Raw genomic sequence first — 72,089 nt, forward strand, 5'->3', positions numbered from 1 at the left:
CCCATCTTTCCTTCCCAACTCCTGACCCCGAAGACCTATGTACCGGGCATGGAGACTACCACAGTATGGAGACTGGTTAAGACACTCTCACAACGGTGTGAGTCTGAATCACTCATAGGAGTTCCTTTCTTTCTGATCAAAGTGAGGGTCCAGTGACAGCGGGCGAGAAGAGATAGGTTTTCATTCCAAGATACTCTACAAAGCCCAGCTGTCTTCCATGACAGCACCCCAAAGCCCCACCCTTTCAGTCTTGGACATTCCAAGTCACCTGTTCTTCTGTAGGATAACTGTCCCAGTTCCTTTCAGATAAAGATAGAGGGAAAAAAAGAAAGGATGTATCTTGCTACATTATAAACAGAACAATGGAATACAGTGTTTGGACCCTGTTAGACCCTGATTTGAATAAACATCTCTCAAGAGCTAGTGTGAGACAATTCAGAGGTAAATGGCACAGTGACTGAGAATGAGTCGTCCGAGTCTCTTTGGCTGCTATCATGAAGTTCCAGTCTGAGTGACCAATGAATAACAGACAAATCCTTCTTACACTTCTGGAGGCCAGGCCGGGAAGTCCACGGTCAAGTCGCCAGCAAAGTCACCGCCTAGTAAGGGCCCGCCCACTTCGTGGTTCATGATGGCGCCTTCCGGCTTTATCTCCCCACGTCTTTGGAATCTCTTTAATCAGGATACTGATGCCCCCTCACGACAGCAGAGAGCTAACCACCTTCTCCAAAGCTCCACTTCCTGACCCTATCACACCAGTGATTAAGGTTTAACACATGAGAGCTCTGAGGAACACAAACCTCTAGGCCATAGCTTGGAACAAAGGGGACTTTTCCTTAGTAATGGATGGTGAGAGTTCCCTTAGGGCTTGATCTATTTCTTCATATATGTGAACTGGCCATTCTCATGGCACTGTCTCTGATATGTGGTAGGGCTTTGGCATATACCTTTAAGCATTTCCAGCTGACTCTCTGCCTGAGCACACAGTAAAAAAGAAAAAACGCTAAACCCTGATGCTCAGGGTAGCTCCTCCTCAGCACGCATTGCTTTGTGTGGACTCACACCCAGTGTCTACACCTGGTGTTTATACCTGATGTTTATACCCAGTGTCTATACCTAGTGTCTACACCTGGTGCCTTGGTTGTTTTCCTGTTGCTGTTATAAAAATACTTCAACGATTTAAGGGGAGAAAGCGATTAAGGGAGAAAGGTTTATTTGGGCTCACTGTTCTAGGGGTTCATTCCATCAAGGTGGGGACCACAACAGCAGCAGCTGGGGGTGTGGGGTGTGCATGGTGCGAAAGCAGGAAGGTGTCTGGCCATTGTTGCATCTGCAGTCAGAAAGCAGAGCAGGATGAAAGCTGGTGCTCAGCTGGCTTCCTTCTTTATGTGTAGACCAGGAACCATGCCTAGGGAATGGTGTTGCCACTTTTAGGGTGAACCGTCCCGTTTCAATTCGCCTAATCAAGAGAGTCCCTCACAGGCCAAACCAGAGGCTCATCTCCTAGGGGCTTCCAGACCCTTTCGAGTTGACACCTGGGGAGACAGGCCCAGAAGGAAACACTCTACAATCCAGCCAGACCTTTCCCTCTCCCGTTTGGAGATGGCATAATTAAAGCCTAATGAGGTGAAGAACACAGGATGAAGAGCCAGAATTGGTGACATGGACTACACCGGGTGTCACAGGCAACGATAGGAAGAGATTCTGATGAGGACCAGTGGAAGAGGGTATGGGACAAAGGCGGGGTCTGTGGTGGGCTCCGAAGATAACTAGGAGGAGGAAGAGAGGGTGGGGTACCATCATGGCGGTACAACAAGAATGAAACAAAAGTAGGGACCTTGATGTCCCCGAAAGAGATGAAGAGAACCCATGGGGGACGACTTGTCATTCAGTTTGGGAGACTCAGGTAAAGTATAAACACAAAGGCCCCTGTGCTCCCCCCCCCAAAAAAAAAAGCAAAACCAATAACAAGGCAAGCGTTTTACTGACTGAACTATCTCTGCCCCTGCCTCTTTAAACTCTGTTTTGACTTTCTGTGCCTACAGACCATCCTTTGACCTTCAGAATGACACCAGCACCATAAAAAAAAATGAATATGTGGCTGCCTGGAAATAAATATTTTTGAGGGCTGCAAAAATATTTTTGTTTGGTGAACTTTCTCGTATTCCTAGTCTAAATAAGAATATTCACTCAAATATAAATTCGTGATGCTGTCTTGCTTTTAAATGTCAACTTAAAAAATAGAGGCACTAAAAAAAAAAAGAAAGAAAAGAAAAAACACTGCCTGTATTTATAAGGTACCATTTCTATGTTACTGTTTACAAATGCCCTGTCATTCATCAAATAATGACATGTGTCTGCCATTCCAGTATCAAACAGAATAGCTCCATGTTTGCCTCAGTGCCACAAGACAAAACAGAGCAATTTTATAGTCTGAAATTCCTCTGTGCTCCACGGTTTGATCTTTTCCTAGATGTCCACCTTCAGGATCTTACAGTACGTAGCCCTTGCAAGGGTTTCTTTCCCTTTCTATACAGGTTCAATATTCCCGTATCTTTTCAGGCATTAGTAGTTTGTATCTTTGGTGCTGAATAATATCCCAGTGTGTGCCTGAACCGGAGTTTATCCATGTACCTACTTAAATGACTTGGTTGCTTCCAGGCTTTGACAATTACCAATAACATTGTCATAAATACCTGCGTGCAAATTGGCACATGCTCATGCACGTTCAAAGCACATCGTGTTTAAGAAGATAAAAGGCAATGGGGTGGATGCAGCGCTGTCGTGCTGTGTGAAATGAATGAGAGATGTTCTCATGGCGTGTGTGTGTGTGTGTGTGTGTGTGTGTGTGTGTGTGTGTGTGTGTGTGTGTTGTCTTCTTGTGTACTTGCTCACATGGGCACATGTGAAGGTTAGGATGTTTTCCCCAATCATTTCCCCATCTTGGTTTCCTTCAGACAGAATTTCTCACTGAATGTGGCTCATGAGTATTATTCATCTGGGTTGACCAGCAAGCTGGAGCTCCAGGGATCTGCCTGTCTCTGCTCATCCCGGGGGTAGGGTTACAGGTGCACACCCCCACGCCCAACTTTTTAAGTGGATGTTGGGGATCTGAACTCAGGGCCTCATGCTTACACAGCAAACGATTTGTCCAGTGAACCCATCCCCCCTGCCTGCCTTGTGGTGCATTTTCTTGAACTCTGGAGCTCACACATCTTGCCGCTACTGATGGGAAGACAGCCCAGGGCTCTTTTCCCTGAAGGAAGGGATTCCAGTCCCTTTCCTTTCCTGCCATCTCCAGCTCGGGGACCTTCCAAATCATCCCAGGACCACACTCCACTGCTCTCCTGGTGTTCTTTGTTCTTGTTGCAAGCACAAGACTGGGGATCCAGATCCAACTCACCTTGTGTCCTCAGATCCTCACAAAACATCGCACCTGTTCAAAAAGGAGTTTGTCAGACATGTGCAGGGATGGGGGGCCTTGGCTTTGCCATGGCAGACACTAAAACCGACTTCCTATCTCTGTCTCAGCTAAGTCACTTGGCCCTTTGGCGACTGCTCCTTTCTAGACTCAGAGTCTGCTGGCAAGGGCTACAGAGAATATAGTAGCAGAATCTCCGATTGTTTCTCTTTCTGTCCAAGCTTTGGTTTATTTAATCTCGTCTGTTAACTATTTACTTACATTTCTGTGTGTTCGTCTCCAATGGTATCGCTTCCTCCACTCTGAGATAGACCCCTCAACAGTAGTGACTATGCCTGGTGCTAGTGTGGGCTGAGGAAATGCTCTCAACAAACAGCAGGACAGAGTAGAGTGGTAGCGATTCAGGAGGCAGGGAAGTAGAATGTTGAGTCTGTTGATTCACTCTCCGAGCCCTGCAGGGGATTGCCTTGTTTCCCAAAGGAAGTGCGAGCTCCAGTAAACAGAGCCTTTTTTTTTTTTCTGTCCTGTCCCATATTTGTGACAGGGCTAGAGATGAGAGACACAGTGACTTGCTTTAATCCCTACACCCTGTCTGTCTTCACACAAGCACACGAATGCACTCATATCAATCTGGCGGGCTCTGCTTTTGCTGTTGACTTTTTAAAAAATTGGTTCCACTTCTCTTCATCATCCCCCATCTCAATCTCGAGTCCCACTGAATAACAGGCATTAACAACCTCGTATGTTTCTGTGTTTCTCTCTTGTTGATATAGACGCTCATACAAAGGCATGTGAATGCACCTATGGGCTGTCATACTCAGCAATGGGAGTGTTATTGCTTTAGGTAAGAGGATCATTTTATACACACACACACACACACACACACACACACACACACACACACACACACACATATATATATAGGTCCTTTAAAAGCATAAGCTTTTTCCAATCAATACCTGATGGAAATCCATCCAAGTCCATGGATGTAGCTCTAATTTAGACATTTTAATGGTTACATGATATTTCATAGAGCCACTGCTCTGTAATTTATCCAGTCATTCCCTGGCAGAGGGACATCACTTGATTTATTGGTCACTTGTTCTTGAGAAAGAGAGCTGCTGAGAATGCTCTGATCTCCCTGCCAAAGTACACTGTCCCCATTTTACCACTGTCCCCTCCCCTCCCGCCATCCAGGTGCTCACCAGAGCCTCCTGGTACTCAGAGTTCTGAGTTCTCCCATTGAGTCTAAATCCACATGGCTTTCAATATTTCATCTTAATGGGATCTAAGGCTTTTGAAAATAGAATCTAGGCTTTCTGGTCTGTTTCCCGAGGAGATGACTTTTTAACTTAATGGCATCAACCCCACTAATCCTGTCTGAAATCTAATCAACACATCAGACAAGGGGAGAGAGTTCTGTTTTAAGTAAAACGACAGAGCTTTTTTACAAGATGTACCTCCTTTTGATCACAAGCTCAGAATTGAACCCTGATTTTCTGCAAGGAACACTTTCCCAGGGTCTCCTTTTTTGAGGGGGGGAGGGCAGCAGAGTCAATGGCCCGGTGGGGGCAGGTGTACCCCTCCCAACAGAAACCGCTTTGCCTGGGCTCCTTCCCAGCCTCAGCTCCTCAGCAGCACCAACACAACAAACAACCTCCAAGTTTCTTATTATTCAAAGTTGATTTTTTGTTTGTTTAATGTAAAGCGAAGCAAAACACAGAGGCTGGAGGGATGGCTCAGTGAGTAAACGGTGTTGGCTGCTCAAGCATGAGAATCTGAGTTCGGATCCCCGGGACCCACGTAAGACGCCAGGTGTGGTGCTATGTTCTTGTAATGCCAGTGCTGGAGGGTAGAGACTAAGGATCCCCTGGGGCTCATCAGCCAGCAAACCTTGCCGAAATCAGTAAGCTTCAGATTCGGTGAGAGACCCTGCCTCAAAACAACAGCAGCAACAACCACAAAACAAACCAACCAACCAACGAAAACAAGGCGGAGTGCCATTGAGGAAGAACTATGATAGAATCTCTGGCTGAGCAAGCCACGAGCAGCGAGCAGCACTCCTCCATGGCCTCTGCATCAGCTCCTGCCTCCAGGTTGCTATCTGTTTGAGTTCCTGCCGTGGCTTCCCTCAGAGGATTCAGGATATGTATGCCAAGTTGTTGTTGGTCTTTGGTTGTGGTGTTTCATCACAGCAATAGTAACCAAAATGAAAACACTGAGGCTGCATAGTGACCCCCTGTATCAAAAATCAAGAAGAAGAAAAAAGATAGCATCTTTTGGCTTTTTCTTGAGTTATGTGTACAGTAAAATGCACAAATCTCCACTCGCTACTCAAAAGAGACGAGTTTCATTATGCTGTATATAGCACGTTAGTTCTTTTTTATTGTGGTGTAATATTTCATTGAATTAAAGTGCCCTTGCCAGTAGATCCAGTCTACTGATGAACACTGGGCTGTTGCCAGCTCTCAGGTATGAGCAAGCCTAAGTTAAGTAACTCTGAACATTCCTTTGTGAACTATTACACTTCTTTCTCTTGAGTTTGTTATTCCCAGAGGCTGTATTGGTGGGTGATACAGGAGGTATTTTGCTCTAATGGTCCTTCCTGGTGCATATCCAAGTAGTTGTACCAACAGACACTTCCACTGCCAATTTCTGAGACTTCCAGTTTTTCCACAGCCTTGCCAACACTTGGTATTTTTAGTCTTTTTATGTTTAGACATTTTGGTGGGTAGTGTTCTATATCATTATGATATTAATTTGTATTTCCTCTTGGCGTCTTTGAACCATACTACCCATGGTGCCTGCACCTCTCTCTCTTTCTTTCTCTTTCTCTCCCTCTCTCCCTCTATCCTTGGGGCTTAAAGGCAATTAGTGGGCATCAGAGCAGGGACACTCCGAAGAGCTGCCAGCTGATGATCGACCATCTCTGGGCAGTGCTGTTCCGCCCTCTCTATTTTTTATTTTATTTTATTTTTGTTCTTTGTTTTTTTTTGAGACAGGGTTTCTCCCTGTAGTTTTGGTGCCTGTCCTGGATTTCACTCTGTAGACCAGGCTGGCCTTGAACTCACAGAGACCCACCTGCCTCTGCCTCCTGAGTGCTGGGATTAAAGGCATGCGCCACCACCGCCCGGCTCACCCTCTCTATCAAAAGTCTCAGAGGCAACTACTGGGGACTCCCCTGGACTGCAGCTTGCTCACTATGTCTGGCTTTCGGTTCCAGGGAAATGTGGGTTCCTGTCTTGGCTTACCATTTATTAGCTGTGAAATTTTGGCCTGTTCACTTATGGCCATTAATTCTGTATCAAATGACCTGGGCTGTGGTGCCGGGTGTTTGGCTGGCAGCCCAAATGTTCCTGTGCAGGTATAGTTTAGATGTGGTCACCATTCACAATTGGTAGACTCGGGAAATTACTCTAGGGCTTCAGCCAACCATTTGAAGGTCTTTAAGATGAGCAAAAACAGAGGTTCCTGGAGGAGGGATTCTCTTCAAGACTGTAACAGAATGAATGGGCAGGCGAGATGGCTCAGTGGGTTAAGGCGCTTGTCACAGAACCCGATGACCTGAGTCCAGTCCCCAGAACTTGCATAAGAGAGCCCATTCCGAGAGCTGCCCTCTGACCTTAGCACATACACCCCATATACATATAAACATAACAAAGTATTTTTAAGCCAGGCAATGGTGGCTCACGCCTTTAACTCCAGCACTCTGGAGGCAGAGCCAGGCAGATCTCTGTGAGTTCGAGGCCAGCCTGGTCTACAGAGCAAGATCCAGGACAGGCACCAAAACCACACAGAGAAACCCTGTCTGGAATATATATATATATATATATATATATATATATATATATATATATATATATATATATATAAAAGAATGCAACATAAAAGCTCAGCTTTAGTCCCCAGCCTCTGTCCATTGCATCAGAATGAAGATTGCAACATTAACTCTCACCCAAATGTCCGGCCTCCTGGCCTGACCTGGGGGTTCTGGGCCTCCCAGCTCCCACCACCTTAAGAGCAGATTTGCTGGACTGTGTCCTTCTCCTGCTGGTTCTGTCTTTCTGGAGACCCTGACCAACACACCGCTTCACCGTTCCAGCCTTATCTTGCTCCACTGTACAGTAGGAGGCAACTAAAGCAACATGGCCAAGCTGCGGTGAGGCTCAGAAACAGTGCTTGAAAACCTCTCCCTTACCACACATCCTGGCTCTTCTTTCCCTTCTCTCGTTCTCTCCTCCCATGTCAAATAAGTTCTAGAAGTTTCCCTGGAAAGGTCAGAGTCTTCGTAGCTTCAGAAAGAGAAGGGAAGAACATGAAAAAGAACAAACTGAGCAGGCAAATGCTGAGCTTCATGGGGATAAGCTGGTGTCTCCAGACTAAGAGACAAGGTGAAGATGTTCCATGGACCAGCACTGAACACTGCATGGCACACTCTGCACAGCACACACTGCACAGTACACACTGTACACCACACACTGCAACCTCACACTGCATACCACACTGTGCACACTGCCCAGCACACACTGCAACCTCACACTGCATACCACACTGTGCACACTGCCCAGCACACACTGCAACCTCACACTGTACGCATACTGCACAGCATATACTGCACAGCACACTGCATATCACGCTGCACGCATATAATGCACAGTATACACTGCACACCACACTGCACAGTACATTGCACACACTACAACCTCACACTGCACACCACACTGCACAGTACACTGCACACACTGCAACCTCACACTGCACACCACACTGCACACATATTGCACAGCATACACTGCACACCACACTGCATGGCAAACACTGCACACCACACTGCACAGTACACGGCACAGCACACATTGCACACCACACACTGCAACCTCACATTGCATACCACACTGCACACCTCACTGCACACTGCACACTGCATACCTCACACTGAACATCCACACCACACTGAACACCTTACACTGCACAGCACACATTGAACACCTCACACTGTACTCTGAAAACTACACACTGAACACCTCATAGTGCACACTGCATACTGAACACCACACACTGAACACTGCATACTACACACCACACACTGCACACTGAACACCTCACAGTGCACAGTGAACACCAGACACTGAACACTGCACACTGTACACCACACACACACCAAACACACCACAAACAAAAAAGAAAAAGAAAAACGGCTCTCACTCCAGAGCCCAGAGTCAAACACCTGACATCAGAGGGATTCTGTGCATGTGGTAATCATTTTGCCCAGTTCTGTGGTTTTCCACTTTGATATCCAGTGGACTTTTCCAAAGGAATGTTTAATATCTAGTGTGCTGGTTTGGATAGGGCTTGTTTACCCCTTGCCTCCAGAGATTCATGTGTTAAAGGCTCAATGTCTGGGCAATTTTGAGAGATGTTTGAACCTTTAATGGGTAAGTGGTCCTTAGCTCACGGGGGTAGGGGGGTGGGGGGGACAGAATCACCATTGTAAGGGATTGTGAAACTGGTTGTTTCCTCTCACTTCCTGTTTAGTGATATAAGCTTTTATAGAGTCAAATCTTTACCTTGATATCATGCAGCAGAGATAGAGAAAGAGAGTCCTCATTAAAGGGAGCCAATACAGACCTCTCAAATATGAGCTGAATAAAGCTATTTTCTTTATAAGTAGCCTGTGTCAGGTCTAACTCATTTAACATTTATTATAATATAATAACTTACATTAACATTTGACTGGTGGAATGCTAACAACTATACCTAATAATGTCCATTGCTCCTCCTTATTTATAGGGTGAGATCCTCCTCCCCCATTTTGGTTTTTTTTTTTTTTTTTTTTGGAAGAGGGTGGCGAGGACAGAGCCTCTCTACATAGCCTTGGCTCTCCTGGAACTCACTCTGTAGACCAGGCTGGCCTTGAACTCACAGAGATCAGCCTGCTTTTACCTCCATAGTGCGGGGATCACAGGTGCATGCCACCACACTCAGCTAAGGACCCCCCATTCCCACCCCCACCTCCAGACTGCACTCAATTCTTCTCTGAGTACTGTTGGCTGAAGCTCGAATGAACGCAACTTCTTCCTTCTCATATACTCCGGCTGGGAACAGAATAACATTGCGAGAGCAAAAGGCTACTGTGGTATTTCAGCGTCCACACTCGCCCCAAGCTTCAACATCTTGATTTTGGTGAGGAAAGGAAGTATGGGGTGCAAACAAACTTAAATGCCCCATTTGTTAAAATCTACATAGTTCTTACCTATGGCAGTTTGTTCACTTATTTACTTAGAAGAGTTAGGGATCAAACCTATGTCTTTGCACACACTAGGCAAGCATTCTTCCCTGGCTACATCCCAAGGCCTGTTTCACTTCTGACTTGGACATAGGGTCTCGCTCACTAAATTGTCAAGGCTGGTCTTGATCTTACTCTGTTGCCCGGGCAAGCTTTGAGTTCATTCCCCTGCCTCTGCTTCCCTAGATGCAACCAGCTGATCATTTCAAAATAGGTCTCAAAATGTTTTGACTCCCCTTTGCCAAAGATGGACTGTGTCTCTCTCCTTAAGTGTGACTCACAAACAGGAAAAAGGTGATCCGATGTGACTTCCACATTAAGTCATGGAGAGGATACAGTGTCTGCCTGGGTTTCTTTCCTGAGACCCTTGACCTTAGAATCCAGCCACACAGTAGGCTGTTTCTTGGAGTTCTGTCCCTTCAGCCCATGGCTGGCATCCTTATAGATTTAAGAGTGGATGAGCTTGTAGATCAGCTGGTTCTTAACCTGTGGGTCTTGACCCCTTTCACAGGGGTCCCCTAAGACCATCAGAAAATACAGGTATTTACATTACAATTCACAATAGTAGCAAAATTCCAGTTATGAAGTAGCAACAAAAATAATTTTATGGTGGGGGGGTGGTGTCAGCACAGCATGAGGAACTGTATTAAAGGGTCACAGTGTTAGGAAGGTTGAGGACCGCTGCTGTCGATCATTCCAGCTGCCAGCCTTTGCCTCTCCACTCTAAGACCTAGACCTAGGGGAGTGGGGACAAGCCTTCTGCCTGCTCTGTGCTCTGAATTCCTGAGCCATGGAAATCACAAACCACTGTTGCTCTGCGCTGGTAGGAATGCTGTTGTGCGGTGTTGGTGAGCCCCTTCCATTTTAGGGTCGTCTCTCACACAGAGGCTCGCGTGCCAGAAGATGAATGGCTATATTATAGTTCTCATTCTTGGATACTCTGCTAGAGAGAAAGCACACTGAGACTCCTAACCCAGGAACCTGAGCCCGCTTGTCTATACCCATCAAGGTCTTGAATGTTGGGAGTCTGTCGCTAACTGGGCGGCCTTGTTTGCCTCGGCTCCCACTGAGGCCCGTCTGAACACCTCAGATCAGAGCTTCATTTGTTAGTCCTGTTTACTGCTAGCCAAAATTGATTCGTCCTCAGCCCACTGGCACTCCCAGGAGGCTGTAGCTCAGAGCAACAGTGAGAGTCGAAACCCTGGCAGCATACTACCTGCTATAGTCTGGGTATCTGTGCCTTCCCTGTTCACGTGCTGAAATCCCAACACTTGAGGTGATAGCTGTCTGGAGGTGACTAGCTCCCCGTGCATCGGACAGATGGAGGACCAAGGGAACTCTTTTACCTCTTCTACCATATGTGGATGCAGAAAGAAGGCTGCCATCTTCAAGCCAGGGGAAAACCCTCACCAGAACCTGGGCATGGGCCTGCCTCAATCTTAGACATCCTGGTCTCCAGAATGGTGACAAATAATTCATGTTGTTTATAAGCTATAATTCATGTTGTTTTGTGAGGGCAACAGAAAGAAACCAAGATGTCCTTGCCGCATGAGCTTGGTGAGGACAGGCAGAGCCACACCAGCCCTGTGAGTTGCAGGCAGAAAGCCAGAAGCCAGAAAATGTTCCCTAGGTCCCTTGTCATGAGGTTATAAATTCACTACACCAGTCTCCATGCTATCTACTTCCTCTGCCATACACTTGGATCAATAATAAGGGTCACCCACTCCAGAGTGATTTCTCTCTCCCTCAGTCCAGAGACTGCCAACTCTCTTTTGGGTGGGGCCTTGAAAATGTTCCCTCAGATGATGTCATGTCTCTTCTGGTACTGGTTAAGCCTTGTGCCACTTGTGAGGCACAGCACATGACCTTGCACTCCCCGGGCTTTGTCTGCTCCCCAGCTCCAGGATCCCTGTTAACCTCCAGTCTATTCTTGGGCTTCCCAGATGTTCAGTACCACAATGACAGCTAAGTCCACCAGCTGGCAGCTGGCAATGGCCTTGAACCATACTGACCAGCTGACATGGAGTTCAGAAGGAATCTTCGACACTTCCTCAGTCTAGTGACTCACACTTGCTGTCCACTCGGAACATCCAGTTCTTAACTACACCGTCCCCCAGAATTATCTCTGCAGTGTCTGCTCGGCTTTCCAGTGGTGTTCCAGGAAGCTGGTGTATGCTGGGTCATCTCTCCCCTTTCAAGCCAGGATGAAAATGCAACATAGGCTCACATCCAGGTGTACGACTTTAGCTCAAGAGGTATTGGGCACTGACTTGAGCTCCCAAATCCTTGACAGTAGTCACCCTTATTGTAACACTGTAACAAAACATTGTAACATTGTAACGAAACCTCCAGCATGACAGAGATTTTGAGTGGTGTAAGGATTAATGAAATACAATATTGTTCTACCTCGTTTAATTTAATGGCTGCATCACGTACTATGGATGTTCCCTAATTTGTTTAACTAATCCCCGATTGAAGAACATTAAGGTAATTATTATTGTTATTAGATGAGGAGCTGAACCTTGGAAGCACACTCTTAAATGTTTTCCCTCTGCTGGGCGGTGGTGGCACACGCCTTTAATCCCAGCACTCGGAAGGCAGAGGCAGGCGGATCTCTGTGAGTTTGAGGCCAGCCTGGGCTACCAAGTGAGTTCCAGGAAAGGCACAAAGCTACACAGAGAAACCCTGTCTCGAAAAACCAAAAAATAAAATAAAATAAAATAAAAAAATAAAACAATTTTTCCCCCCAAGAAACATGAAGAAGCTGTTTCTTATCAAGCTAACCACACCCCCTTGGAGGTTATTGCACCCCAGCCTGAGACTCAGAGGCCTCTTCCTGAGTCGTCAGTAGCAGGAGTGGGCCCATGGGAACACAGTTGACAGCAAAGTGGAGGGCAAATGTCTAAAATGCCCACCTGTGACCAAGTAGTGAAACTTTTGTGTTTTCCTGTTACACTCAGCCATGGACTTGTGCCTTCCCGGACACACCTGTGGTCCTCTGTTACACACAGCCATGGACTTGTGCCTTCCCGGACACACCTGTGGTCCTCTGTTACACACAGCCATGGACTTGTGCCTTCCCGGACACACCTGTGGTCCTCTGTTACACACAGCCATGGACTTGTGTCTTCCCGGACACACCTGTGGTCCTCTGTTATACACAGCCATGGACTTGTGCCTTCCCGGACACACCTGTGGTCCTCTGTTACACTCAGCCATGGACTTGTGTCTTCCCGGACACACCTGTGGTCCTCTGTTACACACAGCCATGGACTTGTGTCTTCCCGGACACACCTGTGGTCCTCTGTTATACACAGCCATGGACTTGTGCCTTCCCGGACACACCTGTGGTCCTCTGTTACACACAGCCATGGACTTGTGTCTTCCCGGACACACCTGTGGTCTTCTGTTATACACAACCATGGACTTGTGCCTTCCTGGACACACCTGTTGTCCTCTGTTACACACAGCCATGGACTTGTGTCTTCCCGGACACACCTGTGGTCCTCTGTTATACACAGCCATGGACTTGTGCCTTCCTGGACACACCTGTGGTCCTCTGTTATACACAGCCATGGACTTGTGTCTTCCCGACACACCTGTGTCCTCTGTTATACACAGCCATGGACTTGTGTCTTCCCCGACACACCTGTGGTCCTCTGTTATACACAGCCATGGACTTGTGTCTTCCCGGACACACCTGTGGTCCTCTGTTATACACAGCCATGGACTTGTGCCTTCCCGGACACACCTGTGGTCTCTGTTATACACAGCCATGGACTTGTGTCTTCCCGGACACACCTGTGGTCTTCTGTTATACACAGCCATGGACTTGTGCCTTCCTGGACACACCTGTGGTCCTATTTAGTGCTCAGAAGGTCAACTTGTGAGAGAAGAAAACCAGGAGGCTGGTGTCAACCTGCAAGACCACAGTGCTCCTCAGATGAAGGCCCACCCCTGGGGGCTCCTCACACATTAACCGCCCCTCTTTATAGCTGTGACAATGCTACATAGCTTAAGGTGGTCACTTCTCTGCAAACAGAACAAGAAAAACTGGCTTGAATATGTCAGTCTTAAGGACAGTCCAGACTCGATGGGAGATAGCGGAAAGACACTCATGGAAGCAGAAGACAGCTCTTAACAATAAGTGTCTGCTGTGTGTGTCTGTGGCTCTCCTAACATTAAAGGAGGTTCCAGCTCTTTTAATTGCACAACAAGCTGAGGAGGTCGGTCCTATCAGCTCCATTTTACAGATGGAGAGCCTAAGGCACAGCAGGATTATGTAGCCAGATCAAAGAAAGGACAGGATGACCAGGAATCTGGATCCAGGTCATGTGAAAAATGGATTTTCTGCCAGTCCTCTGTCTCCAAGGCAACTGCAGCCGAAGTGGCCATGGCCAAGAGGACTCAAGTAAGAGAGAAAGGAAAAGAAGGCCGAGTCTTGTGACTGGCACAGGGACTAATCACTTCCACTTCGGAGAGGAAGACAATGTGAACGGGTTCCCAGGCCATTGTTTCCTATGCTCAGGGTGTGGTGGACCAGTTGAAGGCTTCGGAAAACTCTGGTGCCCTGAAGCAAGTCAAGCAATAGGAGCTGGCCTTGCTTTGCTGTAAGCTGAAAAGGCTTCACAGTTAACTGTTCAGGTGACCACTGTAAGCTGAACAGTCACAGGGAAGGAGAAAGAGATCAGGTGAGTGAACCAGGAGCTCCAGGGCCTGGCTGTCTAGTAGATTAAAAGGTAAAGAACGGGGGTTTGACGAAATCACCTACAGTTAGTCATTTATGCATGGACGACACGACCCGTTACCCTCGCTTCCACTGGACTGCAGGGCGTCAAAGGTTTTTCCATATTCGTTTCATTGTCGCATCCGTGTTAGGAGCCACGCCAGGCAGGTGCTGCTATCTCCATCAGATAAAGAAGCTGAGACTCAGGGAAACTTGAATTACCCAGGGTCATGCAAGGGAGGGGGGTTGGCTGGGTTGGGCTGGGCTGGGCAGCCGAGCCAGAAATAGAAGCCATCGTTCCACTCCTGATTTGAAAGTAGGATACGGGGCTGGAGAGGTGGCTCAGAGGTTAAGAGCACTGCTTGCTCTTCCAAAGGTCAAAGGTCCTGAGTTCAATTCCCAGCAACCACATGGTGGCTCACAACCATCTGTAATGAGATCTGGTACCCTCTTCTGCAGGTAGAACACTGTATAAATAAATAAATAAATAAATAAATAAATAAATAAATAAATCTTTAAAAAAAAAAGTAGGATACAAGGGCACTGGGTCCTTTCACGTTGTGAGAAGCGCGTATATACATCTCATCCCAACTCCATGGTCACCATGGTCAGTGAAGTCCCTCGGGTAGGTTGTCATTGTATTAACACCATGGAAAGTGGCAACTACTAAAAACCTGGTGTCCCCGGCTCCTTTGCCACCTAGACAGGGCTGGGCGTTCAGCAAGTGCCCGCACGTCACTGACACTGTACCAGTGACTTTTCAAGTGGATGCTACAGAAAACATTGCAGCCTAAGGAGGGTTGAGAAGTGGGAAGTCATGGAGGGAGGTGGCGTCTCCCCAAGCCTTCCATCTCCCTTCAGTGGCAGCAGAAATCATCAGAACACTGACTTTGCTTGCCAAGTACCAGTCACGGTGTTAACCTGCTCCAAGAACTGTCTCATCAGAACCCTACATCGCTGAAGGCCGCCAAGTTAGGAAGTGTGGAGATGGGGTCCAAATCTAGATTTGTAGAACGTTCTTATTCACAGTGCCACTCTCTTAGTTATTACTTCATAAGCAGAACACATTTTTCCTTTCAATTCCCTGGCACCCTGCCTTCTCTTGTCTTGTAAACATATAATGGAATTATAACTAAAATCAGTCAAGACAACTAATTTCTAATACACGATGAATATTTTAAGGGGACCTCAAATCTCATAAGATTCTATAATCTATTAGACCACTCTAGCAATTTATAATCATGGCCTACAGAGAATGTCAAGAGTAATAATTTGGCCTCATTATTTCAACCATTGGAGATCTCTTGTATGATAATTGGCTCCTAACATCCACAATATAATTTAATTTATTGATGAATACTTAGTATTTATATTTCATGGATATTCTTTTAATTATTAAATCACTACATCTTGGGAAGAAATATAATTTTGTTACAGGACAAATGTTCTCCGTGTCGACATCTCTAATGACATTTTAAAAGTGTATGAGGATATAAGATTATCTAGGCTTCAGAGATAAAATGTGTTACATTTTGCTAAAGAAAGTTTACTTCAGAAAATCAATGCTTTACATGCAAAACGACTTAGAGAGCTAAAGTAATGATCTCGGCGGTTAGGAGTAGAAATAGAGCACCTGTGTGCTTTAACTTAGAACGGCTAGAATTACTAACCTCACTCAGAGACAGGGCTGGCTGTAGCTAGACAGGTAAGGAGAAAGGGAATTACCACTTAGTCCTGATGAGCACAGGGCCCAGGAGCCTGCTTCCAATCCCAGACCTGCCCTTCTGTTTGTGTGGCCTTCCCGGAGCAGCCGGACCCACCCTGCTCACCTGTTTCTAGTGTTTACAGGCAGTGTCTCAGATGTAATGAAGCAGTGCTAGAACTTGCTGTGTAGTCTCGGCTGGCCTCAAGCCTGCCATCCTCCTGCCTCAGCCACCCCCCTCCCCGAGTGTTGGAATTACAGACATGTGCCACCAAGCCTGGCTCTGTTTCCCATTTTAAAAGTGAGGTTGGGAGTCCAGAAAGATGGCGCAGCAGTGAAGAGAATGCACTGCTCTATCAGAGGACTGGGCAACTCACCCCTTCTGGCCTCTAGGGGCACCTACACTCTTGTGCATATACCAGACACAGACCCCCTCGCAATATAATTAAAAACGAGAATTTTCTTAAAAGGTGAGAGTAATAAGACCTCCTAAATAAGAGTCACGGTGAAGCTAGGACGAGTCATACAATTTTGGGGGTGCTGAACAAAATTAAAATGGGGGGTCCCTTGCTCAAGATAATTAGAGGCTGGCATGGTGGCACACATCTGTAATCTCAGCACTTAGAGGACCACTATGACAACCAGGGCTGTGTAAAAAGGTCTTGTGTCAAACAACAGCTATATAACAATTTATATGACTATAAAACAAATGGGTGAAAGGAGAATCCTGAGACTACAATGTCAGGAGAGCAGGGCCTTTCTGAGCATGGTCGCTGATCATCCACAAGGTCAGGAGAACACAGCCTTTCTGAGCATGGTCGCTGAACATCCACAAGTCTGCGGAGGCATCAGAGACAGCACAGCTAATAGATGACATGAAATGCCACGTGGAAACTCTAGCCCACATGCAGAGGTTACTGAAGAATGCAGTCCTTTGTGCTGGGGCTCAGTTTGTCACCTTATTTTACACCGCATGGAAAAGGAATCTAAGCGTAACTTCATCTTGTAAAGAGATATGCAGGTCAAGCTTCAGGAAATGGGATTTTAGATTCCCAGGACTGAGCACACATGCTGAGCGGAGGAGGGCAGAGGACCAAGGCTAATGCGCCCACACTGTCCCTTCTCCTCGGTTATGTCAATTTTAGGAAGAAGAATAGAGGACAGAAGGATGTTGTTTCCTAGCCCAGGTCTGAAACCATCGAGCTAATCTCATTGGGCTTTGCACTACATTGAATTAAACTCTTAATTCTAATTTCACCAAATAGGGTTACCGAGGGAACAGGAAGCGGAGCTGGGTAACTGAGTTCTGCTGCCAATGGAAGGTGAGAGAAGGCAGAAAATTGATTTTGTGCCTGCTGAGCAGCAGGTGAGGCTATTCTGATCTGTTGTGGGGCAAGTTTGTTTCTTTGTAAGGAGGAAAAGGCATTTCTGGTAGAGACTTTGCCTCAAGGGGTAGGCTGTGTGTTTCCTCGGGCATCCTTCTCATGATAGACTGATGGAGTCTCTGTCGATGTCTGAGGTCTTTACATACTCCAGGTAGGAACATCCTGACCAGAACAGGATCTGGAAAGGAAAGTGTGCTCTCTCTACAGCCAGCCATGTGACCTTCTTTAGGCTGGATGACTGTTTTTTTAGGTGTGGCTACACGGTACTTTTTTTAAGGTTAGGGACCACCATGCCGGGCAGTGGTGGTGCACACCTTTAATCCCAGCACTCAGGAGGCAGAGCCAGGCGTATCTCTGTGAGTTCGAGGCCAGCCTGGTCTATAGAGTGGGTTCCAGGAAAGGCACCAAAACTACACGAAGAAACTCTGTCTCAAAAAAACAAAACAAAACAAACAAACAAACAAACAAAAAAGGTTAGGGACCACCCAATTGGCAGGCCTTTGTTCTTCGAGGTTGGGCCTAGATCTGTAAACTGGGAGAGGCAGTGATGTCCAAGGCTGATGAGGGACCCCCAAAGCCTCAGTCATGAGATGCTGGAGGTGGTCCACTGCCCATGCTTAGTAATATGTAGCTATCTGCTGCCCAGGAGGCAGCCAAGGGGGCGTTTCTGAGTGGAAGGGCACAGAAGACAGCAGAGAGGAAAGACCTGTCACTAAGGCACTCGGCCCCTGTATTCTCCAGACCAAATGTATCACTGTATCACTAAAAACAGTCACCGAGAGCCATGTGGTGGTGGCAAACTTTGATCCCAGCACTTCGAAGGCAGAGGCAGGTGGATCTCTGTGAGTTCAAGGCCAGCCTGGTCTATAGAGTGAGATCCAGGACAGGCACCAAAACTACACAGAGAAACCCTATCTTGAAACCACCAAATCCAAAACCAAAAAATCCTATAAACAAACAAAAACAAAACAAAAAACCCAAAAACTGCAGGGCAGGAGTGGCCCACACCTTTAGTCCCAGCTCTTCGAAGGCAGGTGCAGGTGGATCTCTGTGAGTTCCAGGCCAGCCTGGCCGACAGAGGAGTTCCAGGACAGCCAAGGATACAGAGAAACTTTGTCTCAAAATAAACAAACAAATAAACAAATAAAACAAAACAAGCCAGTTACTGAAGTTCCTCCTCCAATTGTGCCTTAGCATTTCGTGGGGATTTTACACAAATATCTCTAGCCAGTGATGACTTGTACTCAAGCCCACCCAGAAACTTCACAACCTACCAAGCAGGGCTCCCCCACCTGGGCTCCCTGGTGACAGGGGTGAGGATCCTAGTTTGAACTGGTCTCTAGAGCAGACTAGCCCCCAGGGCACCATTAGCTTACCCACAAGGATCAGTGACCTGCTTCCTGACTGGTCTGGCATTTCCTCTCACATCACTGGGACAATCCTCAGCATCAGTGATGACTATTAGTGGGATAGCCAGACCAGAAAATGTTCCAATGGCTCCCCCTGCTGTCCACATGTCATACTGCATGCAGTTCAAAAGGAAATATTCCCAACTGAAAGGGAATATTCCCTTCAAAAATGGCCTCTAACAATCTTAAGTAACAAATGGTAGTTTTAAGAAAATGCTATCATTCACAGTGTCTACTGGTCAGGACTTTGGTTTGAGGACAGAGGCCTTTGAGAAGTGATTAGGTTACAACGGCAGAGCCTCATGAATGGAATTAGTGCTCTTAGAAGGGGCTGAAGGGGCCTGGAGAGATGGCTCAGGGGTTAAGAGTACTGGCTGTTCTTCCAGAGGTCCTGAGTTCAATTCCCAGCACCCACATGGTGGCTCCCAACCATCTTTAATGAGAACTGGTGCCCTCTTCTGGCATGCAGGCAGAACACTATACACAAAATTAAATCTAAAGAAAAGGGGGGGAGGGGGCTGAAGAGGGCTGAGCACAGCTGGGAAGCTTTTGCTCTGCCAGCATAAAGACTGAACTTCCTGGCACCCACGTAAATACCATGCAGGTATGTCAGCTAGCCTGGAATCCCTGGAGCAAGACAGGGAATCCCCAAAGCAAGCTAGCTAGCTAGACTGGACAAACTGCTGAGCTCTGGGTTCAAGTGAGAGATGATGCCCTAATACATAAGGTCGAGAGCTACTGAGGAAGACACTCAACATCAACCTCTGGCCTCCACATGGACACACACACACACACACACACACACACACACACACACACACACAGTGTCAGTTACCAAAGAGGTCAAAGTTCTTCCCTCCCACCATGAAGGGACACTGAAAGGCACTATCCATGAGGATGCACACTACACCTAAAGGTGCTGTGACCTTGGACTTCTCAGCCTTCAGAACCATGAGAAATCCCTTTATTCACAATCCACCCATTCTATGGTATATGTTGAGTATGTATTTAATAGAAGTGGTTCAGTTAAAGATATTTTGGAATATTTATTACACAGATTCAACCTGTGAGCCATCCCTAATCCAAAAGTTTGAAATGCTCTGAAACTCAGAACTGTTTGGTCTGGAGTGAACTGATTTTGGATGTTTTAGACACTCACCAAATGCTTCTGCTTTACAGACAAGATTTGGAACCACTACCTCTGGTCCTACTTGGCACCAGATGCTGTAACTGCTTCTGAGGGCTGAGATAAGTTAGTCAGTCCTAGACAAGCAGGTGAAACATTAAGTCTACAGTGCATGTAAGTGGCATGAAAGAGGTGCAAAGGATAAGGGTGAGGGGTGAGTGGCCACAAGACCTGGGGCTGCACAGACAAGTAGGAGTGTTCCAGGGATGGAAGGGTGTGGGCAACCTAGACAGAGAAGAACACGCTGTGGTAGGGGACAGCATGGCCCTTTCTGGGACAGGCAAGCACAGTGAGGTTGACACTGTGGAGGAATGAACTCAGGGGCAGACCAGAGTGTGGGAAGGCAGGGGAAGCTAGTGTCAGGACACACCTAGCAGACGTCTGTGCAGAGTAGGTAGGAAGCATCTGGGGAGGTGGGTAGAGCTGTAGAAAGATCTTCCATTCTCCAGGGAACTCCCCTCTCATCCTTTCCACCCGTTGATGGCTGTCCAAGACAAGGGATCCTGCTATGGTTGGGATCTTAAAGTCCCTGAGCAGCCAGGTGTTGAAGATTTCATTGCCAGCCTGTTGTCCTTCTAAACAGTGGGACCTTGTAGAAGTTAGGTCATTAGGTCCTTAAGCATGTACCCTTAAAGGGGATACTAGTACCCCAAAGTCCCCTTTCTTTGCTTCTTGGCCATCATGAAGTGAGTATTCTCCTCAGCCACACACAGCCTATTGATGTTCTGCTTAACCACACTCAAAGTGATGGGGCCAAAGGATGATGAACTGACTCTTCAAAGTGGAAGCCAAAATCTTTCTCAAGCTTTGTGCTTTATTGTATTGTCATAGTGACAGAAAGTTAACACACTGACCATCTTTGCACCTCTTCTTGTGGGGTGTTGTAGACTATTATTTTAAGGTGTGTTACTTTTGTTATGTTGCATTTGTTTTAACTCTGTCAAGCTGTGCTACTGTGCCTGTCTAAAACACCTGACAGTCGAATAAAGAGCTGAATGGTCAATGGCAAGGCAGGAGAAGGATAGGCAGGGCTGGCAGGCAGGCAGAAAGTATATATAGAAGAAGAAATGTGGGAGGTGAGATCTAGGAGCCAGAGAAGGAGGAGGACTCCAGGGGCCAGCCACCCAGCTACACAGCAAGCCATGGAGTACTAGTAAGATTTACAGAAGTAAGACAACAGGAAAAGCCCAGAGGTAAAAGGTAGACAGGGTAAGTTAAGGAAAGCTGGAGAAACAAGCCAAGCTAAGGCTGGCATTTATAAGTAAGAATAAGCTTCCATATGATTTATTTAGGAGCTGGGTGGCGAGCTCCTCAAAAGAGTAAAGAAAACAACTGTGGGGAGTAAATGTTGATACTCACTCCAAATGGTGAGGTAGGAAAACCATATATATATTCCCAACCATCAACTCATTCCACCCTCGGGGCTACCTTACACAGCAAGTACTGTTAGTACAAAAATGAAGGTGCTGCAGTCAGGAGCGGCCCAAGGGCATGGTCGCCAAGACTCGGGGCCGGGGTTCCGGCACGAGGGCACTGGTGGCAGGGCCTGCAAGTTCACCAAGTACTCCTTGCAAGCAGTTCTGGAAGTTAGACTTACTGAGCACACCGAGCCTCAGCTCCTTGCCGTTCACTGTCAAGAGTCCTCCACTTTGGGCTGGCTGTCAGATATTAGTGTTTCTGCCATGTGACCTGAGAATGGTGATTTAGATCATCTTGTGGGAGGCAGACAGATGAAACTTGTTTTAGAATGTGTGATTAATCTAATTTCAGAATCTGCTGCATATGGAACGATTTATTTTCACTGAATTCGGGAAGTTCTTTCCTAACTCCAAAATCGCTGGAAGAATCAACTGCTGGAAGAGTGAGGATCTTTCATTCTGCACCATGAACTCATGCACCCGTCCCAGAACGACTTTCATTTCCTGCAGCTGATAGAGCATTTACTGAGCTTTGTAAATACCCTTCATAGCTGCTGGAAAGTAGGTGCCAGGTGCAACAGATATCAAATATTGCTACATGGATAAGGGGATATTCAAACACACAACTAAGAGTTTAAGCAGTTAAATACCTCACTGGACTTCCTTTGTTATAGGAATGCACTTTAAATCTTCACTTGGGTTTTCAGAATTACTTTTTTTTTTTCTGTTTTAAAACTGAGAAAATGGGGTTGAGGATTTAGCTCAGTGGTAGAGCGCTTGCCTAGCAAACGCAAGGCCCTGGGTTCGATCCTCAGCTCAAAACAAACAAACAAACAAAAAAACAAACACACACACACACACACACACACACACACACACAAAACACAAGAAAATGAAGTTTCAAGAGGCTGACTTCAGGGGCTGGAGAGATGGTTCAGTAGTTAAAAGCTGGTCTTCCAGGGGATCTGGGTTGGATTCCCAGCACCCACATAACAGCTCACCAATGCCTGTGACTCTAGTTCCAGAGAATCTGATGCCTTCTACTGACCTCTATGGGTATTAGGCATGCAAGTGGGACACAGACCTAGATGCAAGCAAAACATCTGTACACATAAAATTAAGAATTAAAAAAATTCACTTACTTCCTGTGACTTTGGATTGCCATTATCAAAATGAAAGTCAATGTTAAAAAGTTTGACAATAGGTCTTTCTGTTGTTAAAGGCCTGTGAGGCGTAAACACTGAGGCAAAGATGGCAGTGATGGGAGGGAGGTGTATCACAGATGGTGGAAACAGCAATTTGTATACTTGATATTCAGCGAAATCTATCTTCCACATTTAACTCTGACTGCTAACCCCTGAGTAAAACAATCCTTCACAGTAGCACCTGGCGAGTGGGCTAGTTTTGGCTGATTTCATAGTAATAATGTTTTTCCTCAGTGTAAAGCTCAACAGGACCACCTGGTTTTAGTTCTTGTCATTCAGGTCTTTAGAAATATTCCCCAGCTCAACCTTTGAGTCCACCTTTCTGTTGTCCTGAAAGCCTACCTGAACACAGGACCTAAGCCTCAGGAAAGGAATTGGGAACCCTCTCCTTCCTTCTGGCATACTGGCGAGGGGTTCAGAAATGCCTCTGAGCACTTTGAAATTGGCTTGCTTGCAAGGGGGCAGGGATGTGGCTTATCTGAAGACAGAAAACCCAAGGTGTGACTGAAATTCTGGAACAGCTGAGGCTAACCTCCGGGCTGAGGGGCACACAAAGCTGTGATATGACAAATCATGTTTGATAAAAACAGCAGCTCTGGTAAATGTTCAGGTAGATATGGTGGGACCCACCTTTAATCCCAGCACTCGGGAAGCAGAGACTGTCTCAACAGCCCTTCCCCACCAACTAACCAACCAACCAACCAACCAACCAACAACCCAGATATAGCCAATAGCTAATAAGGGAAACTTGTACCAATTCTTTTCAGTTACCTTGTCTGGGGAACAAGGCTGGCTTTGTATGTACTTCACCACTGAAGTTGTGGCCAGTGACCTTTCATCTTTTCTTCCTTTCTGCTCCACAGTGGTAGAAATTTAGGAGCATTGAAGATTATTGAAAGCAAAGCAATGCCAAGTGTCTGTCCCAGCAGATGATCAAAAGTCCTTCTAAGCACAGGTCAAGATGACAGTGTGATACAAGTGCAGATTGAATGCCTTCATTTCTGAAAGATCTAACAAACATGGTACACGTCAACCCTAGGAAGGACTGAAGAGCTCACAAAGCAGCTGGTCCCTCTTCAGCTCAGCACAAAATTGGATTACAACCCAAAGAGCTGCTAAAGATTACTAAAATGAGAGAAAAGTAGTTCTGCTACAATTTGCATACTACCAATACATTTGTATGGCCTACATTTGCAGGCTATTCTAAGAATCACTTGAGAAAGGGCTTTTCAGTAAGCCCTTGAAAAGGCTTAGAAGTTGACTTCCTGGAGTCATAAAGTCAATTAAGTTAGTCAACAGAAAAGACTAGTATTTAGATTGTTCCCAGTGATCTTTAAGCTAGATGCCTCTGTCTATTTATCCATTTTAAGAGTCACTAGTGCTAGGATTTAAAGGTATGTGCTATCATGTCTGGCTCAGCATTTTTGTTGTTTTGTTTTTCAAGACAGGGTTTCTGTGTAGTTTGGGTGCTGTCCTGTAACTCACTCTGTAGACCAGGCTGACCTCGAACTCACAGAGATCCGTCTGGCTCTGCCTCCCGAGTGCTGGAATTAAACGGGTGCGCCGCCGCCGCCGCCACCACCACCACCACCAACCAGCCTGGCTGGCTCACCATTTAAGCAGGAAAAAGGTCAGATACTGTGACCCTCTAGCAGCAAACCTGCTTTGTCCACATGGTAACATGGCAAACAGATTGTTTCGATTTTTTTTAATACTTTGTATGAATTTCTCTTCCTGCCACAGTGGCAAAACACCCGGCAGAAGCAACTCGTGCTGTTTACTTGGTCTCAGCCTCACAGGGTGCAGCCCCTTACAGTGGGGAAGGTATGGTGACTGGAATGGGCTGGTCTGTGGTGGTAGAAGCTTGCAGTGCACAGTGTTCACACCTCAGCCGATTAAGAAGCAGAAATTGGAGAGAGCAGCAGAGCTTGAGTGTACCCTGTAAGGCCTGTACCCAGTGGCCTACATCAGCCAATGATGCTCCATGTCCCCGAGGTTTCACAACCTCCCCAAACAGTACCATCAGGTGGGGGCAAAGGGCTCACATACAAGAGCCTGTGATGACGGACATTTTATATCCAAACCATACCTTAATAAGCAGTGATCCTCATATACTAACATTAGCAGACATGCTACTTTGAGAGTCTGACTGAAAAAAAAAATGCCATTCAGGACTAGAGAAAGGACTTACCTTACATATTTAACAGGCTTCCTAGGTAGTCATGTAGCAGGTGAATTTAAAGCTTGACTGTGTCAAGTGATGTCCAGGATCATAACCCTCAATAAAACCTTAGTGCATTATTTCTTGCCTATGTACATTTGAATTTGAGAAGTGTATTTTAAAATACAGAAGCCATTAGCTAGGTGGTGGTGGCTCACGCCTTTTTTTTTCCCCCCCAAGACAGGGTTTCTCTGTGTAGCTTTGCGCCTTTCCTGGGACTCACTTGGTAGTCCAGGCTGGCCTCGAACTCACAGAGATCCACCTGGCTCTGCCTCCCGAGTGCTGGGATTAAAGGCGTGCGCCACGACTGCCCGGCCTGGCTCACGCCTTTAATTCCAGCATTCGGGAGGCAGAGACAGGTGAATCTCTGTGAGTTTGAGGCCAGCCTAATCTACAAAGTGAGTTCCAGGACAGGCTCCAAAGCTACACAGAGAAACCCTGTCTCGAAAAACCAATTTGTGTGTGTGTGTGTGTGTGTGTGTGTGTGTGTGTGTATACATACACGTATATGCCATACAAAGGCTGGGCTGAGCAGGTAAAAGTGCTAGTTGTATAAACCTGATGGCCCAAGTTCAATTCTTGGAACCCATTTAAAAAGCTGGGAATGGTACCACACCAATTCCAGCACTCCTACGGTGAGACAGGAGGTGCAGTTAACTTCCCTGCCCCAGAACAGAACCATCCTTGTTTTGTGAAGACAAGAGTCTTATTCGAGCAGTGGCTCATGCTGGCTTGGAATTGTCTTCAACCTAGGAAGGCCTCACACTTGCAGCTCGGCCTCCAAAGTGTTGGTATTACAGGTACGAACTACCATACCCATTTATTTCTGGTAACTAATGTTCCTATTTGATTTTTTGCAAATAATCCAATTAGACTAGATCCTTTAATTAGAAATTACCAGATGTTTTTTAAAACATTTTTCATTATGTGTATGTGTTGGGGGAGAACTGGGGAATGAGCTTGTAACCGCAACCTTCAGAAACCAGAGGTGGTGGATCTCCACTGCAGCCGAGTTACAGGCAGTTTGGGCAGACCGATTTGGGTGCTCAGAACTAAGCTCAGGTCTTCTGAAGAGCAGTCCTTTCTCCAGACCCTCCTCTAGTTTTTAAAACATCCTCAAAATGGAATTTTTGTTTTTGCAGTGATAGGAATCACACTCAGGTCTCCAGCACACGGAGCAAGTGCTCTGCCATGGAGCTACACCTTAGTCCAGAAAAATGCAAGTTACTTAAATGAAGGTAACAAATGGCTTGTTGTTTAACCTGCCAGACACCTGAGTATCCTAATAGTATGACATTTACCTATAATTATTAACTAAATTTTCATATTTACTAAGCCAGTTGCATCTATGGCAAACTGACCTAAGTTAATGATGGTAAAATTGGTGTTTTCAGTCATAAAGAAGAGTTAACTATTACTTTACCACTGTCAAGCAAAGCAAGGAATAGCTGTTCAAAAGCACAGAGGTAACTGGGTGTGGTGGTACACATCTAAAATCTCAGTAGTGAGGTCAAGGCCAGCCTGCTATTAAGCAGCAAGTAAGTTCCAGGTCAGTCGGGGCTACATAGTGAGATGGCATCTCAAAACAAATAAAAATGATGTATTCAGAGATTAAAAATTACAAAGATGGTCACCAAATAGATCAATGAAAAATAAGCAGCAGTTCTGCACCAACACACAACAAAATATCCTTTATTTTGACAGCAATGCACTCGGTGCTGCAGGTGAGGCATGCGACTAGGAGTCCGCATATCACAGGCCAGTGTGGAAATCCGTGAAAACAAATACGATTCTGAAGTCCTGAAGCTTTCTTTCAAGTTGAAGACAGAGTTGTGTTCACTCATTGAAAATGGAGTATGATATTATCCCTACTCAATCAACAACCATGCCACTAACCAAGAGTGCAAAGCCAACTATGAGAAGCTTTAGTGCACTCAGAAATTACTTTTAATATCAATGACAGAAAGATTTCACTTATTCAACTCAGGCAAAAATCCTTCATTAGACCTGGAAGCTGAGCATACAAACATCCATCTGTTCATTTGTATAACTAGCCGATTTCACTGTCCTTTATTTCACCAAAAGCAAGTACCAGTTTGCCCAGAAGTGGTTCAGATGAAGAAGCATATTCTAATACTTTGTAATGTCATACATTTGGGGCTAAGCTGGGTCAAATCTGACCCTTTCCAACAGAGGGCATCAAGTGCAGCTCAAATGCAATGGCTGAACTTCTAAGTGAAAAAAAATGCTAAGGGGAGATCCCGTCTTTTGATGAAACTATTAGGCGCTACAGACTTGTCAAAATCAACTCGAAGGGGGAAGGCTGAAACACTGGGAAGCAGTATTTTTAGATAAGCTGCTTCATTTTCTTCCCTTCTTTTAGAACAGATGCAGATTAATGGTTTATGCAAGGATGCACACTGACATTCTGCTCAACTGTTTTCTAAATGCAATACTGTGGATTTAAACAGTATGCTTCCATTTACACAAATACTTTATACATAGTCAATGCAGCTTAAGATTGAGAAGAAAACACTTTACCTACTAAGAAATTCACTTATCAAACCTCTGCTCTTTTACACAGTATTTTTAGAAGTAACACAGGACCAAAACATCCAACTATCACTTTATTTATATTACTATGCTTAAGTTACATGGGAAAGACAGCCAAGCAGTTCTGCCCCATTTCAGAAAGTTTCCAATCAACACCAAGTACATGGTGACAAGGAGCTAGGGAAGGTGACATCTGTGGGTCAAGTCTGACAAGGAAGAATGGGTTCTGGTGCTACAGTTCCTCTCCAACAAGAATATGGCACATTGGCCAGCACAAGCCATGCTAACACTGAGCCTCCAGCGCCAGGCACAGATTCAGATCTCTTCTTGAAGCTAGCAAATTAAGTGAAATGACTGGGTTTAAAACAAAGTTTAAAATGAAGCCCAAATAAGTTTAAAAACCATGCTCTTGACATATTTTCTACTCAAAATGTATACAAAACACTCCTTTTCACTCTAGGAGCCCCAATTTTTTCCCCTCATATAGCCCACCATGTAGCTGCAGACTCTTATGCCTCAAGATGTAAACATAGGGAAAAAATTAACGGCATCTGCAAAATATTCTCTCTACAAACTGCTGTTGGATGGGAAATACAAAATTAAAAAAAAAAAAAGAGAAAGAAAGATTCCATCTCAAGATTCTCACACCCTCTTGTTCCGCAGTTCATGAATCCGACGCTGATGCTAAGGTGACAGTGTATGTAAGTAGATTTTTGTTTTCAGTGAAGGAGACCTGGGAAAAGATGGATTTATCTTTCTTCTTCAAGAGTTATCAGATGGTACATGCTCCTCAAAGCCTTCACTCTCTCGAACTAGTGCACGTTCCAGGATCACACGGCCTTCCTTATAACGCTGGCTGTCTTCAGTAGCAAACTCATAGATCCAGCCCAGTTTGCTATTGCAGTTTTTGCAGCTCACATCTCGAACCATGTGGCGGCCAGTGAGCATGACCCGATCTTGAACTTCACTGTACTGCAAGTTAACTACCTAAAAAATAATACATATACACACACAAAAATGCTTGTAAAGTCATGTAAGGTTGTGACAATAGGAAATGTATGAGCCATTAAGTATTACAGAGCTGTGCATGCCCATGATCCCAGTGTGGAGAGGCCGAGGCAGGAGGATCATGAGTTTGAGGTGAGACCAGCCTCACCACACATGAGACCCTGCCTCAAAACAAACCATTGAGCAAGTGTAGTTACACCCATGATAGCCACCTAGAGCTGGTCTGAAGAGATGCTGGGATAGCTAGGCCTGTGCTACTAGGCCTGTAATCATAGTGTTTGGGGGGCAGAAGTAGGAAAGAAGGGGTTCAAGGCCAGCCTCACCCATATAGGTCAGTTTCAGGACAGCCTGAGGTATAGGAGATTCTTGTCTCAAAAACACCCCTGATACACACATCAAAAAAATAAATAAATAAAAAATAAAAAACAAAAAATACATTGCTGATAGAGGTAAACATCTGGTAATTGCACTGTACTGGGTATCTAATTTGGGAATTTTTTTTTTTTTTTTTTTGGTTTTTCGAGACAGGGTTTCTCTGTGTAGCTTTGCGCCTTTCCTGGGACTCACTTGGTAGTCCAGGCTGGCCTCGAACTCACAGAGATCCGCCTGGCTCTGCCTCCTGAGTGCTGGGATTAAAGGCGTGCACCACCACCGCCCGGCTTGGGAATTTTTTTAAAAGAGTTATTTTTATATGGATGAGTGCTTTGCCCACATGTATGCACATGTGTGTGTGGTGCCTGTGGAGATCAGAAGGCATTGCATCCCCTAGAACTAGAATTACAGATGGTTGTGAGCCTGCATGTGACTGCTAGGAACCAAACTTGGGTCTGCTGCAAGAGCTACTCATTAACTGCTGAGCCATCTTTTCAGCCCCCAATCTAATGTAGTGTTTATATAGTACTAGACAAGTCCAAGTCTCGCCATTTATATATGGTAGTTATATTTCTGGTTGTTGTGAAGAAAAAGGTCTGGAATTGAAGCCATGAAATATATGTTTGGGTTCAATTGTTAATTCACTCTGTAGTGATGAATGTAAGATAATCAAAGAACCTGTCACAATACCATCAGTGTTCCATAAAGTGTCATTTTTGTTTCTGAAAACATACTCTATATATACAAACATGTTGGGCCAGGCTAAGCTACCACAAGCTATACAATGCAACACATTAGATTAAGGAAGTGCAAAGATAATGAACACAAGAAATGGATTCTAAAATAATCTGGAGAATTTCCAACCATTCTAAATATCCAACAATCCTCTAAGCTTTACTTTCCTCTAACAGATCAATAGTAAATAATTTTGGCTTTAAAGGTTATACAGTCTTAATTCCAACTACTTAGCCTTGACACTAACTTAAAAACCCAGACTATTGAAGTAAATGAATGAGCAAGATTGAAGACTGTTTACAGTTAACAGGCAGCTGGCCTGCCATAGTGTCACCTCATCCTGTGAATACACTATTGATTCTCAGAGAGAAGCTTCTTTACTCACGGAACAGAGCAACAATCTCTAATGAAAAGTTAATCTGATCTTCTAAAAGCACTCACTTGAGACAAGACTAGATCTGTTTCTTAGTCTAAAAGATTTGGAAATTCAACTTTGCTAGGCTCCAGGGTGCACAGTCACATCAACTCATCTCAAAACAGGTCTAAAATTTCAAAGCCAAGCAGACTAGACACACATTTGCAAATCTGTAAATGCTTTTCCTTTTGGTAGATCCAAAGAAGCCAAATGATAATCAGAAAGCTGACTGGCAACCATTAATTATACAGTAAGAGAAGTTAGCTGGATTCGCTTCCAATAGATTAGCTGCAATGGCTACCTCCCTAATGGGCCAGTCAGTGACACAGAAGGGAGAGAAGATGGGTATGTCAGCCTCTTCTTCCAAATTCTCTAAAGTAACACATTGTTATACTGCATATTCCCCAAAGAGACAGAGACCTGTGGTGGTATTCTAATTGTACTGAAATGTGATTTTGATTGTATGTTAATAAATAAAGTTGCCCGGGGGTCAGAGCTATTAGAGCCATAGACAGAGTGTGGCGGTGGTGGCACACGCCTTTAATCCCATAGATCTCTGTGTGTTCAGGGATACAGCCAGCATTGGAGACATATGCCTTTAAGACCTAGGGGGCTGTACATTCAGACAGTGACGAGGCAGTCATGTGTTTGGGTATACAACCAATGAGAAGGCAGAACAACATACTATAAAAAAAAAACCGAACAGACAGGATATAGCTCTCTCTCAGGAAGCTGGGACACCGCAGGCGGAAGGGTGAGATTTTAGCTCTGAGCTCTGACCTCTCGGCTTTCTCTTTTACATTGTTTCTGTGTTTCTTATTTAATAAGACGGTTGATTACATCAACAGAGACCCATCCTTTTTTATTGCTGTTTTGAGACAGAGTCTCACTGTGTAGCTGAAGCTGATCCAACTGGCCTATAATTTCTCCAATTTGTGGCAATCCTCCTGCTTCAGCTTTCCAAGTACGGGGATTACAGACAGAAGCCATCGCACTCTGCCTCTCTTCTTCTAACTCTTTATTTAGGCTTTACAAAAATAAATACGCAAATAAAATAAAATCATGTTCCAGTAATGTATCCCTGAAATCCTAGAGACAAGCTAACAGGCAGCCTCTTCTGGAGGCTTCAGCCGCCATTCTGGTATTTCCTGGTATCTGTAAACTGTTGAGGGAATAGTCTAGTGTTGCTGTCAAATATATCCACTGAAGATATGTAAGAATGAAGCTTTTTTCGACCAACCTTGTTAAAAAGAAACGCTCTACCAGTGGCGCCTGTGAACCTCGTAGAGATGAGTTCTGAGCGGTTGGTCAGGATCGTATCACAGTTTGCACAAGAAAACAGACGGGTACCACCGATATGGTCAAGGAAGATTCTGCCCATTTTGAGAGCTAAACTTCTAAAAACCTAGAACAAATGGAAAAAGATAAGACACACATTATTAAAAAAAATTGGTAGCAGCTATTAGGGGAGGTATTATAGGTTATTTATATACTATGATCTCGTTTTTTTTTTTTTTTTTTTTTTTTTTTTTTCCTAGTACCTGTTCTGTGAAATACCTGACCCTGAACAAAGGGATTCAAAGTTCACACAGTAAACAAATAACCAAGACACCCCATAAACATGCTTAATTGAGACTAAGGTTGGTGTGAGGAACAAACAAAAGGAAAATGGAATTTCATTAAAAAATATGTATCTATCTATCATTGGCACAGGTGGGCTGAAGAGATGGCTCTATACTCTTAAAACACTGGTTGCTCTTGCAGAAGAGGACTTGGGGTTGAATTCTAACACCCATATGAAGGATCATGACTGTAACTCCAGGTGATTCAATGTCCTCCAAAGGCACGGACCTACATGCAGGCAAAATACCCAGATACACAGTGTGAACAAAGTGAGCACAGCACCAGCATTAAGTCTACATTCTGAGCGTGTGGTATGTAATTTAAGGAAAGACTCGGAGGTATGGGGCAAAGGTGGGGTGATCAGATAAGAGCAGGTAACAGTACAATTTCAAAGAAGGAAGGGCTGGGAATATAGGTCATTGGTGGAACACCTGCCTGACATACTGGAAGCTCTGAGTTCTACCGCAGCACCACACACTACACACACAAATACAATGAAAATAAAAACAAGAGGGACCTATGGCTTAAGAGGGAGAGGTGAGCTGACAGGTCTGTGGTCACTGTCCGGGGCAAACAGCACTAACTTCATCCAGTAAGTCTGAGTCTAAAGTCCATGGAGCCCTTACTTTAAAATTCACAATTCTGGGAGGGTTTCACCCCCACCCCCCACTTCACCCAAATAAGTTGACAGGTCAAAGGTTGCAGCTGTTACAGAATAGTAGTTGGAATGCAGTTCCACAAACTCTAAGACCAAGTTCTTCATTACCCTCCACTGCCTCCCCTAAAGAAGGGGGCATGGTGCCAGCCTAGTCAGCTTCAGGCTAGAGCTACCAGGACAGAAAAGGAGAACAAGGACTTTCCAGCTATGATGTAACTTAGCAGTAAGGAATTTTACTGATTACTGATCCAATAAATTACACAAGCACTAAAATCTTCAACCAACAAAGCTTTGAAACAAGGTTCTGAAACCAGGATAACACACACTTTAGTATTTTAAGAGTTACAGAAGGCAACAGATTCAATCCCTTAAATTCACTGCAATTCATTTCTCCTGAAGTATTTTTAAATCTCTAGAATATATGCCAGGTTTCATTTTTAAAGTGTTTCTGGGTGTTATCAGTTCCCTGTGTTTCAAATGTTTACTAACATGTTCAGTGGTGAGCAGCTGATACAGCTGTCCTGTGTGTGTGGTGGTGGTGGCGGGGAGAATCCAGACATATCTGCAGTACTTTCATTACAAACTAATAAGGAAGCTCTTTCTTCTTACATTTATGAACTTTTCCAGCCCTTAGACAATCCTGGTGTCATCAGAAGGGCCATTCTGAAGGGAAGAGCGGACACAGGAGAGGAAAACGGGTGAATGGATGAAACAGTATGACACACGTTAGAAATGCCATAATGAAATCCATTCTACAACCAAAAATACTAATTAAAAAAGAGAAACTAAGGCCGGGCGGTGGTGGCACACGCCTTTAATCCCAGCACTGAGAGGCAGATCTCTGTGAGTTTGAGGTCAGCCTGGGCTACAGAGCAAGATCCAGGACACTTAGAGCTATTACAGAGAAAAACCGTGTCTCCGAAAAAACAAAACCAATTCAAAAAAGAAAACAAATTAAAGAAAAATCACCAGAGGCGGGATGTATCAGTTCACATTTGAGGTATGCCTGAGAAAGGGAGTTCCAGGGCAGCCAAGGCTACAGTAAGACTACGGGTTTTCTGTTTTTGTTTCCATTTTTAAAGGAACAAAAGCCACACTATGTAAATCCCAACACCAGACTTAAGCCATGGTAGTTAATTCTGATTCCATTCCTGGCAATGCTTGCTGCTTTTACAGTCCTTAAGCACATTTGATTCAACACACACACACACACACACACACACACACACGGGGGGGGGGGGGGGGGGAGAGAGAACGAGAACACTAACTTAAGGCCTATTAAGTTGAATTCATCAGCCCAGAGATACAGCAGCGAACAAAACACAGATTTCATTTGAACTCTTATTAACTTTAAAAAGGTGAACTGATACTTAAAATTTGGGGAAGAGCCAGAATTGGTGATGGACCCCAGTAATTTCAGCAGTCAAGAGGCAGAGCCCCCAGGGAAACACCACAATTTTCAGGCCAGTTTGGTTTATTTAGCAAGTTTCTGTACTACAGAAAGAGACCCTGACCCAAACATAACTAAAATTTAGGAAAAGAGGACTGGGGATGTAGTTCAATGGTAGAGTGCTCATGTAGTGCTCACTCCTTACACCACAAATAAATTAATTAAAAATAAATGCAAGCCGGGTGGTGGTAGTGCACACCTTTAGTCCCAACACTTGTGAGGCAGAGGCAGGCAGATCTCCATGAGTTTGAGGCCAGGCTTATCTACAGAGTGAGTTCCAGGAACGCTAGGGCTAAACACAAAAGCCATGCCTTCAAAACAAAATCAAAACACAAAATTCTAGGTGGCTAAAGAGATGCTCAGCAGCTAAGAGCAGTTGGTGCTCTTGAAGACTCAGGTTCAGCTCTCAGCACACACATCAGGAAGCTCAAAACTGACTGTAGAACCAGCTCCAAGGGCTCTGACACCCTCTTCTGGTCTCCATGATCACTCATAACCATGGCTGACCAAAGCATACATAAATCTTAAAGAAATAAGATTTGGGGGCCGGGCCGTGGCGGCCCCCAAATCTCTGTGAGTCCAAGGCTAGCCTGGTCTACAAAGCAAGTTCCAGGAAAGGCACAAAGCTACACAGAGAAACCCTGTCTCGAAAAACAAAAAAAAAACAAAAAAAAAAAAAAAAGATTTGGGGGGCAGGAGAGAGAGGTCAGTGGTTAAGAGCACTTACTTACTGCTCTTGCAGAGGACCAGAGTTCTGTTTAACTGCCTGTAACTCCAGCTTTAGATCTGATATCCTCTTATGGCCTGCAAGAGAACCTGTACACACGAGATACACACACACTCAATAAATAAAACAGAACCCTTAAAAACAAAATTTGGGTAGAAGGGCCTGTACTTTGAGGGGAGGGGATCAGGTAACGGAATACACAACATATTTTCTCATAGCAACTATGTTAAGCAGTTTACTATACTCTCCCATCCCAATTTATTTTTTCATTTAGCTTCAGCCAGAGTTTCTGGGATTTGTTTTAAAGGTAATTTTCTTTCCAACTTTCAAATATCAGACTTGATTTAACTGTAATGAAATAATAACTCTATTTCTAGATTGACCTTAGATGCTACTATGGAAGATGCTATGGTTCCAAACAAACTGTACACCTTCTACCTACATCATTCTATCTTTGGCTCAGTATTACAGGAATAGCTGTGACCGACCATTTGGTACTGAGGGTAAACAGACTTAATATGCCTTCTTTCCTGCTTCAAATTCATTCTATTTTTTACTCTACCCAAGTATTTTTACTGGCTTCAATTATATGATTCATTACCAAGACTAAAAATATCTAGGAAGAACTTTATGTTCATGATTCCTGATTGTGATTGCCATTTACATATAAACATAAGTATTTGTAACTATAAAATGTAGTTTTTGTTTGCCAAAAAAAAGTTATGTTGTCAACAGAAGTAAAATCTCTGCATGGTCAGTAGATCCCAGCAAGCCTTAGCTTTACAAAGTTGGAAATGTAAAACAGTACTGAAGTACTAAAGCTGGCACCAGGCTGACATCAATTACAATCCCACTGCTGTATCCTGAAAGTCTGTGTCCCCAAGGAACTTGTACACTGAAACCCAGTCACCAATGTGATGGCATCCGGGGAGTAACTGGGTCATAAAGACAGAACCCTCATCATTAGAGGATTGGGAGCCTTAAAGAGGCTCCATGAAGCTGTCTTGCCCTTCCTACCATCATGACACATCTAAAGGGGCATCAATGAACCAAGAAACAAGTCTTTACCGACACCACTCTGCTAGTGCTTTTTTCTTAGAACCATGAGAAATAAATTCCTATTGTTTATAAATCACCCAGTAGTCACTTCAGTAATCTGAAGAAAGCCACTTTTTTCTCGAGGAGGAGACATTAAAAGGCTGAGAGTCATCACATTTGTCTGGACCTGAACAGTGTGAACTGTCTCAGACCTAAGCATGTTCAGTGTACGAGACACTGCACTTGGTATATATCATTTAACTGTGATAATTCTTATAGTAGGTATATATTATCCTACTTTTATAGGTGCAAAAATACAGCCCATGCAATTTCCAACAAGTAGCCAAAAATTAAAAAACTATAAACATAACACCACACCACTTACATCAGTCTGGAAAACCTTTTCTCTTTACCTTTTTCCACATGTATTCAAACACTCATCCCATCTAAGGCTGTTAAAGGCCACAGTGTGTTTTAAACCCAGCACACACTCACAGATAATGCTACACTTATGTTGGATTAGTGCCACAAAATACAAATAGGGAATACAATTTAGCCACTACCTTCTTAAAGCTCTACGAAACTGCTTCTCTATAAATGTTGAAACCTTTTCTTGGAAAAACTTGTGACAGGTCATGGTATGTAGGTGAGGTTGTCTTGAATTTACAGTATTTCAGCTTCCCAAGTGATGGGAATATAGACCTATGCCATCACGGTTACCTAGAGATGATTCTTACAGAAAAACTAAACACCTTAGAGGCCGAGGCAGAAGTATTTGGAGTTTAATATCAGCCTGAGAAGTCCAGTGAAGTTCTGTCTCAAAATAAAACTTAAAAATGAAAGGGAAGGGGCAGAATGTGGAAAATGTCCGAGATGTGGCACCATGAAAGAGCATTCTGCCTAGCATATGAGGCCCAGGTTTGAATAATGGGGGTGGAGGGTTGATCCTACAATTTTATTGGGCTAATAGCACGGCTCAGTGGTAGAGTGCTTGCTGGCATGTGAGAGGCCTAGCTTCCATCTTTAGCATCTCTTTAGAATATCAAAAGAAAACAAAAATCCCAAAGAGCTTATTAAGAAATACTTCATCATGTGATAACCTTGTATACCGGTAAGTACCCCATAACTCCTTGTAACTCTATGAAGTTGTATCATCATCCCCACAAACTGGCTTTGCCTCTAAGATTCTCACAAACTAGTCTGCAGCTAGTCTCTTCTTCTAGTCTCTAGCAGCGCCTGTGTCCCATTGCAAAAAACATATCATTTGATACTTTTCTGTGCTCAAGTTCCACGTATGGCTGAAATTAGGCCCCAACTAAGAGTATGGATTAAGTTATATTCACGATGCTCCTTCTACTTCAGGTGAAACCAGTACAATATTAGTCTGTGAGTCACACATAATAAGCACAGCCCTCCTGGCAGTACTTCTGCATAGTTCCGAGCTATAAAATCCTAAACAGGTCTAAGTATCAAACCTTGTTGCTTAACAGTTCATCTGCTATTATCTGAAGTAGTGAGGGACCAGGATGAAAATACAGTGAAGTTCATAGACAACTCAGGTATTTTACTGATTATCTTTAATTTCTTCTCCCACCAAAGAGCACCCTCACCCTAGAATTTCTAACTTCCATTCACAACAGGAGATTCTAGTTAAGTAACTGTATCTCAGGATCTCCACCTTAAATTTTTTAATTATACAATTTATCTATAAGTTTAAAAAAGAAAACTACCTTTCTTTCAAGGACCCATGAGACAATGTCCCTAAAAAGGAATGATTTTAAAAATTAGACATGATGGGTTTATATAAATCCCTAGTTTTCAGGTCATAAAACAATTATCAAAAAAGCCTGTTTGGCTCTTTTGAAATGTGGTATCTTATTGTTGGTCTGTTCTGACTCAGCAGTTAAGAGCACTGGCCACTCTTCCAGGGGACCTGGGTTTGATTCCCATCACCCATATACGGACTCACAACATCTGTAACTCCAGTTCCAGGGTATCTGATGCCCTCTTCTGGCCTCCACCTGAACCAGACACACAACTAGTGCACAAAGTACATGCAGGCAAAGCTCCCATGCACAGAGAATAAAATAAAACCCAAACCAAAAACACAGGGGTCAGCAAACCAGGGTCAGTTGGCCAAATCTAGATCATCTCTAATTTAACTCCCCACATTCTAAAAACAAAATTATTCTTCTAAAAGGTTAAGAAAACATCAAATATTTTAGTGGTGATAGTTTCTCTGAAACATAGCCAAACTCCTTCGTTTATACTTAACTGCTTTCTAGCTACCAGCAGAGTCTACATGGCTGGTATGGACTGGTGGCTTGCAACACTCAAACATCACCATCTCAGTCCTTATCAGGACAAGTCTATCCTGCTTAAGAACATACTGAGAGCCTGGCCGTGGTGGCGCACGGCGGATCTCTGTTCGAGGAGTTCGAGGCCAGCCTGGGCTACCAAGTGAGTTCCAGGAAGGTCACAAAGGACAGAGAAACCCTGTCTCGAAAAACAAAACAAAACAAACAAACAAAAAAACCCGAACACACTGAGATAGGGGAAAAGATCTTCACTTAGAAAACAGTCTTTCTCAGAAAAACAGAAACTTGGCTGGCAGTCAGGTCTAAAGATCAATAGGAGTAGCTGACAAATTACTGTAATTCCATTCCCATTTTCTTCATGGATTTTCTAGCTAAAATCATTGGCATTCTGAGTTAGGCTCAGTGGCTCAGGTTTGTAATCCCAGCATTCAGAAGACTGAGCACAGAGGATTGAAGTGAGAGTCCCAGTCTCAAAAAACAAAAATCCTTAGCTTTCCATAACCACTTGAGCATACTGAAGATCAACCATATAAAGACCATTCAAATCAGTAATACATACCCAGCCGCTGCCTCCTCACTTCACCCCAAGAACTTACACAGTATGCTGTAGATTATTTAAACTCTAAAGCCAGGTGTTATTTTTGTATTTCAAGCTCCCCCACCTTCGACACCCTTGCAAACTTTGACAAATTGTCCTGTTTCCTATGTAAAAAGGCAACAGCAATACCTCTGAATGAGAATTAAATGGAGATACTATATCCTGAGAAAAGCGCCCTGTATAGTGAATGCTAAATAAAAGTTGTAAAAGTACACTACACATCCCATTCCAACCCTGCCCCACTACAGATGTGAAAATAGGGTTCAGAATGGATACAAAACAGTAGCAATGAACAGCTTCGCCTCCTGTTAATTACAGCCATGTTAAGTATTCAGGTAGTAGAGATTATAAACAAGACGAAAGCTAGAAACCTAAGATTTCAAATTCTTAGTGTCTCAACTTTGGTCTTAAAATAGGTACCTGCCTTCCTTATAATTAATAATCCAATTTGGTCTCTATCCTGGCAAATGGATTTAGCCTAAGGAGGCACCATTTCCTAGCTCTAAAAATACCAAGGAGAACAATAGGCATCTATTTTCATTTGCACAGGACCTGGTGGAAAATGTCCACACTTCAGAAAGACTATTCCTTAGTTAAGGAATTATACCTTTGGGGCATTTCCACAAATACCCATCACAGTGTTCCCACCACCTCTGGACAGAGCAGAGGCATGTTTTTTTTTTTCCCCACAGCACCAGATGGGGGAATATAAAGTGTGTGTCTAAGGAGGCTGGTACACAGGGTTTTAGTAGTGAAAGGGTTACAAAAATCTGCCCCTTCCAGAAGTAGTTTGTTTTTGATTCTGCTAAAATGGATTCACATGAAAACATGGTTGTCTATTTGGTTTTCAGTCTCTTCTCTCTAGAACAAAGGAAAGAACAAAACCCATAAAACTTTTTAATAGCTGGAATAATTATTAATATAGTAATAAACATTTGATGCTATTACAGTTTCATTAACTATTTTCATAACAATTTGTAACAATATTCTACTTAAAAGTTACAAGGACAAACAAGAGTTCAATCTATAAAACCTTTTTTTTTTCTTTTTGTAATACTGAAAAATCAAACCAAATACATTGTGTGTGCTAGAAAAACACACTCCCACTACGATACAACCCAGCCTAATTCTTACTTTTGTACTTGGTTAGCAAGAGCCAAGTTTCAATGACATAAGAAAGCCATGTCATCCTCTTACAGTACAGTACAGTATCAAGTCACTCTGCTGGGTCAAATGATGGCCTGCTTGTGGGACTGGGTCTTCATTTGACAGTAAGTAAATATGCCTGGTCTTCTCACCTAAAACAATGCCTTATTTTATGTTTTGTTAAGCAATTTCCATACTGACTATATTTCTAGAATACTGCTTAGTCATCATTAGAAAATAAGACCAGTCACATAACTCAGCAGCTAGTCATGAGTCAGCAAATAATCTGTGTTGGTCATCTCCCCAAAAACTTCTTGGCAAGACAAACATGTTCCCCTTGATTGTCATGATACAACACTGAAAGGTTCTTGCTGGATAGCTACAGTATAGTTTATGTGTTTTCTAGACTCAAGCGCCAAATAGCAAATTCATGTCTAGCTAACAGTTCCCAAATTACACATTTGTTACCACACAACATTACCAGGGAAATGGTGTTAATTTACATAGTTATGTAACTGTCAAGGCACTACAAAACAAAGGATAATCTAGGTACAAATATACTTAGGACTACCTTCACATCTCACAAATGCAGTTAGCAGCAGTTTCATGTCTCATAGACTTTTTCATAGGGTTTGGGGTACATCTTATGTCCTTAATACATTTAGACATTTTTATTAGACCTATTGAATTGTGGGGGGCCCATGGAGATCAGGACAGCTTTGTGGAACACGTTCTCTCTTTCAACCATGTGGGTTCCTGAACTGAGTCAGGCTGTCGGACCTTCACCAAGCACCTTTACCTGTGGGGCCTCTTCCCTGCCCCCTTTTCCTTTTTATTGTTTCTAAATCTCCTCAGTGGACAGGGAAGACAAATGAGTCGAGGAAAAGTACCAGTACATTTTATCAGGCATGCTCATAAAAGTGACTGTTAAAAATCCAAGTTGGTTTCCCTTACAAATTGAATATATTTCATTGTGCCTTTCCTAGGCAATAAGATGGTTGCTACACATCAACTAAGGGGAAATATCTCTACTGATCAGTAGGCAGGATGAGGGTATAAGGCGGGCATTAATTAACACACCTGGAATCCCAGCACCAAGGACAACAAGGCAGAGTTTAAGGCCAGCCTGGACTATGGGGTCTGAGATTCTACTGAAAAACAAGTGCATTAGTTCTTTCCAAAGAGTACAAAATACCTTGGGCTCCACTACACACACCAGGTTGTGTGCATTTACATACACATACACACACACACACACACACACACACACACGTCTGCCAAATTGCACATGCTCCATCTTCTTGCTATTTGTAAAAGCCCCAGGGCTGTTTTTCCCTAAGCCCATCTGGCCAACATCAACCCACAGGCTTTTCATTTTCTAAGCCTAATATCAGTTCTCTTCAGAGTACTTCCTCCTTGCTCCTCCTGGTGTCTCACTGCCTCATCTTTGAACTTTCTGTAACACTCATTTCGTAACTTACCAATATTTAGCGTTGTGCTGTTTCTCAATTTCATTGGTCTGTAACCTTTTACTAAATTGGGAACGTCCAGAGAGAAGAATTCACATTTTCTGGCATCTCCTTCTTACCTAATACACTATAATATGCGATTCTTAGTAAAAGAACACATCAAGGCACTTCACATCTGGCACAAATATACACCCTAGAAACACTGAAGAACTCTGTCTTTCTCTATGCTGGAATGCAGCTGCAACCCTGTCTCTGCAGCCTGAAACACTGACTCTTATTATGCCTGCTACTTCACCGGCAAGTTCACTTATTTCCCAAACCAAGGTAAGCCTGGGCTTACTTTCACCATTTTTCCATCTGTCAAAGGACACCTGAAATTAAAAAAAAAAAAATCCTCAGATTTCCAACAGGGCTCTGTCAACAGAAAAAAAAAAGTTTAAAAAGAAATGAGCTGTACACCTCCCCTTATTGCCAGCCACTCCAAAGGGATTAAACAGTGTCAGGATTAAACAGACCTTGGTACTACGCGGCTTCTCACACCAGGCTGGCACTACGCGGTCAATCCTCCTACCTACCTGGACAGCGGCGTGGAATAACAGGCTGGGCAGGGAGGATGCCCTACCTCCGCCAGCAGGGAGGAGCCGCGAGGTGGGCTCCCCGCGAGCTTTGGGGGGTCCCCCCGCCAGGCCGCCGACTGCCCGCAGCCGGCCCAGCTGATCGCGCCCACGTGACGCCCGCCAGCCAATCGCCGGGCGCAAGGCGCAGAGCGCGGCGGCGGCGGCGGGGCCTCCACGGCACAACAAACACAGGCGGAACAGCTGGGCGGGCGCGGGCTCCGGGGTGCTGAGCACCCGCGGGCTCCCCAGCAGCGTCCCCGTCCCCTCCCCGGGACGCCCAGGGTCCGAAGGGACCGGAGGGCAGTACGGCAGGGAGGCGGCTGGGCTCCTAGGCGGGCACGGCCCACCGCCGAGGCACCGGGATGTGAGTCCGGCCTCCCTCCCGCAGCCGCCGGCTGGGGTGCGAGCGCGGCCCTGGAGCGCGGGCCCGCGGGGCCGACCCGGAGCGGTGCCCGGGCGCGCGTCCGACGCTGCGGCGGCGGCGGCGGCGGCGGCGGGGACGGCGGCCGTGGGGGCGGGGCGGGCGGAGGGAAGTAGTCCGGGGTGGGGGGGAGGGTGTCAACCGGGCGAGCCGTCCGTGGACCGGCGGCCGCGGCGTCGGTCAGCGAGGGCGGCGGGTCGGGGGCACCGCGGGTCGCCGAGGGGGGTCGCGGCTGTTGCGGGCTCGCGGGGCGCTCGGCTGCGCGGCGGGGGCGGGCCGACGGCGGCCGCCGCCGCGCCACAGCCTCACAAAGAGCGACGGCCCGGCCCGCGGCCCTACGGTCTTCCGGGGGCCCTGAGGGCCGAGCCGGGACCCCGGACGAGTAGCGCGACCGGGGGTGGGGGGGAAGAGGCACTTCCTGCCTGGGGCCCCCGCCCCGGGGCCGCTCCCCGAGGGCTTCGGAGCGGCCGGCCCGAGGGCTCCGAGTCCCCGCCGGCTCCGAGCCCGGCGCCGGACGCCGTCCTCACCTGCGCGCTGGGGAGATCGGCGCTGCCAGCGGCTCCTTCGCTCCTCAGCTGGGTCGAAGCCCCTCGGCCTCCCAAGTCTTCAGGTTTAGTCAGGCCTTGGCCCCGCCTCTCCCCTGTCGGGCCTCGGCGTCAATCACCCGGCGTGGCCCCGCCCTCCCTCCAGGCGGCTCTCCCGGTTGGCCCGCAGCACCCTTCATGGCTAGGCTCCGCCCCTTTCCCTGGCACTCTGCCCCTTCCGTCGCGCCCCGCCCCTTCCCTGGCTCACCCTCCCCCACTCCGGCTCCCCTCCGCTCGGCCGCCCACCCCGCCCCGAAACCGCAGAGGGTGGGCGGGCTCATCGCTGCTGGTCCCGCCCCTAACTCGACACTTTGCAGGCTTACAGCCAATCAAGGAGGCTAGCTCTGCCTCCTCGGGCAAGGTGGCCAATGAGGTGAGGCCGAGGGCACACCCCCCCTTCCCAGCTGAGCGCACACAACACAGCATCCACGTGAGTCAGCTTCTTAAAGGCGACACCTCCGCCTGCCTAATTGCCGCAGCTGGGACTCGGTGCCAGTCATTGGCGGGCGGGCGTCGCCAGGTGGCGGCTGGGGCCTTAGCTTCCTGATCGCCAAGGAAGCCTGGAAGACGCGAAAACAACAGGCTGTTTTCTAGGCAAAACAGGTATTTAGGTTAAAATGCACCCTAGGTTTATTATTTCTTCCCTTTACCTTACACAAAGTTACCTTTTACGAACAAATCCCCGACTCTCGAGTCTCAGTATGTAGGAATTCATGGACTAGGAATTTTCTTTCCAACGTGCTCGATTTTGTTTACAACTCCATAACGTTTCTCTTGGCCGTGGAAGTAATGCTCAAAAATGTCACTCTTTGATGTGGAGATGATGTCTTGTGAATCTCGAGATCTGTTGAAAAGGATCGCTGTTCCCTTTGCCCTCACTAGTGTTTTAAGTTGACAGATTTTTGCCATTTCATTGGCTTTCCCAGGTAATAAATCTCTTGACTGACTGTGAAGATAACAAAAATATTTGGTCATGTCTGTTTCTCAAAAAAAAATTTATAAAAATATGTAATATATATACAAATATAACATAAAGAGCTAGTGTGTGTGTATATATATATACATAAAATTCAAACTAGTATAATAGTATTACACAAACACACACTAGCGTTTAAATTTAGTTTGCATAATGGAATAGGTGTCCTGAAGAAAACCCTAATAGTTAACTCCTTAATCCTAAATCCTCCAGTATTTCATTCACTTAAAAAAAACTTACCCTGGCCTGCTTTGTAGAACATACCTTTAACCCCTGCTCACAAGGAGGCAGCCTGGTTTATATAGTGAGTTCCAGGACAGCCAAGGCTACACAGTGTCTCAAAAACAAAGTTGCTCTAAACATCAACAATAAAGGACTATCCTTGGATAAATGAGAATTTTGCAGGAGAAAAAAAAGCCACTTAAATATATTGGGAGTTCTCATCATTCTTTTATTTTTATTTTGCTTTCATACAAAACTTACATTTAGAGCTGTGCACACTGTGCCCATTACATGGTTGTAATCTTGGCACTCTGGAAAACCGAAGTGAAAACAGTGAAACTCTGCCTTAAATCAAGGTGCATATTTATCACAGGAAAGTACACTGCCTCATCCCCCCCCCCCCCCCCCAGTGTTTGGAAACAAGTCCAGGGTCTCACACACTAGGCAAAGTACTTTGAAACTAAGTTACATTGCCCTCCCCTTTTTGAAATGCTAGACTGAGACACATCCAGTTATATTGCCCTTCCTGGTAACTTGATTCCACCTCACTGCTGCTGTTCCTGAGTAGCTGGGCTCACAGACTTGTGCCACCACCCCAGCGTGCTGCCTCATTTCCTAAGAGGCTTCTGTTGACAATTTCGAAATGGATATGGGTGGGAACATAGCATACTTTTTTAAACTTAATTTAGCAACTATGATCAGTCTCTTTTAATTTTATTATTTATATGGATTTGTATCTTCATATAGACCTGTCGGGCTGGGTGCTGGAGGAGGCCAGGGAAGGTGTCAGATCCTTGGGAACTGGAGTTACAGGCAGTTGTAAGCCATTCAACATGGATGTTAGTAACCTTGGAACTCATGTCCTCTGCAAGAGCATCAAGTATTCTTAACCATTGAGCCATCTCTCCATCCCTGATCATTCTTTGATATCAAATGTATTTTTATCTACACATTTACCCTTGTCTCTATAATATTCTGGCATGCCATTAACATCTATTATTGAGTTTTTCTTACTGATGGACATGTAGGTTATCATTGATAAAACAGCAAGTGTTTCTAAATATCATAATTTGAAAAAGAAGTACAGTGCCTAAGCCACAGGAAAGAACAACTTTAAGAACTAGGTAAAAGGTGAAATAATGGAGAGTCTCCTGCCCTCCCCCATCTTCTTCAGATGGGGTCTCTGTTAGGATCCTGCCCTCACTTATGTACATGCGCAGCTCGGCGTCTTGCGTCTTATGTCAATGGGGGCACTGGCGACTATGTATGTGCCTTAAAAAGCCAGATGCAGACCCCACACTCTCTCTCTGTTCCCTGCTCTGCTGCCCCCCCACCATCTTTCTCTCTCCCGCCTTCTCTCCCCTCCCCGTTTCCCTCCTAATAAAGCTCTAAAAACTAACACTGGGTTCTGTTGTGACCATGACCTTTCCACACAGTAACCAGTGCCACAACCAGCTCCAATTATCATCCTTTCATTGATGCTGTGATTTGGATCTCACTCTGTAGAGAGAACTCACCTAGAGATCTGCCTGGCTCTGCCTCCTCAGTGCTAGGATTAAATAGGTGTGCCACCACTGCCCCTGTGTAGCCCTGACTATCCTGAAACTCATAGAGATCCACCTGCCTCTGCCTTCAGAGTGCTAGGATTAAAGGTGTCTGAGTTTTTAAGTCACTAAATCTAAATTTAATAATAGTAAGGTAAGTATTGTTTTCATCCTTATTTTATCAATGATGAATTAACTAATTACAGTACTTACCCTGACCTAGCTCGCCTGATACAGTTATGAAATACAGTATTTATAAACTTTAAGGAAGATGGAAAAATCCCATCTCTAAAGGTTGATCTGGATGGTGTGTCATGCCTATTTTGAGTACCGGGGAAGTGGGACCAGAAGGAACTAAAGGGATAGTTCATTGTCAGCACAGATGGATGCACAGGTCTCCCAGGCCCCAACTTCCTAGATGATAAAAAGAGAACAGTGGCTGTTCCAGAAAAGGCTGCAAGCAGTCTTATTCACTTCATGAATTGCTCCTGGTATGGGCCCAGAGTCAAGACCGTTAAGAAGTTGGTTATTTGAAACAGTCATGGCCGCAGCTGTCCGAGACATTTCAGAAGCAAGTGTCTTCCACATGCTTCCCAAGATCGGTGCGAAGCCAGATTTCTGCCGGAGCTGTGCCATATCCAGCACGACGTCTGCGCATCGGCATGATGAAATCTCAAAGAATGGAAAGCCTACTCTGGTTAGACCTGCTGCTGCTTCCCCACCCCCTCCTTCCACCACAGCCCATGGAGCTGGATCTTTAAGGACAGAAGAGAAACTGTCTTTTTGGCGGTGGGGAGTGGGGTGGAGGAATAGCTCAGGGTAGAGCATTTGCCTAGCTTGGTTGAGCTTAGCCTTAAGGTACATGGGCTGAGAAAGGATAGCTTAAAATAAATCCGTACTTTAATTCTAATAAAATACAATTAAATATAATGTAACAAAATGAAAGGGGGAGGGAAAGAGGATCGAACTATATTCCATGGAATTCGGCTGCAGTAGCTTAGAATAAATCGATATTTATTTGAACCTTTATTATTATAGTTTATTTTATTTTATTTTTCAGAGCTGAGGACTGAACCCAGGGCCTTGAGCTTGCTAGGCAAGCACTCTACCACTGAACTAAATCTCCAACCCCATAGTTTATTTTTTTTTAAGATAAATCTCTTGTAGCTCAGGCTGTCCTCAAAACTGCTGTGTATCTGGGAGTGGCCTTGAACTCCTGATCCTCCTGCCTCTGCCTCTCAGGTGCTGAGATTACAGCTACATGCCATGATGCCAGCCAGGTTTTTGTTGAAATTTTATAACAGTAAAATTCTTCCACCAAGAGCATAGTATATATCTCAACTTATTCAAGTATTTATTTATTTTAGAGACAGAGTCTTATGTAGCATAGGCTGGCCTTCAATTTCAGGACCTCCTATTTCTACTTCTCAATTGCTGAGATTCCATTTGTGTGACATCATGCCCTGCTTTCATCTTGGAGTTTATATGTTTTTTTGAGGATGTTTTGTCATGAGTTGTGACAGTCTTTCAAATTGATATTTTGAAATCAGAACTCTGAGTAGCCCAGAATGTGACTAATTGGAAGTATGGCTTTTTACAAGGTGATTAAATTTAAATGAGGACATGAGGATGGAGTCTAAACCAGTCTGACTGAAGCCTTATAAGAAGAGATTTGAACCCACTTTTACATATTGGGCAGATGCAGATAGAGAACAAGTCTACCAGCCTGGATACAGGATAGAGTATCTATTTACAAGCCTGGTTACAGGATAAGGCAACTATCTACCAGCCTGGATACAGGATAGGGCATCTATCTACTAGCCTGGATACAGGATAGGACATTTATCTACCAACCTGTTCACAAGATAGGGTATCTATCTACCAACCTACAAGCCTGGTAACAGGATAGGACATCTATCTACAAGCCTGGATATAGGATAGGGCATCTATCTACCAGCCTGAATATGGGATAGAGCATCTATCTACCAGCCTGGATACAAAATAGGGTATCTATCTACTAGCCTACAAGCCTGGTAACAGAATAGAGTATCTATCTGCAAGCCTGGACACAAGATAGAGCATCTATCTATCTACCAGCCTAGATACAAGATAGGGTATCTATCTACCAGCCTACAAGCCTGGTAACAGGATAGGATATCTATTTGCAAGCCTGGTTACAGTATAAGCCATCTATCTACCAGCCTAGTTACAGGATAGGGTGTCTGTCTACCAGACTGGATACAGGATAGGGCATATATCTTCCAGCCTGGGAGAGATACCTCAGAAGAATCTTCCCTGCTGACATCTTGATCTTGTACTTTTTCTTCTATAACTATTGAATATTTAATATTTTCTGAAGCCACATAATCTGTGGTATATGTTGTGGCGCCTCCTATTAAATTATAATACAGGGTGTACTAGAAATAACTTCCCATATTTATATTTTTCTTAGGAAAGTTAATGTCCATTTGCCTGAATTTTCTTGATAGAAAAATTTTTATCTGTAAATAATCACCATCTTACCACCTGCTTTCCAGTCATTTTGCATTTTGTTTTTTCTTAAGTCCTTGTTTATTTTTGAATACATGAATATTTCTATCAATCATCAATTTCAGGAATTTGTAGGGTTTCTTTTTTCTAATATAGAATAAGGAATGGCTAGGTGTGGTTGTGCCTACTTTTTTGTTTGTTTATTTGTTTGTTTTTCCAAGACAGGGTTTCTCTGTGTAGTTTTGGTGCCTGTCCTGGCTCTTGCTCTGTAGACCAGACTGGCCTTGAACTCACAGAGATCTGCCTGGCTCTGCCTCCCGAATGCTGGGATTAAAGGCGTGTGCCACTAACTACCCGCTGCCCGGCAGGTTGTGCCTACTTTTAATCTCAGGAGGGATTAAAAGGGAGGCAGAGGCAGGGGGAATCTCTGAGCTTTCAACTAGCTTTGCATTGCCATATAAAAGCTTCATTATTGATGTGTTAAATATGAGATTCTTTGAGAATCTAAAATCAGAAACTATGATAAGTTAAAAACCAGAAACAAGGGGTTGGGGATTTAGCTCAGTGGTAGAACACTTGCCTAGCAAGCACAAGGCCCTGGGTTCAGTCCTCATCTCTGGAAAAAAAAAAGAAAAAAGAAAAAGAAAAACCAGAAACAAGAGCATATTAATATACACCAACATGCCCTGGTCTTTTTTTCTGGTTACTAACAAATACTTCCTGCTCAAGTTGTTACAGTCTTCTACCAAAGTAGATGATCCATTTAATAACTTCTAAATCTGGGTCAGACTTTTTGACCCTACACATGGTGCTTCCATTGGCTTCTCCATTGCTCCGAGTTCCCTTGCCTTGTTTTAGAGGATCCTGGCTGGAACTGCTCTTGTAAAGAAAAGAACACCTTTCCCTTGCCTCCTCACACTTCCAGTATTCTAATGTCCCGCCCCACCACCGCCGCACCTGCCTCCCTCTGCAAATAGTCCCTCCTCATCATTTAGAGTTCCATTAGATCCAAAGGAAATGAACTGCCTCAAATCTCTGCCTTAACATTTCTATCCTTATCACTTATCTTCTTGGTACTTCCATCAGTCTCAGATGGTAATCTCTGTTCTTTTCCAAAGCCAGAGAGACAGTGATGGAGGATACTAATGGATACAGAGAACTCTCTGGATCTTGAAACTCAGTCCTAAATCTCTTTTCAACAGCAGAGACACTTCTTTAGGCTGTGACTGTCACTTCCCTCCTGTGTCTGCTAGTGGATTATAAGCCAACCCCTACCCCTGCCCTTGCCTCCTACCTGCCCTACCAATACTTTAACCTCTCAAATTGCTGCAAGCATTTATCATCTGAGTTGTTAGAATCTGTTAGATAAAAATTGTAGGAGGCATTGTTTTAAACTAAGCTACTGTACTACTCTAGGCTTGGGGGGGGGCGGTCACCAATGCTATAGTTGTACACCACCAAGCTGAAACTAAGTTGTTTATCTGACCTTCAGGATCAGATAGCTGGGCAGCGGTGGTGCACGCCTTTAATCCCAGAACTCGCAGAGGCAGAAGCAGGCAGATCTCCTGAGTTTGAGACCAGCCTGGTCTACAGAGAGTTCCAGGACAGCTAGGCCTACACAGAGAAACCCTATCTCAAAAAACAAAAAAGAAAGAAATCAAGGTTAGAGCCAGATGCGGTAGCAAAGCCTGGTGTACCTGAGGCTGCGCGATCTGAGTTCTGGACTAGCCTGAGACCCAGCCTCTGAACAAACCAGTCAGAGAGGCAACATGCTAATTTCTATTGACATAACAATGAAGTTCCTTTTGTCCTAACACACAGAGGTAACCTGACATTAGGGAGTTGTTAAAATCTATTGTTTTGTAACCCTAGGGATCAAACCCAGGGCTTCTACAGGCTGGGCAAGTGATTTTCTAAGTTATCTATTCTGCCCACACCCTACAAAGAAAGTAACTTTGAAATGATCAGTCTGCATTTCACTTTTTATTTCTGCTTTCTGCAATCTTTTCCATTTGTAAAGCTGAAACTCTTTTTGTCTAGTTCATCAGAACTCTCATTTTGTTTTATGGAATGACGTGTTTTCTGACCTAAAAACTTAAAGCCAATTAAACTCTTCAGGATGAATTATTTTATTGTGCATTTGCCCTCTGCCAGATCTGTTTTGCACATGATCAAAGTCTCACATCCAGTACCCTAGCTTACACCCCAGCCAACAGAAGGTCTGGCCCAATAACCTCATTCAATCATGTGTGCCCTTCCCTTGCTTTCTATCAAAGTCACATTCTTTGTTGCCCTCCCTCTTGCTGCCTGAAACATGGATGGAGTGGGCATTGGGCTAAGAGCTGGAAGGAGTATTGATTCTGAGAGCTGGGTGTAGCTGCTGTAAGCCTGGACTGCTTTTCAAATTTTGTTTTATTTTAACTTAAGTTAATGAGAGCAGACAAGTTCTTTTAGAGGGTGTCTCTGTCCCTTCAGACAGCTATAACAAAAATACTGTGCTGGGGATGTACATGAGAGGTGTGGCATTTGTCTAGCATCGACAGAGTCCAGTGTTTGAATCACAAAAGTGGGGTGGGGGACCCACATACCGGTGGCTTAAACAGCAACCACAGTTTATGTAGTTATTTCTCACAGTTCTGCAGGTGTGAGAGCCCAAGGCCAAGGAACTGGCAGCTCTGTGTCAGGTGAGGGCCTGTGACTTGGCTTACAGGCAGTCACCTAGCTGTATTTCCACCAGGTCTAGATATTTCAGCTCTTCTTAGGTCACTAATTCCATCCACGAGGGCTCTCAATTACAAAAGGCCCCACCTCCCAATACCACCAAATTGAGGAGACGAGATCATCCAGTCTGTAGAAGGAGCAAACAAATTTATTGAACTAATAATCCCAATTTAATAATACATAAAAATATTAACTTATTTTGAGTTATAGACCTGCCACTTTATTAAAAGCTACCATGAAGGTGACATAAAATTCAGCCATATCTTTTTAGACTGCACAGATCTATGCAGTACTCAGAATCATGGAGCAAAACATTCATTCTATAAGCCTTTATAATTGTGGCAAACTGTCCTTCCTGTTTACCATCCTCTGCAAATGCATAATTGGATATACATATGATTAGAATCAGATTTATTATAGAAAGGGACATATGCAGTAAGAAAGTAAATGTATATCTCAATCTATCAATCAAAATAGAGAACCATCCAAACCACATGCCTTTGTAGCCCGCCTTCCCTTCCTTGAGACCCCATAAAAAGATACCCCAAGCTATAACCTGAAGGTACTCTCATTTTTGTGGACCGCTGTTGACCTTGATAGTGTATCCCTCTTTAATCTGTACTATCACTTTGCTTCCAATAAAATTCTCTCAGTAATTTTTTCAAATCTGTCCGAGCCATTATTTTCAGTTCTTTGGATACGAGGCAAAGAGCATGAAACACCCATCCTAGATCCCCACACAGTCAGTGTTAAATGCTTAGGTAACACCCCTAGTCTAATTACATGCTGCCTAAATACTACTGCTGTTTCTTACTATGTTTATAACTCTTGATGAATGGAGCAGTCAGGGTTCCTATTTTCTCAGTACTGTCCACACTACAGAATGTTAAGTTCCTCTCATAGTCTGTCAGGCACATGACTGATAGGTCTCCTTTGTGGTGCAACTTAAGAGGAATTCTGCCAATAGTCTGATATAATTTTTTATCATGGGATTGAACAACAGTACATTCAGCTTCTTTCAAAACCCATCTGTACATGGAAAGTCAATAGCAAAGGCCTGCTGACTCTAAATAAGAAGTCTAGGGCCATGTGAGGTAGGGCCATGGCAGGGAACGCCTGTAGTCCCAGCATTTAGGAGGTAGAGGCAGAAGGATCAGGAGTTCAGGACCAGCCTGGACTATGTTAAAACTCCCAAGACAGTGACCGTAGCTCAGTGGTTGAGCAACTTCTTACATATTCAATTCCCAGAAAAGAAAATTCTATCAATGAGATTACATTGATGCTGTGTTACCAATGGCAGTCAATGAAGAAAATGCACTTTGAACAGAGAATGAATTTTTCTGACACCACCAAGCAAAGCACAAGACTGATTTATATGAGCTGATTGATATATCATGATATCCAAAACTGGTTTTGCAAGTGGGATCTGGGTAGGATTATAAACATTTTAAGACCTAATTTTTGTGAAAGAGGGGTCATAATATGCATTTCTATGCATATAGATGTCAGAAATACTTATCTTCTTAACTTTGCCAATTAGAAAACTTGTAAATATTACCATGGGCATTTTTAAGTTTAGTGTCCTTGGTTTTTATGGAGGATAGATTAAAATAAAATAAAAGATCATGAAGCTGATGTAGCTTATTAGAAGAGCACTGGCCTAGCATAGTACACACACACACACACACACACACACACCATGAAAAGTCAACTGATAAGTTGTAAATAGCTGAAGTCCAACTTGAAGTAGCTAATGCATAAGAACGATATTTTAAAAATTATTATTTTTTTGTGATATATATTTTTTATTTTACAATATCATTCAGTTCTACATATCAGCCATGGGTTCCCCTATTCTCCCCCCTTCCACACCCTCCCCTTACCCCCAGCCCACCCTCCATTCCCACCTCCTCCAGGACAAGTCCTCCCCCGAGGACTGTGATCAACTTGGTAGACTCAGTCCAGGGAGGTCCAGTCCCTTCCTCCCAGACTAAGCCAAGTGTCCCTGCATAAGTTCCAGGTTTCAGACAGCCAACTCATGCAATGAGCACAGGACTTGGTCTCACTGCCTAGATGCCTCCCAAACTGATCAAGCCAATCAACTGTCTCACCTATTCAGAGGGCCTGATCCAGCTGGAGCCCCTCAGCCTTTGGTTCATAGTTCATGTGTTTCCATTCATTTGGCTATTTTTTTTAATAATTGAGTAAAACTGAAATTTATTATATGCCACAGTCGTCCTAGGGACCTCCATGCTATATATATAGCCTCTATGGTTCTATGGGTTGTGGTCTGATTGTTCTTTATTTTATATCTAGAATCCACCAATGAGTGAGTACATACCATAACTGTCTTTCTGGGTTTGGGTTACCTCACTCAGGATGATTTTTTCTAGTTCCATCCATTTGCCTGCAAATTTCATGCTTTCATGGTTTTTCTCTGCTGAGTAGTACTCCATTGTATATATGTACCACATTTTTTTCATCCATTCTTCTGTTGATGGGCATCTAGGTTGTTTCCAGGTTCTGGCTATTACAAATAGTGCTGCTATGAACATAGCTGAGCATGTATCTTTATGGTATAAATCAGCATTCCTTGGGTAGATGCCCAAGAGTGGGATGGCTGGGTCTTGAGGTAGTTCGATTCCTAATTTTCTGAGAAACCGCCATACTGATTTCCACAGTGGTTGTACAAGTTTACATTCCCACCAACAGTGGAGGAGTGTTCCCTTTGCTCCACATCCTCTCCAACATTGGTTGTCATTGGTGTTTTTGATCTTAGCCATTCTAACAGGTGTAAGGTGGTATCTCAGAGTCGTTTTGATTTGCATTTCTCTGATGATTAAGGATGTTGAGCATTTCTTTAAATGTCTTTCAGCCATTTGTAGTTCTTGTTTTGTGAATTCTCTGTTTAGCTCTTTAGCCCATTTTTTAATTGGACTGTTCAGTGCTTTGATGTCTAGTTTCTTGAGTTCTTTATATATTGTGGAGATCAATCCTCTGTCAGATGTGGGGTTGGTGAAGATCTTTTCCCAATCTGTTGGCTGTCTTTTTGTCTTACTGACTGTGTCTTTTGCCCTGCAAAAGCTTCTCAGTTTCGAGAGGTCCCATTTATTAATGGTTGTGCTCAGGGTCTGTGCTGTTGGTGTTTTATTTAGGAAATGGTCTCCGGTGCCAATGCGTTCAAGAGTGCTTCCTATTTTCTTTTCTATTAAGTTTAGTGTAACTGGATTTATGTTTAGGTCTTTGATCCACTTGGACTTGAGTTTTGTGCATGGTGTCAGATATGGATCTATTTGTAATCTTTTACATATTGACATCCAGTTATGCCAGCACCATTTGTTGAAGATACTTTCTTTGTTCCATTGTATAGTTTTGGCTCCTTTGTCAAAAACCAGGTGTTCATATGTGCATGGATTAATGTCAGGGTCTTCAATTCGATTCCATTGGTCCGTATGTCGGTTTTTATACCAGTACCAAGCTGTTTTTATTACTATAGCTCTATAGTAGAGTTTGAGGTCCGGGATGGTGATGCCTCCAAGGGTTGCTTTATCGTATAGGATTCTTTTAGCTATCCTGGGTCTTTTGTTTTTCCATATAAAGTTGAGTATTTTTCTTTCCAAGTCTGTGAAGAATTGTGTTGGGATTTTGATGGGGATTGCATTGAATCTGTAGATTGCTTTTGGTAAGATTGCCATTTTTACTATGTTAATCCTACCTATCCATGAGCATGGGAGATCCTTCCATTTTCTGATATCTTCTTCAATTTCTTTCTTTAGAGATTTAAAGTTCTTATCAAAAAGGTCTTTCACTTGTTTAGTTAGTGTTATCCCAAGGTATTTTATATTATTTGTGGCTATTGTAAAGGGTGATGTTTCTCTGACTTCTTTCTCAGCCCTTTTATCATTTGTGTATAGGAGGGCTACTGATTTTTTTGAGTTGATCTTGTATCCTGCCACTTTACTGAAGGAGTTTATCAGCTGTAGAAGTTCCCTGGTAGAGTTTTTGGGGTCACTTATGTATACTATCATATCATCTGCAAATAGTGAAAGTTTGACTTCTTCCTTGCCAATTTGTATCCCTTTGATCTCCTTTTGTTGTCTTATTGCTCTAGCTAAAACTTCTAGTACTATATTGAATAAATATGGGGAGAGTGGACAGCCTTGTCTTGTTCCTGAATTTAGTGGTATCGCTTTGAGTTTCTCTCCATTTAATTTGATGTTTGCTGTTGGCTTGCTATAAATTGCTTTTATTATGTTTAGAAATGTTCCTTGTATTCCTAATCTTTCTAAGACCTTTATCATGAAGGGGTGTTGGATTTTGTCAAAGGCTTTTTCAGCATCTAAGGAGATGATCATGTGGTTTTTTTCTTTCAGTTTGTTTATATGGTGTATTACATTGACTGATTTCCGTATGTTGAACCATCCTTGCATCCCTGGGATGAATCCTACTTGGTCGTGATGGATGATTGTTTTGATGTATTCTTGGATTCGGTTTGCCAATATTTTGTTGAGTATTTTTGCATCAATGTTCATGAGGGAGATTGGTCTGTAGTTCTCTTTCTTTGTTGCATCTTTGTGTGGTTTGGGTATCAGGGTAATTGTAGCCTCATAAAAAGAGTTTGGTAGTGTTCCTTCTGTTTCTATTGTGTGGAACACTTTGAAGAGGATTGGTATTAGTTCTTCTTTGAAAGTCTGGTAGAATTCTGCACTGAAACCATCTGGTCCTGGGCTTTTTTTTGGTTGGGAGACTTTTGATGACTGTTTCTATTTCTTTAGGGGTTATTGGTCTATTTAAATGGTTTATCTGGTCTTGATTTAATTTTGGTATGTGGTATTTATCCAGAAAATTGTCCATTTCTTCCTGGTTTTCCATTTTTGTGGAGTACAGGTTTTTGAAGTATGATCTGATGATTCTCTGGATTTCCTCATTGTCTGTTGTTATGTCTCCCTTTTCATTTCTGATTTTGTGAATTTGGGTGCTCTCTCTTTGCCTTTTGGTTAATTTGGCTAGGGGTTTGTCTATCTTGTTGATTTTTTCAAAGAACCAACTCTTTGTTTCATTGATTTTTTGTATTGTTCTCTTGTTTTCTATTTCGTTGATTTCAGCCCTCAATTTGATTATTTCCTGGCGTCTATTTCTCCTGAGTGAGTTTGTTTCTTTTTGTTCTAGAGCTTTCAGTTGTGCTGTTAATTCATTGGTATGGGATTGCTCCATCTTCTTTATGTGTGCATTTAGAGCTATGAATTTTCCTCTTAGCACTGCTTTCATAGTGTCCCATAAGTTTGGGTATGTTGTACTTTCATTTTCATTGAATTCTAGGAACTCTTTAATTTCTGTTTTTATTTCTTCCTTGACCCATTGATGTTTCAGGTGGGCATTATTCAGTTTCCATGAGTTTGTGGGTTTTCTATAATTTTTGTTGTTATTGAGTTCTAACTTTAAGGCATGGTGGTCTGATAAGATACAGGAGGTTATTCCAATTTTTTTGTATCTGTTGAGATTTGTTTTGTGTCCAAGCATGTGGTCAATTTTTGAGAAGGTTCCATGGGGTGCTGAGAAGAAGGTATATTCTTTTGTGTTAGGATGGAATATTCTGTAGATATCTATTAGGTCCATTTGAGTCATAACATCTGTTAGGTCCTTTATTTCTTTGTTAAGTTTCAGTCTGGTAGATCTATCTTTTGGTGAGAGTGGTGTGTTAAAATCTCCCACTACTAATGTGTGGGGTTTGATGTGCGTTTTAAACTTTAGTAGTGTTTCTTTTATGAATGTGGGTGCTTTTGTATTTGGAGCATAAATGTTTAGAATCGAGACTTCATCTTGGTGGATTTTTCCCGTGATGAATATGTAATGTCCATCCTGGTCTCTTTTGATTGATTTTAGTTTGAAGTCTATTTTATTAGATATTAGGATAGCTACACCAGCTTGTTTCTTAGGTCCATTTGCTTGGAAAACCTTTTCCCAGCTTAAAAATTATTTTAAATATTTATTTATGTTTTGAGTGTTTTGCCTGCATGCCTGGTATACTGGTGGAAATCAGAAGAGGGCATCAGATCCCCTGAAACTGGCATTATAGATGGTTGTGAGCCACCATGTGGGTGCTGGGAACTGAACCTGAGTCCTTTGCAAGAGCAACAAGTGTTCTCAACCGCTGAGCTAACTCTCCAGCCCTAAATTATTATTATGTTTTAAAGTAGGTATAGCTCACCTATGCATCCCAAGCTAAACTTGAACTCATGATCCTCCTGCCTCAGTCTCAGTGTTGGGGTTACAGGTGTGTACCACTACCCCTGGCAAGAGGAAATGCATTTATCCATATCAGCGAAGAATGGGATGGGTGGTTTGATCTGGATTTAGGGAATTTAGAAACAGCCAAGACCGGCTGACTCTGTCCCAGTGTATCTTTTTCTTTACAAACAGACCCTTACACTTCTCTGCCATGCTTGCAGCAGCCCCATGTCTGCATCTTTGTGGCTTCCTTACCAGAAATGAGCATCTTTCTCCTTCATGCTCCATTTAGAGATGTCTCAGAAAAGATTTCTTTCTGCTTGATCTGATGGATCAGAGACCAATTACCACAGCCATAGGTGAGGGGGAGTATCCATGATCGACAGCCACCATTCTTCTCCATACTGTAACTTTAGAGTTGGGAATGCCATTACTCATAATGAAGGTGGTTCTGCTCTGGACACACAGAGCTATGAGTCCTTATTGGCAACTTTGCTGGAGAATGCATGCTAGCATCTGTGAAAGATCCTAAGTGAATAATATACCTGTTTTAGCTAGGGTTTCTATTGCTATGAAGAGACACTATGAGCATGGCACTTCTTATAAAGGAAAACATTTAATTGGGGCTGCCTTACAGTTCAGAGGTTTAACCCTTTGTCGTCATGGTGGGAAGCATGATGGCACACAGGAATACAAGGTACTGGAGAGGTAGCTGAGAGTTCTACATCTGAATCCAAAGGCAGCAGGAAGAGACAGTGAGCTGCTAGGCTTGGCTTGAGCTTCTGAGACCTCAAAGCCTGCTGCTAGTGACATACTTTTTCCAACAAAGCTTCATTGGCCAGTAGCCAGGCAGGAAGTATAGGTGGGATAAGCAAACAAGGAGAATTGTGGGAAGGCAGAAAGGCTGAGTGAGGAAACATCAGCCTGCTGTTCAGGGAGCAGCATGTAATGGCACACAGGTAAAGCCACAGAACACGTGGCAACATATAGATTAACAGAAATGGGTTAATTTAAGATATAAGAGCTAGGGCTGGAGAGATGGCTCAGCGGTTAAGCGCACTGGCTGCTCTCCCAGAGGTCCTGAGTTCAATTCCCAGCAACCATATGGTGGCTCCCAACCATCTGTAATGAGATCTGGTGCCCTCTTCTGGCATGCAGGCAGGACACTGTATACATAATAAATAAATCTTTATAAAAAAAAAAAAGATATAAGAGCTAGCTAGCAAAAGGCCTGCCATAGGCCACAGTTTGCAAGTAATACAAGCCTCTGTGTGTTTAATTGGGTCCGAGTGGCTGCAGGACTGGGTGGGACACAGGAAAACTTCCAGCTGCAGATGCTAGTTTCTCAAACTATAAGTAGCATTTCCTTCCCCTCAGCACCAAGCCCGCTATGTCCCCCTGTGCTCCTGGGAACCTCACGTCAGCTAATGTGGACCAAGCTAGAGGGGCTAACTCCTCTGGAGCAGTTCTGTCCCATTAGTGCAGCTGACTCAGTGAGGACTCTGAAAGACTTGGAGCAGGATGGGCCTCTCCTGGATGGATCATCTGATGTCAAGATGAACATGCCCCGGGCAGTCAACAGTGGCTTTGAGTTATGGGAGATCACAGTCCCGCATACTGGCAGGCAGCTCTTTCTTCCTCCCACTTCCCACCTCTGTCTTTCTCTTTCTCCCCTCTCTAACTCCCCCCCCCACACCCTTCCATTTTCTAACATTTGTTTAGAGTAGTACTCAGTCATTGTGCTTATCTCCTAGATCTTGGGGAGAAACACTAGGCTTTTTCAGTTCTGTCTCTCTCTTGTGTGTGTGTGTGTGTGTCTTGAATGTAAAGCAGACATGCGTGTAGTATGTAATCGTCTACACTACATGAACAAGTTGGAAAGGATGGTGGTCTAATAATAGCTGGGACACCTTAGATAAACTCAGTGTGGTGGCTCCGGAGCCTGAGACAAGATGATTGCAGAGGGTTCTTAATAACCCTGAACCAATTGTGAGATCCTGTCTAAAAACAAAAACCCAAACCTTAGCTGGGTGTGGTGGTGCACACTTTTAATCCCAGCACTCAGGTGGCAGAGATAGGTAGATCGCTTTGATTCCAAGGTCGGTCTGGTCTAGAAAGAGAGTTCCAGGAAGCCAGGCTTAACATAGTAAGGCCCTATCTCATATCATAAACAATCCACTAAAAATGTAGCCTTTTGGGTGCTGAGCAAGCTAGGGAAATCAAGCTAGTTAGCAGCATTCCCTATTAGTTTTTGCTTTGAGTTTCTAACTTGGATTCCTGCCTTGGCACCCCTTGATGATGAATATGATCTGTACACCGAAATAAATCCTTTCCTTCCCAAGTTTCCTTTGGTCATGGGTGTTTATGACAACAGTAGGAAATCAAATGAATACAGAAATTGGTACCAGAGAGTAGGCATCGCTGTGATGGATGTGGCCATATGGTTTTATTCCTTGGATAGTTTTATGAGAAGGTGGCATCTGGGACTCACCAAATATTCTGAGTTCTAATGGTCTTGGACAGCTCTACTTCCTTGGCTCTGCAATCTGCAGCCACATAGCTTAGCCTGGTTCAAATGTGATTTTTATTTATTTATTTTTTTCATTTGAGACACGGTCTCACTGTGCAGATCAGGGCTGACTTCGGACTGGCAGATCTGCATGGTCTCTTCAGTTATTCTTTACTAGAAAGTAGTAGCAAAAAGGGTGGCCTGGCACTGTTTTCTTAAGCTCTGAGACAGCTGGTGGCCCTGGTAGTGACAGGTGCTGCGCCAACACCCAGCTTCCCTTCCCAGCAGAGCCACAGATGCCCTGTGTGACACTTCAGGTTTTCCAGGAAGCAGATGCCAAGCTGCCATCAGACAAGCCAGAGATAATGAAGGAAACACAGTGAGGCATGAACACCAGTGAGCTGCAGTCAGCTGGAGAGGGACATCGGTTCTCCTGTGTAGCTGAAGCTTGGGAGGAGATAGGCAAAGAAGGAGGCTTGGGCAGAAAGAACCCAGGACTGCAGACACCCCCAAGGAAAACAGGTAACAGAATCCCATCCCAAGCAGAAAGGGACAGGGATGTAGTACCCTTAGCCCTCAGGGCATCCTGCCTGGCTGCTACAAGAAGTCTGTATGTTCTATTCTGGGCCAAGTTGTGGATGCCCAGGAAGCTGTCTCCCCCCCCCCCAGCCTCTCTTGAACCGTAATGTGAATGCAGAGACCCTCTCTGTTTCTTTTATGGGTCATCTTGCTGATGTCCCTTCCCCCATGTCATTGTGCATCACTATCCCTGTCCTCTCAGAAGCCTAAGCTTTGGATGATGTATGGCCATTGTTCCTGAGCTCCCACATGAGAATATACTTCTCACTTATCCTTTGCACGCCTTCCTAGAAAAACATCTGCTTGGCCTTCTTGAATTTCCTTCTTGATAGAGTCACCTTAGTGGATTTAAAAAATATATTTATTTTTATTTATGTGTCTGTGTGTGAGTGTGCACTTGGATGCCAAGGCCAAAAGACGGCATCTGACTCCCTGCAGCCAGAGTTCTAGGCTGTTGTGAGCTGCCTTACTTGGGTGCTGGGAACCGAACTTGGTCCTCTAGAAGAACAGGCAAGTGCTCTCAACTGCTGAGCGTCTCTCCAATACAGCTTAGTGTTTTAAATATTAAAGATTATGTCTAGGTTTGTTAGAGAGATGTGCTGGGACAGATTCCGAGTGACCAGATCCTTTACATAATACAGACCACTCACATCTGGGCAATCTGGAATATGGTAGAGATCTACCAGCAACCTGCAGGCAAAAAAAATCTTTATATTTATAGATGTTAGAAGGAAAGGGTCTCGGAGCTCAAGGGAAGGAGTTTCTGAGCTTAGGAGACTAGTGAAGGCATGACATTACTTAGATAGGATATATAGGATATAAGGTATAATTTAGGAAACTGATCCTAAGTCCCAGCCTACCTTGGGGTTACTACAGGTTAGGAGCTAAGCAATTTGGGGAAGTCACTAGTAGGAGATAAGGTGTGGGTGAGCTCCTCTACAGTGTCAGCTGCTTTGATCTAACACTTAGAATTTCAGATGTTGGGGTTTTATATATTATAGTACTTCCCTCACCACTGAAACCATCTAACGTATTCATGGCCCCTGACTTTCCAGATGTTCAAAGCTGTGTGTTCTAGAAATGTTCAACTGTGTCAAATGACATTTCATATCATGTACAACATCCATATATATGTCCATCAGTCTATCTGTCCTGGCTTACACTTATCTATCTTTATCTGTGACTCTTTGTTTCTTTCTTTAAGTCTACTAGTGTCTTAATGTCTCACTCTTCTATTTAGTGTGTGAACCTAGACTCCTATGTCAGAGGACATTTTTTTTTTCTCTACATGTCTGTAACTCTCACAAATATGTCACAGGAATTTTGTTTTGTTTTTGTTTTTTTATAAGATAAGGTTTCATGTAGCCCAGACTAGTCTTGAACTTGTGACCCTCCTTCCCCTATATCTCAATTGCTGGGATTATAGGCATGCCTAGCTAATAGTAGAAGAATTTTTAAAACCTCATGTTAGCTTTAAAGATGTGAGCTGGCTGGGCGGTGGTGGTTCACGCCTTTAATCCCAGCACTCGGGAGGCAGAGGCAGGCAGATTTCTGTGAGTTTGAGGTCAGCCTGGGCTACAGAGTTCCAGGAAAGGCGCAAAGCTACACAGAGAAACCCTGTCTCGAAAAAACCAAAACCAAAAAAAAAAAAAAAAAAAAAAAAAAAGATGTGAGCTGTCTACTCTTTATAGGTGACAGTATAAATTTGGAAGGTACTAACTAAAATTAACACCGCTTCCTCTCCCCTACCTCTTTTCTTTTTGGAGACAAAGTTGGCCTGGAAATTGCTATGTAACTCAGGCTGGCCTTGAACTCCCTTTTGTCTCTGCCTTCCCAGTGCTAGGATTATAGGTATATGCACCACACCTGGTAATTACATCTTAAAATAGATAAGACAATCTGGGCCTCATGTCACAGGCCTATAATCTCAGCTACTTGGGAGGCCGAGGACTGAGGATTCAAAGGCCTGCCAGAGCCACTTAGCAAGACTCTGACTCAAAATAAAAATGTACAAAGGTCTGGAGATAAAACACAGTAGAAGAGTGTTTGCCTAGCATGCGCGAGGTCCTGGGTTCAGTTCAGTCCCTAGAATGTAAAATAAATAATTAAATTAAAGGGCCAAAACTTTAGGCTAGCCACTTAACTCTTCTAGTAAACAACGCCAGAATAGATTTGTACAAATGATTAGTCATTTCCAGCAGTATTCCAACAAAACTAACAATGTCAATGGAAAAAATTTTTTTATAACACTATGAGAAATGTCAAATTATGGTACAGCCATTCTGTGTAGCCTTTGATGGAAGTGGGCTATTTAAGTCAGGCATGGTGGTGTGTGTGTGTGTGTGTGCCTGTCATCCCAGGACTTGGCAGGTGAAGCAAAGAATAAGAAGGTCAAAACTGTCCTCTGTTATAGAAGAGAGGAGGCCCTCCTGGACTGCATGGGATACTGTCTTGAAAACAAACAAACAAACAAACAACAGAAAGAAAGGGAAAGGGGAGAAGGAGAATATTGCTATAGAAAAATACCCCAAATAGCCAAACATGATGTCACACTTCTGTCACCCTGAAAGGACCAGGCGGACGCCATAACAGGCTGTCAGTCTTCTCTCAGAGATCAGGCCTAGATTTCAGTTTCCTGAGACTTGAGCAAGCAGTTTCTGGGAGGGCCATGAACAAAAGACACAGTCCTCACAGTAGCTCCCTTTCTGCGCATACTCTGAATGCTCAAGGTTCAGCCAGTTGTTGACTGTCTGGGACCCCTCACCAACTTAGAACTATGTGCATGGGTCAATGTAAAAGTCTGGGCCACTGAGCCAGCCCCCACAGTCAGTACATGCTAGGCCAGCCAGCCTCCACGACAGCTCAAGGACAAAGCCTGGGACTAGTCCAGGCCTGACTAGAAATCGGTAACTGTAACCCCCCAAGTGATCCTAGCCAATTAAAAGTTACAAACATGATTGCCACTCGCATAAACCAATCCTTAGTCTGTTCCTGTGTAGTCTGTAGACCCCAAGCCCCTTTGTTTTAAAAACCCTGCCCCATTGCTACTCAGGGTCTCTCCTGCTCTGCTGCTTCGTCAGACAGACTGAGAGTCCCAAGTTAACTCACAATATAAAGACTCTTTGCGTTTGCATCGGATTTGGTCTCTTGGTAGTCTTTGGGGGACTATGGGTACAACAATCCCACTACTTAGGAGGTCAAAAGGAGGTAGGAGAATCAAGTATTAAGGCCAGTCTGGGATATATAGAGAATATTAGTCCAACTTGAGCTACATGATGAGACCCTGTCTCAGAAAAGATCCCAAAATATATTGGATAAGAAAATTAAGTTGTAGAATATATTTGCTATAATTCCACTTTTTTGTTGTTTAAAATCTATAATGTGAAAAAAGTTGGGCAATGGTGGTGCATACCTTTAATCACTCGAGAGGGCAGAGGCAAACAGGAATTTGAGGCCAGCCTGGTCTACAGAGTGAGTTCTAGGACAGCCAGAGCTACACAGAGAAACCCTGTCTGGAATAAAAGAAAAAACCCACGATAGTGTGTATATAAAGGTGAACATACTTTAGGTTATGGAAAGGCTTAGTATTATATACCAACACTAATAGTACAAAGGCAATAACATGTGTGTGTATAGTTTCCTGAAGACTTTTTGAAAAGGTTAAAAAGTGTATTGCATTATTTTATATGAGTGGGTGTCATCCCTGCCTGGATGTCTGTGAACTATATGTGTGACTGGTGCCCATAGAGGCCATAAGAGGGGTCTGACCACCTGAAACTGGAGGTTCAGATGGTTGTGTGCTGGCAATCAGACCTAGGTCCTCTGGAAGGGCAACTGGTGCTCTTAACTGCTGAGCAATGTCTCTAGCCTTTCCCCATGACTTTTGAAAATTATGGATTTCGTTGGATGCTTGCATTCGCTCATGTAATATGTGATTCTTTTTCAGTCTGTTAATGCAGTGGTCACGAAGATTGATTTTTGAGTACTGAACTCAATTCCCTGCAAGGAATAAACCTCACTCGGTGATATGTACATAATTATTTTCATGGAGGTCAGAGGACAACTCTCAAGTGTTGGTATCCTCCTTCTACCATGTAGTTCCTAGGGATCAAACTCACAAGAGGTGAGGCTTGGCAGTAAGCACATTACCTACTGAGCCATCTTGTTGGCCCTACAATTAGTTTTACAGATTATTTTTGCTAATTTGTGTGTGTGTGTGTGTGTGTGTGTGTGTGTGTGTGTGTGTGTGTGTGTGCCTATGCAAGACCAGATGTTCTCTATCATTTCCCCCTATTCCACTGAGGCAAAGTTTCTCCCTGAACTTGGGTTTAATGTTTTCTCAGATATGCTAGAAGCCAGCAGTCACCAGTGATCCTCTTGTCTCTGTCCCCCGTAATGCTGGGGTTATGAGCATGCTTGGAATCCAAACTCTGGTCCTCAGGATTGTGCAGCAAGTAGCAAGTGCTCTTAACCACTGAGTCACCTCTCCAGCCTCTGTTTTTGCTAATTTTGTTTTTGTTTTTGTTTTTGTTTTTATTTTTTTCCTTTGACACAGGGTTTCTCTGTGTAGCTTTGGAACCTGTCCTGGAACTCGCTTTGTAGACCAGGCTGGCCTCGAACTCACAGAGATCCTCATGGCTCTACCTCCCAAGTGCTGGGATTAAAGGCGTGCGCCACCCCTGCCCGGTGTGTTTTTGCTAATATTGTGATGATGATTTTTGCATACAGAACAACATTACTCTATCGTTTTCTGTTTTGTACTGTCTTCATTTGGCTTTGCTTTTTAGGTATAGTAGCTTCCTCATATGGGAAGTGATTCCTCATCTGTTTCCTGGGAAGTGTTGAGTAGAACATTGAGTAAGCATTTCACAGAACTCTCCACTGAAACCATCTGGGCCTGGGAGTTATAACATGTTCCTTTGAAGTCATGGGGCTAATCAAAGTATGTGGTTCATATTGAGTGTGATGTTGTGGTTTTTTTGTTTGTTTGTTTGTTTGGTTGGTTGGTTGTTGGAGTCCAGTCTTGACCTGTTGAACAGTCCTTGAAGTGGGGGAGTGAAGAATTGAGAAATGCTAGATAGGAAAAAATATAGATGTAGATGAAGAAAAAGATAGAAATGCAGGATAGCTTCAGGAGGGCCCTGGGTCAATATCCAGTCGCCTCGAGTTTATTCCTAATGGACATTTTATACACTAGTAAGAGGAGAGGCAAAAGACCTCCCCATTTCAAGATCAAAGTACAAAGTACAAACAAGTTTAGACCCTTTCTTAATTCCCAAAACACCTGGTACCTTGCAGCAAAGCATCTTGTAATTAGACCTTGAAATATAAGACACCTGGTAACCACACCTTTGGCCAAAATATCCTATTATGCAGCCTGCCAGGGCAAAGGAAACTCTGACTCTGTGACTTAAGTCAAAATAGTAACAAATCACAAGTTGGAATTTTTGTGGGCTCACACATTTGGTGAAAAAATTAGCCCTTTTGATACAGATGATCAATTTTATGTCTATAGAGCTATTTCTTATATTTGTTGGTTATGTTTTTGATATATGTACGATCTGTGGTGAGCTCCTATTTCACTGTTTGTATCTTCTTTCATTTCACATTACCAGTCTTGCTGTACATTTCTCAGTTTCATTGGTCTTTGCAGAGCCAGCTGTCTTTCACTGATATTTTTGTTTTCATCTTTGTTGCTTCTCCTGCTTATTTTGGCAGACTGTTGCTGTCTTCCTCTTCAAGGCTCTTGGGGTAAGAGCTACATCATTAGCTTCTCTTTTCTCTTTTCTAATGTGAGCGCTTAGTGCTGGGAATTTTCCTTTCAGCCCTGCTGTGTGGCATCGCTCATGTTTAGATAGGTTGTATTTTCACTCACACTCTGCCCAGTGGACTTTAAATCTTCTCAGGAGACCTTCTCTTGGCCCATGAAATATTAAAAGTGTGCTGCTCTCTTGTTTCTGAATGTGGAAGATAGGAAGTCTTCCATTGGTTTCTAGTTTGATTCCATTGTGGGCAGAAAATACAGTGTATAACTTCAACTTTCTCTGTCTTTAAAGTTACATTTACTACTTCTCTCTCTCTCTCTCTCTCTCTCTCTCTCTCTCTCTGTGTGTGTGTGTGTGTGTGTGTGTGTGTGTGTGTGTGTGTGTGTGTGTTAGTATACACGTGTGCTGTGTAGGTACTTTCAGAGGCCAGAGGCCTCAGACTCCCAAGAGCTGGAGCTGGAGCAGTGAGTTGTGAGCAGCCTCATGTAGGTGCTGGTAGTGGAATGTAGGTCCTCTTCAGAGCAGTCCATGCTGTTATCCACTGAGCGATCTCTTTAGCCCCTCCTGTTGTCTTTACTGTTTTTGAGACAGGGGTGTTTAAGTCTTCAGCTATAATTATGGGTTTGTCTATTTCTCTTTTCAACTCTATCAAGTTTCTTTTTGTACACTTTCATGTAGAAGTGCTATGTCTGCTGGACTGGTCTTACTCATTTATTGCGATGTAATATTCTTCATTGTCCCTGGTAATTTGTATTTGACTTCAAGTCTACTGAAAGTCAGACCTAGACTCTTGTGCATTTTCTACCACACTATGCCATCCGTACGCCGTTCATTTTCATGTTCTATACAAAATGACACTACCACACGTGATTCCAGTCTTTTGAAAGAATCTGGAAGGAAACCCTTGAAGATATTCTCTTTAGTTACTCCTAGACTATACACTTACAGGTGATTTTGTTTTCTTCTCTCTTTTCTTATAGGTTCTGATTTCTTTTTTGCACAAGAATGCATACTACATAAATAAAGAGGAAAGAGCCTTTTAAGAAAGAAAACAGACAAACGAAAAAATTGTTGAAAGTGCGGCCAGCTGTCAGTGGGCACAGTGTGAAAGGAAAACAACAGTCTGAGAATAGACACAACTTATATAGTCTGCCCTCATTTGTAGAAATGACTCCATTTATATACTGGATGAGCTTCTGAAATGTTGCTTCTAAATCAGGTTTTTCCAAGCCGAAGCTTATTTTAAATAGGCAAAGGAAAGTACTTATATAAATAACATTGTAGTAATTTTCTCTGAAAAGTAGTAGCCATATATTTATTTGCATTTTGTAGTTTACAGAGCATTGAATGCAGGTTGAGTATCCCTCATCCTAAATTCTTGGAACCTGAAGGGTTTTAGAGACCAGATTTAAAAAAAATATTTGCACATACATAAAACTCTATCTTGGGGATAGAATCAAAATATAAACATGAAGTTCAGTTCTTCTTTATATACAGCTTGTTCATGTAAACAGAAACTAATTTTTGTGCATCTTTTATGTGGTTATTTTATTGTTTTTGTTTTTCAAGACAGGGTTTCTCTGTGTAGCTTTGTGCCTTTCCTGGAACTCGCTTTGGAGACCAGGCTGGCCTCGAACTCACAGAGATCTGCCTGCCTTTGTCTCCCAAGTGCTGGGATTAAAGGTGTGCTTCACCACTGCCCTGCTTATGTGGTTATTTTAATTCAAAGTCTTTGTGGTGCTGGAGATTGAACCTAGGGCTTTGTACATGAAAAGCAAGTGTTCTGCCATGGAGCTACTCCATAGTCCCTACTAGGGCACCCAGACTTTCACGGAAGCCTGTCACATGAGGTCAGGTGTGCAGTTTTCCCCTTGTATTGTCTGTTGATACTCAAGGACTTTTGAATTTTGGAGCATTTTGGATTTCAGTGGTTTGAATTAGAGATATGTATGTATGTGTGTGTGTGTGTGTGTATGTATGTGTGTATGTGTGTATGTGTATGTGTATGTATGTATGTATGTATGTATGTATACTCAGTCTATAATCTTTCCAATATGGATGTGTGTGCATGTTGTTGTTGTTTTTAAGTCTTGGACATAGAACCTAGGATCTTGTGCACACTAAATAGGCTCTCTACACAGAGCTGTATAACTCCTCCACTCTTTCTCATTTAAAAAAAAATTTGATTATATATATTTGTGTGCGCGTGCATGCATGTAGGTACCCAAAGAGGTCAGGAAAAGGCATCAGATTCCCTGGAGCTAGAGTTATAAGTGGTTCTAAGCCACCAATCATGGGAACTGAACTCAGGCTCTCTCCAAGAGCAGCAAGTGCTCTTAACCAATCTGCTCTCTGTCAGCCCCTGCTTTCTTCTTTTTATGTTCTCCAAATCAACCTGGAATTTAGAGTTTCTAATGCTTTGATCACTACAGAGGGAAGGAAAGGCCACCAGCAGCACTTACATTCCTGCCCTGTGATTGCTCAACCTGGTTTTCTCTCCACTCCATCACCTTTGAATGTGATGAGCTTACAAACGGCAGTTTCCAATCTACCCGGGTGAAGCCATTTCTACAGCATTTCTTCCACCGATTTCCGTCTGAAGCCGTCCAGTGGCTGCCCTGTGCTGTCTTCTTGCTTGACTGGGCCCTGGAAGTGAGCAGACAGGGAAGACCCTCATCCCTTAGCATGCACAGCCTGCGGGGCAGGGCTTGTGTGTGTGTGTGGGGGGGGACACGGACGGACGGGGATGCTAAAGCAGTGCAGCTTCTGACGGCTGCAGGGTCTGTTGAGGAAGGGAAGGGAGAGAGAAGCTCATCAGTGCCTTGGCACGGATGGAAGGGGCCTTCCTTCATGGGGAGGTGGGGTTGTTGCTGGCTGCAGAAGAAGAGACCAGGGAGTGGTGATGAAAGCTCAGAGATTTCCTGGAAGAGGGAACCTCAAGAGAAGTGTGCCAATGCTGGATGTGGTTAGCACTGCTACAAGGGAGGCCGAGTCAAGGAAGGTCACTGTGGTGGTAATCTAATGTACTGAAATATTATTTTGATTGTATGTTAATAAATAAAGTTGTCTGGGGGTCAGAGCTATTAGAGCCATAGCAAGAGTGTGGCGGTGGTGGCACACACCTTTAATCCCATAAGATCTCTGTGTGTTCAGGGATATAGCCAGCATTGGAGACATATACCTTTAAGACCTAGGGGGCTGTACATTCAGACGGTGACGAGCAGTCATGTGTTTGGTTACAACAATGAGAAGGCAGAACAAATATAAAAAAACGAACCGACAGAAAGTAGGTCTCTTTTCGCGAAGCTGGGACAGCAGGAGGAAGGGTGAGATTTTAGCTCTGAGCTCTGACCTCTCGGCTTTCTCTTTTACATTGTTTCTGTGTTTCTTATTTAATAAGGCGGTTGGTTACATCAATAGTCACTATTAGTTCCAGTCCAACCTGGGCTACAAAATAACAAAAGGAAAAGCCAGCTGGCCAGCCGGCCAGCCAGCAAGCAAGGAAATGTCCTAAGGCTGTCGTTTGTCTGAGGAGCCAAAGTGAAGCTCTTCATGACCAGAGTGACCTCTTGCAGGTCTGCTGCCCACTAGTCTTAGGCCCTGTTCAGTCATCCACAGAACAAAGGGCCCCAGGGCCTTCCCCAAAGGTCTTCGTGTGACTTGAGCCAGTCTGCTCCAGCGGGTTCTACAGCAGCCCTCAGCACCAACTCCGCCTTAATTTTAGATGATGGAGTCCTACATCACCCCCAGCCTCAGTTTCCCAACCCCAAATTGCACATTCTGCCTTGTCCTTTTCTCCTACCGAATTCAGTTTTCACTTCCCCAAATATTATGAATCTGTGAACGCTAGAACGGAGTCTCTGTTTTATATCTGACTTCTCCAAGTGCTCAGCCCATCCACCCGCATCTGGAAGTGTTGGGCTGTTTCTGTAAAGGTGCATGAGACCAGCAGAGTACAGAGTACAGTCTTGAGAAGTACACAGAGTTGCAATGAGCTGGAGTTGTTGACCCAACTAGAAGAACTGGCAATATAGTTAGTTATAAGGAGAAAAAGGAGGGCTGTGTGGGCACTGCAGCTGGCTGGCTGCTAGCTCGCAGCCTCCCCCGCCATCTGGGGTGGGAGCAAAGCTATTTTCCTAGTTGTCTTCCTTGCTCAGGGATGCTTTGATAGGAAAAGTTACGCTATCGACCCAACGGGCCTCTTAGTCTGCCGGTATTTGAGGAGGGAGGATTACCACCTGAGCAGCCCGTTTTTGTACCCACGCCATCTTTGAAAAGCTTGCGCAAGGAAGGAATATGGAGAAGGCAAAATCTTGCTCAACTCCGTACTCAGAGATAAAGCAAGCTTTCCAAATTTCAGTCTGTTGCCTCAGCCTCCTTGTGATGGTCATTCATTATCAGCTTGCCTGGAGCTAGAATTCCTGGGAGGCTGATGAGGTACATCTCTGGATGTGTCTGTGAGTTTCCAGAGAGGTTAGTTGATGGGGAAGAACCACTCTGAATACGGGTAGCTCCTCTCCAGAAGTGGGAAAGCAGAGGGCCAGCAGAGCTCCAGCACGCCAGATTCTGTTTCATGGACCCTCTTGTTATGAACTGAGCTGCATCCTGCACCTGGTTCTCTTTGCTGGGACGAACCAAATCTCCTGAAACCCTGAGTGAAATAAAGCACCTCCCTGTGGGGTGTTTACCCACCAACCCCACAGCTCCCCAGGGTTTTCTTGAGTGCGAGCAGCAGGAAATATTAGATAGAAGGATTTATTGCGGAGAATATTGTGGAGATAAACAGATAGAAAATAAAGGATAGCCTCAAGAGGTCCTGGAACCTATTCCAACGGGCCCTGACTGCTCTGGTCCAGGGTTTTTTATAGAGACGCCAAGGGGTGGAGCAAAAGACCTCCTCCCCCAGCACAGCCAAGTGCAGACCATCTCAGACACCTGCACTCAGGCCCTTGGTCCTGATCATCCTCTATGCGGACCTGCTGGGTAAAGCCATGAGGAACCCAAGAATGGGCTCCCACACTTCCCACCCTCTAAGTTGTTTCTGCTGGGTATTTTGGAAGCAGCAGTGATAAAAGTGACTATTCCACCCCCACCCCCACCCCCCTCCACACCCCCATGCCATTCTCTTCCTCCATTCCTGCTGCCCTCAGAAGGAAGCACACAGTCCTCACAATGACCTTCCAGGCCAGGCAGGCTCTAGCATCCTCCCGGGGCATCTCTCACTTTTTGCTGCTGTTGCTCAGTCTTCTGCTCTTGCCTCAGTCCCTGGCCTTGGCTCTCCTCGGCTGTTTTTTTTTTTTTTTTTTTTTTTTTTTTCCTTTATTATTTACTCCTTTCTTTCCCAAGTGGACTCATTTCCTTCCCCAACTCTCCTGTCTGAGTTACAGCAGCCTCACAGAGATCCCAGCACCCTCTTGTGACTCCGCTTTAATGGCTGGCTTCTCTGTTGGCTGGAAGCCCTCTGAGGGCAGGGTGTGTTTGTCACCCCACTAGCACAGTGACACAGGGGCCATAGTCTCGGGTGCATGGACAGACAAGAGGCCTTTGACTCTCTTCAACGGTGCCTAGATTTTAAGGTGAAATTTGAAGTCTCTTTGCTTTTATATTAATGTGTGTGTGTGTGTGTGTGTGTTCACATTTGGGTGCCTGGGTGTATACAGATGTGTGTGCACATGTGTAAGTCAGAGGTCAACCTCAGGTGTTCCTCCAGGAACCGCTCACATTATTATTTTTCCTAAATGTGATAACAATTCTTTAACACACTAGCTGATCATGAGAACTGACTGAGAAAAGTGCACATCCTTTTTTTCTTTAAATCAAAGTTGGAGTTGAAGTAGTTAGTGTCTGTGTTGAGAGGGTACCCGGATCTCACTCTGCCACCATCTTATTTTTTGAGACAAGGTCTCAAATAACCAAGGGACTTGATATTATAGGCTAGTCTGGTTGGCCAGTGTGTCCCAGGGATCCCCTATCTCTGCCTCCTCAGTGCTGGGATGACAACATGTCCCACCATGCCATTTTTTGAAATGATGCTACGCACTTGGATTCAGATCATCAAGCCTACATGGCAGACACTGTATGTACTGAGTTATCTCCCCAGTTCATGTTCTGTGTGTACTGAGTTATCTCCCCAGTCCATGTTCTGTGTGTACTGAGTTATCTCCCCAGTACATGTACTGTATGTACTGAGTTATCTCCCCAGTCCCGTTTTTTTCCCTTTGATTCTAGCAGAGGTGAAAATTTCAGGGCCCATGGCTGGGAAGCGAAGGTGAGGAAACCAAGGGACTGACAGTGCTTTCCAGCTTTGCATAGGTCAGGCCTGCTCCAGACTCTTTGCACGAACAATCTCAGGAAGCCCTCTAAC

The 72,089-nt window shown here is 44.1% G+C and overlaps 1 protein-coding gene across 7 annotated transcripts; it reads right to left on the reverse strand.

Moving 5' to 3' along the window:
• Window positions 1–26,622: 26,622 nt before the first annotated feature.
• On the reverse strand, window positions 26,623–42,753 carry Ypel5 (yippee like 5). 7 transcript variants are annotated; one of them, XM_037198055.1, is made up of 5 exons: window positions 42,635–42,753; window positions 41,410–41,440; window positions 34,501–34,589; window positions 31,283–31,447; window positions 26,623–28,499 (listed from the first exon to the last, which is right to left on the reverse strand). In XM_037198055.1, the coding sequence occupies exons 4-5, from the start codon at window positions 31,421–31,423 to the stop codon at window positions 28,275–28,277; spliced, it is 366 nt and encodes a 121-aa protein (XP_037053950.1). In that variant the 5' UTR covers window positions 31,424–31,447; window positions 34,501–34,589; window positions 41,410–41,440; window positions 42,635–42,753; the 3' UTR covers window positions 26,623–28,274. The 7 variants fall into 7 exon arrangements, with proteins under 7 accessions (XP_037053950.1, XP_037053951.1, XP_037053949.1 ...); XM_037198056.1 differs by lacking the exon at window positions 41,410–41,440; XM_037198054.1 differs by lacking the exon at window positions 34,501–34,589.
• Window positions 42,754–72,089: the final 29,336 nt, after the last annotated feature.

This window comes from Peromyscus leucopus, chromosome 22, assembly GCF_004664715.2.
Source record: "Peromyscus leucopus breed LL Stock chromosome 22, UCI_PerLeu_2.1, whole genome shotgun sequence".
Lineage (NCBI taxonomy): Eukaryota > Metazoa > Chordata > Mammalia > Rodentia > Cricetidae > Peromyscus > Peromyscus leucopus.

Excerpts from the sequence above, each read along its gene's own strand:
- Ypel5 (XM_037198054.1), bottom strand. Across the intron at positions 28,500-31,282 it reads GAGCGTTTCTTTTTAACAAG|GTAGTTAACTTGCAGTACAG; the intron begins GTTGGTCGAAAA and ends ATTATTTTTTAG.